The sequence below is a fragment of the Ambystoma mexicanum genome, chromosome 9 (genome assembly GCF_040938575.1).
Source record: "Ambystoma mexicanum isolate Mex_15411 chromosome 9, UKY_AmexF1_1, whole genome shotgun sequence".
In the NCBI taxonomy this organism is placed as follows: Eukaryota; Metazoa; Chordata; class Amphibia; order Caudata; family Ambystomatidae; genus Ambystoma; species Ambystoma mexicanum.
Window position 1 is genome coordinate 8,282,884 of NC_090931.1, and position 71,559 is coordinate 8,354,442.

Consider the following 71,559-nt stretch of genomic DNA (forward strand, 5'->3'; position numbering starts at 1 on the left):
TGGCTGATTCAGGAATAGATATGGTTGTGGTTTGTAGCCGTGTCACTGCTAGGCTGATTCAGGAATAAACATGGCTGTGGTTTATAGCCGTGTCACTGCTAGGCTGTTTCTGGAATAGATATGGCGGTGGTTTGCAGCCGTGTCACTACTAGGCTGATTCAAGAATAGACATGGCTGTGGTTTGCAGCCGTGTCAATACTAGGCTGATTCTGGAATAGATATGGGTGTTGTTTGCAGCCGTGTCACTGCTAGGCTGATTCAGGAATAGACATGGCTGTGGTGTGCAGCCGTGTCACTGCTAGGCTGTTTCAGGAATAGATATGGCTAATTCAGGAATATATATGGCAGTGGTTTGCAGCCGTGTCACTGCTAGGCTGATTCTGGAATAGATACGGCTGTGGTTTGCAGCCGTGTCAATGCGAGGCTGATTCTGGAATAGACACGGCTCTGGGTTGCAGCATTGTCACTGCTAGGTTGATTCTGGAATAGACTTGGCTGTGGTTTGCAGCTGTGTCACTGCTAGGCTGATTCAGGAACAGACATGGCTGTGGTTTGCAGCCGTGTCACTGCTAGGCTGATTCAGGAATAGATACAGCGGTGATTTGCAGCCGTGTCACTGCTAGGCTGATTGTGGAATAGATAAGGCTGTGTTTTGCAGCCGTGTCACTGCTAGGCTGAATCTGGAATAGATATGGCGGTGGTTTGCAGCCCTGTCACTGCTATGCTGATTCAGGAATAGATATGTCTGATTCAGGAATAGATATGGTGGGTGTTTGTAGCCGGGTCACTGCTAGGCTGATCCTGGAATGGATATGGCTGTGGTTTGCATCCGTGTCACTGCTATGCTGATTCAGGAATAGATATGTCTGATTCAGGAATAGATATGGTGGGTGTTTGTAGCCGGGTCACTGCTAGGCTGATTCAGGAATGGACATGGCTGTGGTTTTCAGCCGTGTCACAGCTAGGCTGATTCTGGAATAGATATGGTGGTAGTTTGCATCCCTGTCACTGCTAGGCTGATTAAGGAATAGATATGTCTGATTCAGGAATGAATATGGTGGTAGTTTGTAGCCGTGTCACTGCTAGGTTGGTACTGGAATAGATATGGCTGTGGTTTGCAGCCGTGTCTCTGCTAGGCTGATTCAGGAATAAACATGGCTTTGGCGTGCAGCCGTCTCACTGCTAGACTGATTCAGGAATTCAGGAATAGACATGGCTGTGGTTTGCAGATGTGTCACTGCTAGGCTGATTCAGGAATAGACATGACTGTGGTTTGCAGCTGTATCACTGCTAGGCTGATTCTGGAATACATATGGCAGTGGTTTGCAGCCCTGTCACTTCTAGGCTGATTCAGGAATAGATATGGCTGAGTCAGGAATAGATATGGTTGTGGTTTGTAGCCGTGTCCCTGCTAGGCTGATTCTGGAATGGATATGGCTGATTCAGGAATAGACATGGCTGTGGTTTGCAGCCGTGCCACTGCTAGGCTGATTCAGGAATAAACATGGCTGTGGTTTATAGCTGTGTCACTGCTAGGCTGTTTCTGGAATAGATATGGCGGTGGTTTGCAGCCATGTCACTACTAGGCTGATTCAGGAATAGACATGGCTGTGGTTTGCAGCCGTGTCAATACTAGGCTGATTCTGGAATAGATATGGGTGTTATTTGCAGCCGTGTCACTGCTAGGCTGATTCAGGAATAGACATGGCTGTGGTGTGCAGCCGTGTCACTGCTAGGCTGTTTCAGGAATAGATATGGCTGATTCAGGAATATATATGGCAGTGGTTTGCAGCTGTGTCACTGCTAGGATGATTCTGGAATAGATATGGCTGTGGTTTGCAGCCGTGTCAATGCTGGGCTGATTCTGGAATAGACACCGCTGTGGTTTGCAGCCGTGTCACTGCTAGGTTGATTCTGGAATAGACTTGGCTGTGGTTTGCAGCTGTGTCACTGCTAGGCTGATTCAGGAATAGACATGGCTGTGGTTTGCAGCCGTGTCACTGCTAGGCTGATTCTGGAATAGATACGGCAGTGGTTTGCAGCCCTGTCGCTGCTAGGCTGATTCAGGAATAGATATGGCTGATTCAGGAATAGACATGGTGGTGTTTTGTAGCCATGCCACTGCTAGGCTGTCTCAGGAATAGACGCAGTGGTGGTTTGCAGCTGTGTCACTGCTAGGCTGATTCTGGAATAGATATGGCAGTGGTTTGCAGCCATGTCACTGCTAGGCTGATTCAGGAAGAGACATGGCTGTGTTGTGCAGCCAGGTCACTGCTAGGCTGATTCAGTAATATATATGGCAGTGGTTTGCAGCCGTGTCACTGCTAGGCTGATTCTGGAATAGATACGGCTGTGGTTTTCAGCTGTGTCACTGCTAGGCTGATTCTGGAACAGATACGGCTATGTTTTGCAGCCATGTACTGCTAGGCTGATTCTGGAATTGATATGGCTGTGGTTTGCAGCCCTATCAATGCTAGGCTGATTCAGGAATAGATATGTCTGATTCAGGAATAGATATGATGGTGGTTTGCAGTCGTGTCACTGCTAGGCTGATTCTGGAATGGATATGGCTGTGGGTTGCAGCCGTGTCACTGCTAGGTAGATTCAGGAATAGACATGACTGTGATGTGCAGCTATGTCACTGCTAGGCTGATGCAGGAATAGACATGGCTGTGGTTTGCTGCCATGTCACTGCTAGGCTGATTCAGGAACAGACATGGCTGAAGGTTTGCAGCCGTGTCACTGCTAGGCTGATTCAGGAATAGATACAGCGGTGGTTTACAGCCGTGTCACTGCTAGGCTGATTCTGGAATAGATAAGGCTGTGTTTTGCAGCCGTGTCACTGCTAGGCTGATTTTGGAATAGATATGGCGGTGGTTTGCAGCCCTGTCACTGCTATGCTGATTCAGGAATAGATATGTCTGATTCAGGAATAGATATGGTGGTGGTTTGCAGCTGGGTCACTGCTAGGCTGATTCTGGAATAGACATGGCTGTGGTTTGGAGCTGTGTCACTGCTAGGCTGATTCAGGAATAGCCATGGCTGTGGTTTGCAGCCGTGTCACTGCTAGGCTGATTCAGGAATAGACATGGCTGTGGTTTGCAGCTTTTTCACTGCTAGGCTGATTCAGGAATAGACATGGCTGTGGTTTGTAGCCGTGTCACTGCTAGGCTGATTCTGGAATAGATATGGCGGTGGTTTGCAGCCGTGTCACTGCTATGCTGATTCAAGAATAGATATGGCAGTGGTTTACAGCTGTGTCATTGCTAGGCTGATTCAGGAATAGACATGGCTGTGGTTTGCAGCCGTGTCACTGCTAGGCTGATTCAGGAATAGATACAGCGGTGGTTTTCAGCTGTGTCACTGCTAGGCTGATTCTGGAACAGATACGGCTGTGTTTTGCAGCCATGTCACTGCTAGGCTGATTCTGGAATTGATATGGCGGTGGTTTGCAGCCCTATCAATGCTAGGCTGATTCAGGAATAGATATGTCTGATTCAGGAATAGATATGATGGTGGTTTGCAGTCGTGTCACTGCTAGGCTGATTCTGGAATGGATATGGCTGTGGTTTGCAGCCGTGTCACTGCTAGGCTGATGCAGGAATAGACATGGCTGTGGTTTGCTGCCATGTCACTGCTAGGCTGATTCAGGAACAGACATGGCTGAAGGTGTGCAGCCGCGTCACTGCTAGGCTGATTCAGGAATAGATACAGCGGTGGTTTACAGCCGTTTCACTGCTAGGCTGATTTTGGAATAGATAAGGCTGTGTTTTGCAGCCGTGTCACTGCTAGGCTGATTCTGGAATAGATATGGCGGTGGTTTGCAGCCCTGTCACTGCTATGCTGATTCAAGAATAGATATGTCTGATTCAGGAATAGATATGGTGGTGGTTTGCAGCTGGGTCACTGCTAGGCTGATTCTGGAATGGATATGGCTGTGGTTTGCAGCTGTGTCACTGCTAGGCTGATTCAGGAATAGACATGACTGTGGTGTGCAGCCGTGTCACTGCTAGGCTGATGCAGGAATAGACATGGCTGTGGTTTGCTGCCGTGTCACTGCTGGGCTGATTCAGGAACAGACATAGCTGTGGTTTGCAGCCGTGTCACTGCTAGGCTGATTCAGGAATAGACATGGCTGTGGTTTTCAGCCGTGTCACAGCTAGGCTGATTCTGGAATAGATATGGTGGTAGTTTGCAGCCCTGTCACTGCTAGGCTGATTCAGGAATAGATATATCTGATTCAGGAATGGATATGGTGGTAGTTTGTAGCCGTGTCAATGCTAGGTTGGTTCTGGAATAGATGTGGCTGTGGTTTGCAGCCCTGTCTCTGCTAGGCTGATTCAGGAATATACATGGCTTTGGTGTGCAGCCATGTCACTGCTAGACTGATTCAGGAATAGACATGGCTGTGGTTTGCAGATGTGTCACTGCTAGGCTGATTCAGGAATAGACATGGCAGTGGTTTGCAGCCGTGTCCCTGCTAGGCTGATTCTGGAATGGATATGGCTGATTCAGGAATAGATATGGTTGTGGTTTGTAGCCGTGTCACTGCTAGGCTGATTCAGGAATAAACATGGCTGTGGTTTATAGCCGTGTCACTGCTAGGCTGTTTCTGGAATAGATATGGCGGTGGTTTGCAGCCGTGTCACTACTAGGCTGATTCAAGAATAGACATGGCTGTGGTTTGCAGCCGTGTCAATACTAGGCTGATTCTGGAATAGATATGGGTGTTGTTTGCAGCCGTGTCACTGCTAGGCTGATTCAGGAATAGACATGGCTGTGGTGTGCAGCCGTGTCACTGCTAGGCTGTTTCAGGAATAGATATGGCTAATTCAGGAATATATATGGCAGTGGTTTGCAGCCGTGTCACTGCTAGGCTGATTCTGGAATAGATACGGCTGTGGTTTGCAGCCGTGTCAATGCGAGGCTGATTCTGGAATAGACACGGCTCTGGGTTGCAGCATTGTCACTGCTAGGTTGATTCTGGAATAGACTTGGCTGTGGTTTGCAGCCGTGTCACTGCTAGGCTGTTTCAGGAATAAACATGGCTGTGGTTTGCAGCCGTGTCACTGCTAGGCTGATTCTGGAATAGATTTTGTGGTTGTTTGCAGCCGTGTCACCTCTAGGCTGATTCAGGAATAGATATGGCAGTGGTTTGCAGCTGTGTCATTGCTAGTCTGATTCAGGAATAGACATGGCTGTGTTTTCCAGCCGTGTCACTGCTAGGCTGATTCAGGAATGGATACAGCGGTGGTTTGCAGCCGTGTCACTGCTAGGCTGATTCTGGAGTACATACGGCTGTAGTTTGCAGCTGTGTCACTGCTAGGCTGATGCAGGAATAGACATGGCTGTGGTTTGCAGCCGTGTCACTGCTAGGCTGATTCAGGAATAGACATGGCTGTGGTTTGCAGCCATGTCATTGCTAGGCTGATTCTGGAATAGGTATGGCGGTGGCTTGCAGCCCTGTTACTGCTAGGCTGATTCTGGAATAGATATGGCTGATTTAGGAATAGATACATCGGTGTTTTGCAGCCGTGTCACTGCTAGGCTGATTCTGGTATAGATATGGCTGTGGTTTTCAGCCGTGTCACTGCTAGGCTGATTCTTGTGATGAATGAAATGTGCACCAAGCAGCCAAATGTGCCATGCTCACAAGTGTGGCATGGCTGAATTACTACCATGGTCCTTCTTCCCAAGAAGGTTCTCTCCCCCTTCTCTATTCTTCTCTCCGCCTTCCCTGCACTGCTTCTGCTTGCAACCTTCTCATACGTTCTCGATCTTCATCTCCAAATCTGCCACTACGGCCAGACTTAAGCTCCTGAACATCAGAAAAACAACACATCCTTTTCCCTTCAACACTGCTAAGCACCTAATCTCCTCTTTAGTGCTCTCTCAGCTTGACTACTGCGCCACTCTACTCTATGCTCTTGTCTACTACGCTTTTTCACATCTCAGTCACCAACTTTGCTGTCCGTACAGTCTTCCACCTTCCCCACTTCACCTCCACCTGCCCAGCCTGTCATCAGTTAGGCTGGTTAGCTATGAGGCAGAGGGCAAAGTATAAACTCATTCTCATCATCTTCAAAATTATACACAGAACTCCTCTCTGGCACTACCCTCCTCCGGGTATATTGCTTCTCAGAACTCCTCTCTGGCAATACCACCCTCCAGGCAGCTTACACCTCCTACTCAGAACTCCCCTCTGGCACTACCATCCTCAGGCAACCTCCTACTCCTACTCAGAACTCTTATCTGGCACGAACTTCCTCCAGGCAGTTTGCTACTCCTACTCAGCACTCCTCTCTGGCACTGCCATCCTCCAGGCAGCCTGCTACTCCTACTTAGAACTCCTCTCTGGCACTGCCATCCTCCAGGTATCTTGCTTCTCAGAACTCCTCTCTGGCACTACCATCCTCCAGGCAGCCTGCAACTCCTACTCAGAACTCCCCTCTGGCACTACCATCCTCCACACAGCTTGGCTCTCCGAACTCCTCTCTGGCACTACCCTCCTCCAGACAGCTTGGTACTCCGTTCTCCTCTCTGGCACTACTATCCTCCAGGCCGCCTGCTACTCCTAGTAAGAACTCATCTCTGGCACTACCATCCTACAGGCAGTATGCTACTCCTTCTCAGAACTCCTCTCTGGCACTACCCTCCAGGTAGTTTCCTTCTCAGAACTCCTGTTACCACTCCGAAATAGGCCGAAGATGCGGAGGACTGACCTTGGAGATGATGGTGATACAAGAATCGATATTCAGCCTTCCATCCCAGCTCCCCTGAGTACAAGACTCAGGCTTCCTCAAAGAGGGACTCTTTTCTACAATGTACCTCTCTGCTGTTTCAGTTGGGACAGACAGAGGTGTCGATTGAATAAAAGAGCGGGGAGAACACACACCGCCAATACCAATGCTACAAAGGAATACAAAGATATTAGACAGTGTTGAAGTTAAGGCAAGTAATCAGAACAGTTGAATTAAATGGGAAACTACCTAGATAGATATTGGAGTGGAGCTTCCCCGGGGTGGATCTACAAGGAATATAACACAAAATGAATGGGAATGATCTAAAGAGCCTTTAAAGTATCAGTTCCAACTTATATATATATATCGCATTGGGAGGAAACAACTAACCCGAATAAGAATATTTGAGGAAAGGAATCCAGGACACAGAAGACAACGAATGGAGAAAATAACAAACAGGAATGTTAGTATAGGGAAGTAACCCCGGATGGCACGAGGGTCGCACAAGTGCCGGGTTGGTGCAGTTTCAGCAGAGCGTTTATATGCACTTGAAGATAAGTTCACAGGATAGCACTCAATGTCCCAGAATCCAACAGGAGACAAATATCCAAACAAGTCGTGGAGAGAAATCGTAGTAGAAATGGGAATTGCCAATTAAGTATGTACCTGAGCAAACATGTATCCAGAGTAGATGTAGAATAAGTTCCGGATAGTTAACAGCAAGTTCTCGGCTTTGGTTCTGTATGCAGAAGTGGCAACCTGGAATGAAGTACTGCAAGAGACAGAGGGGAGCCGGATCCAGTAACGTTCCGAGTCAAAAAGCCAGACGAGCACGACAAGAATAAAGGAGGAGACAAGCCAATCCAATAGTTAGGCAAGGGTCAAAACCATGAGTTCAGATGAGGAATCGTGTGGGAAGACACGAAGAACTAACGGACATAACCGCGTGTAGCTTGTAACGCTAATTAGCAGCAACTAGCCCCTTGGAAGACGGTGGTTTTATAGCCGTAAGGGGGCATGTCTTGCCATACCTCTTCCACGTAGAAGATGTGTCAGCTGACCCGGAGTCCATCGTAGTTTGTACAGGCGCCGTGGCAGCCTGTATCTGGTCCATAGAGGAGCTTGTAAAGAAGTCGTATTCTGTAAGGAGACCCGCGGGGAAGCCTGAAGTGTAACAGCATCCTCCCCCAAAGACTCCAGCAACCCCCTGGCAGAATGGAAACTCCTCAGAAGATCCAGACAATGTAAATTGGATAGAGGCTCCCATGTACGGTCCTCAGGCCCATACCCCTTCCAATCCACGAGGTAGAACAACCTACCCCTAGATACTCTGCAGTCCAGGATACGCGAGACCTCATACTCCTCCTCTCCATCCACCAAGATTGGTGAAGGACGTGTAGGCAGACTAGTCCCCTGGATGAAAGGCTTGACCAGAGAGACGTGAAAGACTGGATGTATCCGCCATGAGCGCGGCAGGGAGAGCTTGACCGCCACGGGATTGATAACATCAGTAATGGCATAGGGTCCCATGTATTTGGGCAGAAGCAAGCGTTTGCCTGCAATTCGCAAATTACGGGACGACAACCACACCTTCATGCCACTCCGATGGACTGGTGCAGGTGATCGATGCACATCGGCATACTTTTTGGCACGATCCTGAGCTCGGAGTAAATGACAGCGTACATCCCGATGAATCTTATCGAGATCTCTTATACAATCTCTTGCTGCTTGATTAACGGCCGGCAATACCGGATCAAGTTGGAGTGCCCTAGGATGACCACCATACAGGGCAAAAAAGGGAGAAACCCCAGTTGATGTATGCATAGAGTTGTTATATGCAAACTCTGCATAGGGCAGAGAAGTTAACCAAGACTGTTGGAACTGAGGGCATAAACAATGTAGGTACTGTTCGATAGCAGCATTAGTTCTCTCAGTCTGCCCATCTGTCTGAGGATGGTAAGCCGAGGAGTACCTGTCCTCAATCGCAAGAGAAGCTGTAAGAGCCTTCCAAAATCGTGACGTAAATTGTGTACCATGGTCGGAAACAATAACCAAGGGTAATCCAAAGAAACGAAACACATTCGTCAAGAACAGTCTCGCCAATTCCGGAGCCGCAGGCAAGCCAGAGCAAGGTATGAACAATGCATATTTTGTGAAATAATCAACAATCACCCAAATGGTGTCATGGCCCTGAATGTCAGGAAGTTCCACAATGAAATCCATTGACAGCATCTGCCAAGGTTTGTACGGAACAGGAAGAGGTTGTAACAAGCCTACTGGTTTGGCTCTAGAGGTTTTACACTGAGTGCATATGGAACAAGTCAGAATGTGGTCCTTTACATCACGAACCATGGAAGGCCACCAGGCCCAACGCCGTAAAGCTTCAAGAGTCTTTTGACTTCCTGGATGTGCAGCAATCAAAGAATTGTGAGACCACTGGAGCGCTAAAGCTCTAGCTTGACCTGAGGGTATATAGGCGCGCCCTTGAATGAATGGCATACCCTGAATTACTTCCAGGCTGATGTCAGCGATCTCTTTTGGATCGGTTGAGACCTAATCAAGAATGATTGAACGCAAAGAGGGCTGAACCGAACAACCACAAACAACTTTGTTCGGTAGGAGAGGATTTGCTTCGATCTGTTGGGACTGGTCATCCGCATGTAGGCGAGAGAGAGTATCAGCCGAAACTTGAGCTTTAGCAGGACTGTAAGTGATAACAAATTGATACTGTGAAAAGAATAAATGCCACTGCGCCTGTCTAGCTGTAAGACATTTCATAGATTTGAAGGCTAACAGACTGCAGTGATCCGAGTATACTGTTACAAGGTGTTTGGCCCCCAGAAGGTGATGTCTCCATACCAAGAATGCGTCTCTGATGGCTAAGAGTTTGCGTTCCGTGATGGAATAATTTCTTTCGTAAGCTGTCAATTTACGAGAGAAGTAGGCAACAGGATGGATCTCACCCGAATGAGGACAGGTTTGTGACAACACCGCCCCAAGAGCATAACCTGAAGCGTCAGCTTCAACAAAAAAAGGAAGCTTGGGATCAGGATGTTTGAGGACAGGGGCGGAAGTGAAGGCTGATTTTAATTGATCAAAAGCTTTCTGAGCTTCTGAAGACCATACAAATGGTACCTTGGCACTTGTCAGAGAGGTAAGAGGTGCAGAGATTTCAGAAAAACCATTGATGAAGCGTCTATAAAAGATTGCAAATCCCAGGAATGATTGTAAAGACTTGACCGAATTGGGCACAGGCCATTCCAGGATAGCACTAATTTTAGACTTACTCATGCGCACCCCAGTGTTGGTAAGATCATATCCCAGATATTCCACCTCTGAGGCATGAAATATGCACTTTTCGGTTTTTACAAACAATTTGTGATCTCTCAGGCGTTGGAGCACTGTTTTGACATGTTTTCTGTGGTCTTTCTGGTTTTGTGAATAGATCAAAATGTCATCCAGGTAGGCAACAACAAACTGAATAAGGATGTCATAAAACAAATCGTTCAATGATGCCTGAAAGGTGGCCGGGGCATTACATAACCCAAAGGGCATGACAAGGTATTCAAATAGACTGTAACGTGTTTTGAAAGCGGTCTTCCATTCATCCCCCTCTCTCATACGGACGAGATTATAAGCTCCTCTGAGATCGAGCTTAGTAAATACTTTGGAAGATCCCAACCGATCAAGGAGGACAGAGATCAGAGGAAGAGGGTACTGGTTTTTAATGGTTGCTGCATTCAAAGAACGATAATCAATACAGGGACGTAAATCCCCTTCCTTCTTATGAACGAAGAAAAGTGGTGATGCAATTGGTGATTTGGATGGACGAATGAATCCCATGGCCAAGGCCTTGTCTATATAATCTTTAAGGACTTCATATTCTTTGAGAGTGAGTGAATACACTCTGCCGGATGGTATCTTTACTCCCGGTATTAGGTCTATTGGGCAATCATAGGCTCTATGTGGAAGTAGAGTCTCCGCCATCCTTTTGTCAAAGACATCTGTGTAATCTGCATATTGAGAGGGTACCAGAGAGACAACATTTTTAGAAACAGCTCCAATATGCATAGTAGGAGAAACCAGTGCCCTGACGGGACTATCCTGGGTAATACCAAGTAATGTAGTACATCGGGTATTGCATATATTAGAAGGGAACTGAATCTGAGATGTCGACCAGTCGATGGCAGGGTTATGAAGCTTCAACCATGGGATACCCAGAATGACTTTGTAGGCTGGTGCTTTGATAATATCGAATGATATCTCTTCAGTATGGCCTTCATCGGTACTCATATGTAATGGAACCGTTTGGTGAGTTATCATTCCTGAAACAAGTATTGAACCGTCCACTCCATTCACTGTTTCAGGTATAGCTTTGCGAACCAGTGGTATTCTTGACATAAAGGCAAAGCCTTGATCAACATAATTACCTGTTGCACCTGAATCAATCACGGCTGTTGTCTGGAATGAAACACTGTGATGTAGGGACAATGTAACAGGTAGGCGGACTAGATGACTTGGATTCTGTAATGTAGAGTCCAAAGGTGAATTTCCCGACATAGGGACTCTGTCTACTGTCGGGATTTGGCGTTTCCCGTCTTTCGTGTGATCTACGATATTCTCGTTGAGCAGAGGTAAGTGGTCCCCTAACCACACCAATCTGCATGGGTTCTGGCACAGGAAGTGAAGAAGACGAGGCCTCTGCTGAAACCGTGCTAAACAATGCTGGTTTCTTTTCACCACGTCTTTCGGATTTACGGGCATCAATCTGAAGGACTAAATCTAGCAATTCCCCGAATGCTGTGGGGACTACATGAACAGTGGAGAGGATGTCCTTTAGTTCATCTGAGAGGCCTTGATAGAAGACAGCTGTTTGGCCAGTCAGTCTCTGCTGCCAACTGATTGAACCGGGCCAAATAAACCAATAAAGAATTATTCCCTTGTCGATGCTTTAAGAGTTCCAAGTCAGTAGCTTGAGTAGTATAATGCGTATCAAATACCTTACTCATCATAGCAAGAAGGGCATCACAATTTTAGAGAACATGACTATTGGATTCTAACAATGGGTTCGCCCATGCGGCTGTAGTGCCTCCTAAATGTGACAAGACAAAAGCCACTTTAGTTTTAGAGGTTGGAAAAGAAGCGGGACGGCACAAATAATGCAGTTTGCATTGGTTAATGAATGTTCGGTATTGTTTAGGATCGCCTAGGAAGCTTTCAGGAGGAGCTATAGGGAACTGGGTTGTAAGCATGATTGGGTTTGATTCTTGCTGTGGAGGTGGAAACCCTGAACCTGATGCTCTAGCACCAGCACCGGCCATCTGTGGCGCTGGTGTGGTAACTGTTAGGCAGAAACCTGTGCAGTTCCCTCTGGGACCACTGCAAAATATTTAAGACTACAGGTGTTTGGCAGTAAACCCACTTGGTAGCAGTCTGTACCACACAGATTCACTTGGTAGCTGTGGCTGAGCAGTCAGACTTCCCTCAAGAAGAGTTAGGCAGTATGCAAAGTATACACAATAGGCACTCAGATACAATAGCACAAGCAAACACTGACCAGAGCTTTGGTATCAAGGTATATAATTGTTTATTTAAAAACACACTGATTGAAACACTCCAGCACTATTATTGTAAATCACTCTCAACACAGTTACTATTATTATATATACATCCCTTATTCCTTATCAGACAAGTCTTAGTTAACACCACTTATTTCCAGACAGAGGTGAGCGCTTAACTATAAATGGCACTCCAATAAGTTAACGAAAAAGGGAGGGAAAAAAGGCAGAATGTAGGAAAATACACCACACTGATATTTAGGAACTCTTGTGCAAGGCAGGAAAGTCAAAGGTTACTTGTGAGCCAAAGTACATAGGCCGGGCCCACTCTTGGAGAGAGCAGGGCACAAATGCACCCAAGATCACACAATGAAAACAGGTTTAAAAAGTCTTGCAGGGAGTTCAGAAAGGTTTTAGTTAGGCTCAGAAAAGTTTAGCCATGGTGTCCCAGGCTAACCCAGGTTCGAAAGCCAGGGGCTAAATCTACCCCGTACAGTCGGTTGCAAGGGAAGCCAGGCGAAACACGGTACCTTATGTGGAAAGGACCCTCCAGTGGGGGCAGTTGTTCCTGGCAGCGGGTGCAAGTCGCGGCGTCGTCCAGAGGAAGAGAAGATCTCGACGTGGAGGAAAGATGAAGGTCGTTTCACTGCAAGGGAAGAAACCAGCCGCAGAGTTTTCCGGTTAAAGGTACTACCCTTTGATTTGCGGTATTGGTAAAACGTGGTATCCCGGTTGCCGGGGTGCTTGGCACGGGCAAGGTGGCCACGAGATGCTCAAGGAAGCAGACTGGTTATCCCCACCAGTCGAAGGAAGAAGACTCTCCGGGCTGGAGATCTCCTCTGTCATTGGGAAAAGTGGTGAGACGGTTCAGCAGGGCTCCACCAGTGGTGTCGTTGTAGCAGGTCAGCTCAGTTTCTCCCTCGTCAGATTCTTAGGTCCTGTGGCGACTTCTAAAGTTCCAGTCCCCAAAGCCCTGCTTTTATGCAGCATACCCCCATTCACTCAGCCTAGCTGTCAATCCAACATGCTAAGTGGTTGCATACGAATTGATCGTTTTACAACTGCTCGAATGACAATTGACCTTTTCACAATTGACCGAATTGTGAAGGTCAATTGTACCATATATGTGGGGGGAAACCCCCACAACCCCCCACCCAACGCCAAACCCCCCAAAACCCATATATATATATATTACCAAACCATTATATATATATATATATATATATATATATATATATATATATATATATATATATATATCGCATTGGGAGGAAACAACTAACCCGAATAAGAATATTTGAGGAAAGGAATCCAGGACACAGAAGACAACGAATGGAGAAAATAACAAACAGGAATGTTAGTATAGGGAAGTAACCCCGGATGGCACGAGGGTCGCACAAGTGCCGGGTTGGTGCAGTTTCAGCAGAGCGTTTATATGCACTTGAAGACAAGTTTACAGGATAGCACTCAATGTCCCAGAATCCAACAGGAGACAAATATCCAAACAAGTCGTGGAGAGAAATAGTAGAAATGGGAATTGCCAATTAAGTATGTACCTGAGCAAACATGATCCAGAGTAGATGTAGAATAAGTTCCGGATAGTTGACAGCAAGTTCTCGGCTTTGGTTCTGTATGCAGAAGTGGCAACCTGGAATGAAGTACCGCAAGAGACAGAGGGGAGCCGGATCCAGTAACGTTCCGAGTCAAAAAGCCAGACGAGCACGACAAAAATAAAGGAGGAGACAAGCCAACCCATAGTCAGGGAAGGGTCAAAACCAGGAGTTCAGATGAGGAATCGTGTGGGAAGACACGAAGAAGTAACAGACGTAACCGCGTGTAGCTTGTAACGCTAATGAGCAGCAACGAGCCCCTTGGAAGACGGTGCTTTTATAGCCATAAGGGGGCGTGTCTTGCCGTACGTCTTCCACGTAGAAGACGTGTCAGCTGACCAGGAGTCCATCGTAGTTTTTACTGGCGCCATGGTAGCCTGTATCTGGTCCATAGAGGAGCTTGTAAAGAAGTCGTATTCTGTAAGGAGGCCCACGGGGAAGCCTGAAGTGTAACAGCTCCTCTCTGGAACTACCATCCTCCAGGCAGCCTGGTACTCCTACTCAGAACTCCTCTCTGGCACTACCACCCTCCAGACAGTTTGGTACCCCATTCTCCTCTCTGGCCCTACCATCCTCCAGGCAGCCTGCTACTCCTACTCAGAACTCCTCTCTGGCACTACCCTCCTCCAGACAGCTTGGTACCCCATTCTCCTCTCTGGCACTACCATCCTCCCGACAGCCTGCTAGTCCTACTCAGAACTCTTCTCTGGCACTACCATCCTCCAGGCATCCTGCTACTCCTACTCAGAACTCCCCTCTGGCACTACCATCCTCCGGGCAGCCTGCTGCTAATACTCAGAACTCTTCTCTGGCACTACCATCCTCTGGGTATCTTGCTTCTCAGAACTCCTCTCTGGCAATACCACCCTCCAGGCAGCTTGATACTCCAACTCAGAACTCCCCTCTGGCACTACCATCCTCCAGGCAGCCAGCTACTCCTACTCAGAACTCCTCTCTGGCACTGCCATCCTCCAGGTATCTTGCTTCTCAGAACTCCTCTCTGGCACTACCACCCTCCAGGCAGCTTGCTACTCCTACTCAGAACTCCCCTCTGGCACTGCCATCCTCCAGGCAGCGTGCTTCTCCTACTCAGAACTCTTCTCTGGCACTGCCATCCTCCAGGTATCTTGCTTTTCAGAACTCCTCTCTGGCACTACCCCCCTCCAGACAGCTTGGCTCCCCAAACTCCTCTCTGGCACTACCCTCCTCCAGACAGCTTGGTACTCCGTTCTCCTCTCTGGCACTACTATCCTCCAGGCAGCCTGCTACTCCTACTAAGAACTCCTCTCTGGCACTACAATCCTACAGGCAACCTGCTACTCCTTCTCAGAACTCCTCTCTGGCACTATCCTCCACCAGGTAGTTTTCTTCTCAGAATTCCTCTCTTGCACTACCATCCTCCATGCAGCCTGCTATTCCTACTCAGGACTCCCCTCTGGCACTACCATCCTCCAGGCAGCCTGCTACTCCTACTCAGAACTCTTCTCTGGCATTACCACCCTCCAGGCAGCCTGCTATTCCTACCCAAGACTCCCCTCTGGCACTACCATCCACCAGGAAGCCTGCTATTCCTACTCGGAACTCTTCTCTGGCACTACCACCCTCCAGGCAGTCTGCTACTCCTATTCAGAACTCCTCTCTGGCACTACCAACCTCCAGGCAGCCTGCTACTGCTACTCAGAACTCCTCTCTGGCACTACCAACCTCCAGGCAGCCTGCTACTGCTACTCATAACTCCTCTCTGGCACTACCATCCTCCAGGCAGCCTGCTACTGCTACTCAGAATTCCTCTCTGGCACTGCCATCCTCCAGGTCTCTTGCTTCTCAGAACTCCTCTCTGGCACTACCATCCTCCAGGCAGCCTGCTACTCCTACTCAGAACTCCTCTCTGGCACTATCATCCACCAGGCAGCCTGCTACTCCTACTCAGAACTCCTCTCTGGCAGTACCATCCTCCAAGTAGTTTGCTTCTCAGAACTCTTCTCTGGCACTACCATCTTCCAGGCAGCTTGCTACTCCTACTCAGAACTCCTCTCTGGCACTACCATCCTCCAGACAGCCTGCTACTCCTACTCAGAACTCCTCTCTGGTAATGCCATCCTCCAGGCAGCTTGCTACTCCTACTCTACTCAGAACTCCTTTCTGGCACTGCCATCCTCCAGGTATCTTGCTTCCCAGAACTCCTCTCTGGCACTACCATCCTCCAAGCAGCCTGCTACTCCTACTCAGAACTACTCTCCGGCACTACCATCCTCCAGGCAGCCTGTTACTTCTCCTCAGAACTCTTCTCTGGCACGAACTTCCTCCAGGCAGTTTGCTACTCCTACTCAGCACTCGTCTCTGTCACTACAATCCTCCAGGCCGCCTGCTACTCCTACTCAGAACTCCTCTCTGGCACTGCCATCCTCCAGGTCTCTTGCTTCTCAGAACTCCTCTCTGGCACTACCATCCTCCAGGCAGCCTGATACTCCTACTCAGAACTCCTCTCTGGCACTACCATGCCCGAGGCAGCCTGCTACTCCTACTCATAACTCCTCTCTGGCACTACCATCAACCAGGCAGCCTGCTACTGCTACTCAGGACTCCTCTCTGGCAGTACCATCCTCCAGGTAGTTTGCTTCTCAGAACTCTTCTCTGGCACTACCATCTTCCAGACAGCTTGCTACTCCTACTCAGAACTCCTCTCTGGCACTACCATCCTCCAGACAGCCTGCTACTCCTACTCAGAACTCCTCTCTGGTAGTGCCATCCTCCAGGCAGCTTGCTACTCCTACTCAGAACTCCTTTCTGGCACTGCCATCCTCCAGGTATCTTGCTTCTCAGAACTCCTCTCTGGCACTAGCATCCTCCAGACAGCCTGCTACTCCTACTCAGAACTCCCTTCTGGCACTACCATCCTCCAGGCAGCTTGCTACTCCTTCCCAGAACTCCTCTCTGGCACTACCATGCCCCAGGCAGCCTGCTACTCCTACTCAGAACTCTTCTCTGGCACTACCATCCTCCAGACAGCCTGCTACTCCTACTCAGAACTCCTCTCTGGCAGTACCATCCTCCAGGTAGTTTGCTTCTCAGAACTCTTCTCTGGCACTACCATCTTCCAGGCAGCTTGCTACTCCTACTCAGAACTCCTCTCTGGCACTACCATCCTCCAGACAGCCTGCTACTCCTACTCAGAACTCCTCTCTGGTAATGCCATCCTCCAGGCAGCTTGCTACTCCTACTCAGAACTCCTTTCTGGCACTGCCATCCTCCAGGTATCTTGCTTCTCAGAACTCCTCTCTGGCACTAGCATCCTCCAGGCAGCTTGCTACTCCTACTCAGAACTCCTTTCTGGCACTGCCATCCTCCAGGTATCTTGCTTCTCAGAACTCCTCTCTGGCACTAGCATCCTCCAGACAGCCTGCTACTCCTACTCAGAACTCCCCTCTGGCACTACCATCCTCCAGGCAGCTTGCTACTCCTTCCCAGAACTCCTCTCTGGCACTGCCATCCTCCAAGCAGCTTGCTTCCCAGAACTCCTCTCTGGCACTACCATCCTCCAAACAGCCTGCTACTCCTACTCAGAACTCCTCAACGGCACTACCATCCTCCAGGCAGCCTGTTACTTCTCCTCAGAACTCTTCTCTGGCACGAACTTCCTCCAGGCAGTTTGCTACTCCAACTCAGCATTCATCTCTGTCACTACAATCCTCCAGGCAGCCTGCTACTCCTACTCAGAACTCTTCTCTGGCACTGCCATCCTCCAGGTCTCTTGCTTCTCAGAACTCCTCTCTGGCACTACCATCCTCCAGGCAGCCTGATACTCCTACTCAGAACTCCTCTCTGGCACTACCATGCCCGAGGCAGCCTGCTACTCCTACTCATAACTCCTCTCTGGCACTACCATCAACCAGGCAGCCTGCTACTGCTACTCAGAACTCCTCTCTGGCACTGCCATCCTCCAGGTCTCTTTCTTCTCAGAACTCCTCTCTGGCACTACCATCCTCCAGGCAGCCTGCTACTCCTACTCAGAACTCCTCTCTGGCACTATCATCCTCCAGGCAGCCTGCTACTCCTACTCAGAACTCCTCTCTGGCACTACCATGCCCCAGGCAGCCTGCTACTCCTACTCAGAACTCTTCTCTGGCACTACCATCCTCCAGACAGCCTGATACTCCTACTCAGAACTCCTCTCTGGCAGTACCATCCTCCAGGTAGTTTGCTTCTCAGAACTCTTCTCTGGCACTACCATCTTCCAGGCAGCTTGCTACTCCTACTCAGAACTCCTCTCTGGCACTACCATCCTCCAGACAGCCTGCTACTCCTACTCAGAACTCCTCTCTGGTAATGCCATCCTCCAGGCAGCTTGCTACTCCTACTCAGAACTCCTTTCTGGCACTGCCATCCTCCAGGTATCTTGCTTCTCAGAACTCCTCTCTGGCACTAGCATCCTCCAGACAGCCTGCTACTCCTACTCAGAACTCCCCTCTGGCACTACCATCCTCCAGGCAGCTTGCTACTCCTTCCCAGAACTCCTCTCTGGCACTGCCATCCTCCAAGCAGCTTGCTTCCCAGAACTCCTCTCTGGCACTACCATCCTCCAAGCAGCCTGCTACTCCTTCTCAGAACTCCTCTCTGGCACTACCATCCTCCAAGCAGCCTGCTACTCCTACTCAGAACTCCTCTCCGGCACTACCATCCTCCAGGCAGCCTGTTACTTCTCCTCAGAACTCTTCTCTGGCACGAACTTCCTCCAGGCAGTTTGCTACTCCTACTCAGCACTCATCTCTGTCACTACAATCCTCCAGGCAGCCTGCTACTCCTACTCAGAACTCCTCTCTGGCAGTACCATCCTCCAGGCAGCCTGATACTCCTACTCAGAACTCCTCTATGGCACTACCATGCCCCAGGCAGCCTGCTACTGCTACTCATAACTCCTCTCTGGCATTACCATCCTCCAGGCAGCCTGCTACTGCTACTCCGAACTCCTCTCTGGGACTGCCATCCTCCAGGTCTCTTGCTTCTCAGAACTCCTCTCTGGCACTACCATCCTCCAGGCAGCCTGCTACTCCTACTCAGAACTCCTCTCTGGCACTATCATCCACCAGGCAGCCTGCTACTCCTACTCAGAACTCCTCTCTGGCAGTACGATCCTCCAGGTAGTTTGCTTCTCAGAACTCTTCTCTGGCACTACCATCTTCCAGGCAGCTTGCTACTCCTACTCAGAACTCCTCTCTGGCACTACCATCCTCCAGACAGCCTGCTCCTCCTACTCAGAACTCCCCTCTGGCACTACCATCCTCCAGGCAGCTTGCTACTCCTTCCCAGAACTCCTATCCGGCACTACCATCCTCCAGGCAGCCTGTTACTTCTACTCAGAAATCTTCTCTGGCACGAACTTCCTCCAGGCAGTTTGCTACTCCTACTCAGCACTCCTCTCTGGCACTACTATCCTCCAGGCAGCCTGATACTCCTACTCAGAACTCCTCTCTGGCACTACCATGCCCCAGGCAGCCTGCTACTCCTACTCAGATCTCTTCTCTGGCACTACCATCCTCCAGGCAGCCTGCTACTCCTACTCAGAACTCCTCTCTGGCAGTACCCTCCTCCAGGTAGTTTGCTTCTCAGAACTCATCTCTGTCACTACCATCCTCCAGGCAGCTTGCTACACCTACTCAGAACTCCTCTCTGGCACTACCATCCTCCAGACAGCCTGCTACTCCTACTCAGAACTCCTCTCTGGTACTGCCATCCTCCAGGCAGCTTGCTACTCCTACTCAGAACTCCTTTCTGGCACTGCCATCATCGAGGTATCTTGCTTCTCAGAACTCCTCTCTGGCACTAGCATCCTCCAGACAGCCTGCTACTCCTACTCAGAACTCCCCTCTGGCACTAGCCTCCTCCAGACAGCTTGGATTCCAAACTCCTCTCTGGCACTAGCCTCCTCCAGACAGCTTGGTACTCCATTCTCCTCTCTGGCGCTACTATCTTCCAGGCAGCCTGCTACTCCTACTAAGAACTCCTCTCTGGCACTACAATCCTACAGGCAACCTGCTACTCCTTCTCAGAACTCCTCTCTGGCACTATCCTCCTCCAAGCAGTTTTCTTCTCAGAACTCCTCTCTTGCACTACCATCCTCCAGGCAGCCTGCTATTCCTACTCAGGACTCCCCTCTGGCACTACCATCCTCCAGGCAGCCTGCTACTCCTACTCAGAACTCTTCTCTGGCATTACCACCCTCCAGGCAGCCTGCTATTCCTACTCAGAACTCTTCTCTGGCACTACCACCCTCCAGGCAGCTTGCTACTCCTATTCAGAGCTCTTCTCTGGCATTAACTTCCTCCAGGCAGTTTGCTACTCCTACTCAGCACTCCTCTCTGGCACTGCCATCCTCCAGGCAGCCTGCTACTCCTACTCAGAACTCCTCTCTGGCACTACCATCCTCCAGGCAGCCTGCTACTGCTACTCAGAACTCCTCTCTTTCACTACCAACCTCCAGGCAGCCTGCTACTGCTACTCATAACTCCTCTCTGGCACTACCATCCTCCAGGCAGCCTGCTACTGCTACTCAGAACTCCTCTCTGGCACTGCCTTCCTCCAGGTCTCTTGCTTCTCAGAACTCCTCTCTGGCACTACCATCCTCCAGGCAGCCTGCTACTCCTACTCAGAACTCCTCTCTGGCACTACCACCCTCCAGGCAGCCTGCTACTCCTACTCAGAACTCCTCTCTGGCACTACCATGCCCCAGGCAGCCTGCTACTCCTACTCAGAACTCTTCTCTGGCACTACCATCCTCCAGACAGCCTGCTACTCCTACTCAGAACTCCTCTCTGGCAGTACCATCCTCCAGGTAGTTTGCTTCTCAGAACTCTTCTCTGGCACTACCATCTTCCAGGCAGCTTGCTACTCCTACTCAGAACTCCTCTCTGGTACTGCCATCCTCCAGGCAGCTTGCTACTCCTACTCAGAACTCCTTTCTGGCACTGCCATCCTCCAGGTATCTTGCTTCTCAGAACTCCTCTCCGGCACTAGCATCCTCCAGACAGCCGGCTACTCCTACTCAGAACTCCCCTCTGGCACTACCATCCTCCAGGCAGCTTGCTACTCCTTCCCAGAACTCCTCTCTGGCACTGCCATCCTCCAAGCAGCTTGCTTCCCAGAACTCCTCTCTGGCACTACCATCCTCCAAGCAGCCTGCTACTCCTTCTCAGAACTCCTCTCTGGCACTACCATCCTCCAGGCAGCCTGCTACTTCTACTCAGAACTCCTCTCTGGCACTACCACCCTCCAGGCAGCCTGCTACTCCTACTCAGAACTCCTCTCTGGCACTACCATGCCCCAGGCAGCCTGCTACTCCTACTCAGAACTCTTCTCTGGCACTACCATCCTCCAGACAGCCTGCTACTCCTACTCAGAACTCCTCTCTGGCAGTACCATCCTCCAGGTAGTTTGCTTCTCAGAACTCTTCTCTGGCACTACCATCTTCCAGGCAGCTTGCTACTCCTACTCAGAACTCCTTTCTGGTACTGCCATCCTCCAGGCAGCTTGCTACTCCTACTCAGAACTCCTTTCTGGCACTGCCATCCTCCAGGTATCTTGCTTCTCAGAACTCCTCTCCGGCACTAGCATCCTCCAGACAGCCGGCTACTCCTACTCAGAACTCCCCTCTGGCACTACCATCCTCCAGGCAGCTTGCTACTCCTTCCCAGAACTCCTCTCTGGCACTGCCATCCTCCAAGCAGCTTGCTTCCCAGAACTCCTCTCTGGCACTACCATCCTCCAAGCAGCCTGCTACTCCTTCTCAGAACTCCTCTCTGGCACTACCATCCTCCAGGCAGCCTGCTACTTCTACTCAGAACTCCTCTCTGGCACTACCACCCTCCAGGCAGCCTGCTACTCCTACTCAGAACTCCTCTCTGGCACTACCATGCCCCAGGCAGCCTGCTACTCCTACTCAGAACTCTTCTCTGGCACTACCATCCTCCAGACAGCCTGCTACTCCTACTCAGAACTCCTCTCTGGCAGTACCATCCTCCAGGTAGTTTGCTTCTCAGAACTCTTCTCTGGCACTACCATCTTCCAGGCAGCTTGCTACTCCTACTCAGAACTCCTCTCTGGTACTGCCATCCTCCAGGCAGCTTGCTACTCCTACTCAGAACTCCTTTCTGGCACTGCCATCCTCCAGGTATCTTGCTTCTCAGAACTCCTCTCCGGCACTAGCATCCTCCAGACAGCCTGCTACTCCTACTCAGAACTCCCCTCTGGCACTACCATCCTCCAGGCAGCTTGCTACTCCTTCCCAGAACTCCTCTCTGGCACTGCCATCCTCCAAGCAGCTTGCTTCCCAGAACTCCTCTCTGGCACTACCATCCTCCAAGCAGCCTGCTACTCCTACTCAGAACTCCTGTCCGGCACTACCATCCTCCAGGCAGCCTGCTACTTCTACTCATAACTCTTCTCTGGCACGAACTTCCTCCAGGCAGTTTGCTACTCCTACTCAGCTCTCATCTCTGTCACTACAATCCTCCAGGCAGCCTGCTACTCCTACTCAGAACTCCTCTCTGGCACTGCCATCCTCCAGGTCTCTTGCTTCTCAGAACTCCTCTCTGGCACTACCATCCTCCAGGCAGCCTGCTACTCCTACTCAGAACTCCTCTCTGGCGCTACTATCTTCCAGGCAGCCTGCTACTCCTACTAAGAACTCCTCTCTGGCACTACAATCCTACAGGCAACCTGCTACTCCTTCTCAGAACTCCTCTCTGGCACTATCCTCCTCGAAGCAGTTTTCTTCTCAGAACTCCTCTCTTGCACTACCATCCTCCAGGCAGCCTGCTATTCCTACTCAGGACTCCCCTCTGGCACTACCATCCTCCAGGCAGCCTGCTACTCCTACTCAGAACTCTTCTCTGGCATTACCACCCTCCAGGCAGCCTGCTATTCCTACTCAGAACTCTTCTCTGGCACTACCACCCTCCAGGCAGCTTGCTACTCCTATTCAGAGCTCTTCTCTGGCATTAACTTCCTCCAGGCAGTTTGCTACTCCTACTCAGCACTCCTCTCTGGCACTGCCATCCTCCAGGCAGCCTGCTACTCCTACTCAGAACTCCTCTCTGGCACTACCATCCTCCAGGCAGCCTGCTACTGCTACTCAGAACTCCTCTCTTTCACTACCAACCTCCAGGCAGCCTGCTACTGCTACTCATAACTCCTCTCTGGCACTACCATCCTCCAGGCAGCCTGCTACTGCTACTCAGAACTCCTCTCTGGCACTGCCTTCCTCCAGGTCTCTTGCTTCTCAGAACTCCTCTCTGGCACTACCATCCTCCAGGCAGCCTGCTACTCCTACTCAGAACTCCTCTCTGGCACTACCACCTTCCAGGCAGCCTGCTACTCCTACTCAGAACTCCTCTCTGGCACTACCATGCCCCAGGCAGCCTGCTACTCCTACTCAGAACTCTTCTCTGGCACTACCATCCTCCAGACAGCCTGCTACTCCTACTCAGAACTCCTCTCTGGCAGTACCATCCTCCAGGTAGTTTGCTTCTCAGAACTCTTCTCTGGCACTACCATCTTCCAGGCAGCTTGCTACTCCTACTCAGAACTCCTCTCTGGTACTGCCATCCTCCAGGCAGCTTGCTACTCCTACTCAGAACTCCTTTCTGGCACTGCCATCCTCCAGGTATCTTGCTTCTCAGAACTCCTCTCCGGCACTAGCATCCTCCAGACAGCCGGCTACTCCTACTCAGAACTCCCCTCTGGCACTACCATCCTCCAGGCAGCTTGCTACTCCTTCCCAGAACTCCTCTCTGGCACTGCCATCCTCCAAGCAGCTTGCTTCCCAGAACTCCTCTCTGGCACTACCATCCTCCAAGCAGCCTGCTACTCCTTCTCAGAACTCCTCTCTGGCACTACCATCCTCCAGGCAGCCTGCTACTTCTACTCAGAACTCCTCTCTGGCACTACCACCCTCCAGGCAGCCTGCTACTCCTACTCAGAACTCCTCTCTGGCACTACCATGCCCCAGGCAGCCTGCTACTCCTACTCAGAACTCTTCTCTGGCACTACCATCCTCCAGACAGCCTGCTACTCCTACTCAGAACTCCTCTCTGGCAGTACCATCCTCCAGGTAGTTTGCTTCTCAGAACTCTTCTCTGGCACTACCATCTTCCAGGCAGCTTGCTACTCCTACTCAGAACTCCTCTCTGGTACTGCCATCCTCCAGGCAGCTTGCTACTCCTACTCAGAACTCCTTTCTGGCACTGCCATCCTCCAGGTATCTTGCTTCTCAGAACTCCTCTCCGGCACTAGCATCCTCCAGACAGCCGGCTACTCCTACTCAGAACTCCCCTCTGGCACTACCATCCTCCAGGCAGCTTGCTACTCCTTCCCAGAACTCCTCTCTGGCACTGCCATCCTCCAAGCAGCTTGCTTCCCAGAACTCCTCTCTGGCACTACCATCCTCCAAGCAGCCTGCTACTCCTTCTCAGAACTCCTCTCTGGCACTACCATCCTCCAGGCAGCCTGATACTTCTACTCAGAACTCCTCTCTGGCACTACCACCCTCCAGGCAGCCTGCTACTCCTACTCAGAACTCCTCTCTGGCACTACCATGCCCCAGGCAGCCTGCTACTCCTACTCAGAACTCCCCTCTGGCACTACCATCCTCCAGGCAGCTTGCTACTCCTTCCCAGAACTCCTCTCTGGCACTGCCATCCTCCAAGCAGCTTGCTTCCCAGAACTCCTCTCTGGCACTACCATCCTCCAAGCAGCCTGCTACTCCTACTCAGAACTCCTCTCCGGCACTACCATCCTCCAGGCAGCCTGCTACTTCTACTCATAACTCTTCTCTGGCACGAACTTCCTCCAGGCAGTTTGCTACTCCTACTCAGCTCTCATCTCTGTCACTACAATCCTCCAGGCAGCCTGCTACTCCTACTCAGAACTCCTCTCTGGCACTGCCATCCTCCAGGTCTCTTGCTTCTCAGAACTCCTCTCTGGCACTACCATCCTCCAGGCAGCCTGCTACTCCTACTCAGAACTCCTCTCTGGCACTACCATCCTCCAGGCAGCCTGATACTCCTACTCAGAACTCCTCTCTGGCACTACCATGTCCCAAGCAGCCTGCTACTCCTACTCAGAACTCCTCTCTGGCACTACCATCCTCCAGGCAGCCTGTTACTTCTACTCAGAAATCTTCTCTGGCACGAACTTCCTCCAGGCAGTTTGCTACTCCTACTCAGAACTCCTCTCTGGCACTACCATCCTCCAGGCAGCCTGTTACTTCTACTCAGAAATCTTCTCTGGCACGAACTTCCTCCAGGCAGTTTGCTACTCCTACTCTGAACTCCTCTCTGGTACTGCCATCCTCCAGGCAGCTTGCTACTCCTACTCAGAACTCCTTTCTGGCACTGCCATCCTCCAGGTATCTTGCTTCTCAGAACTCCTCTCTGGCACTAGCATCCTCCAGACAGCCTGCTACTCCTACTCGGAACTCCCCTCTGGCACTACCATCCTCCAGGCAGCTTGCTACTCCTTCCCAGAACTCCTCTCTGGCACTGCCATCCTCCAAGCAGCTTGCTTCCCAGAACTCCTCTCTGGCACTACCATCCTCCAAGCAGCCTGCTACTCCTACTCAGAACTCCTCTCCGGCACTACCATCCTCCAGGCAGCCTGCTACTTCTACTCATAACTCTTCTCTGGCACGAACTTCCTCCAGGCAGTTTGCTACTCCTACTCAGCTCTCATCTCTGTCACTACAATCCTCCAGGCAGCCTGCTACTCCTACTCAGAACTCCTCTCTGGCACTGCCATCCTCCAGGTCTCTTGCTTCTCAGAACTCCTCTCTGGCACTACCATCCTCCAGGCAGCCTGCTACTCCTACTCAGAACTCCTCTCTGGCACTACCATCCTCCAGGCAGCCTGATACTCCTACTCAGAACTCCTCTCTGGCACTACCATGCCCCAAGCAGCCTGCTACTCCTACTCAGAACTCCTCTCTGGCACTACCATCCTCCAGGCAGCCTGTTACTTCTACTCAGAAATCTTCTCTGGCACGAACTTCCTCCAGGCAGTTTGCTTCTCCTACTCAGCACTCATCTCTGTCACTACAATCCTCCAGTCAGCCTGCTACTCCTACTCAGAACTCCTCTCTGGCACTGCCATCCTCCAGGTCTCTTGCTTCTCAGAACTCCTCTCTGGCACTACCATCCTCCAGGCAGCCTGATACTCCTACTCAGAACTCCTCTCTGGCACTACCATGCCCCAGGCAGCCTGCTACTCCTACTCAGAACTCCTCTCTGGCACTACCATCCTCCAGGCAGCCTGCTACTCCTACTCAGAACTCCTCTCTGGCAGTACCCTCCTCCAGGTAGTTTGCTTCTCAGAACTCTTCTCTGGCACTACCATCCTCCAGGAAGCTTGCTACACCTACTCAGAACTCCTCTCTGGCACTACCATCCTCCAGACAGCCTGCTACTCCTACTCAGAACTCCTCTCTGGTACTGCCATCCTCCAGGCAGCTTGCTACTCCTACTCAGAACTCCTTTCTGGCACTGCCATCATCGAGGTATCTTGCTTCTCAGAACTCCTCTCTGGCGCTAGCATCCTCCAGACAGCCTCCTACTCCTACGCAGAACTCCCCTCTGGCACTAGCCTCCTTCAGACAGCTTGGAGTCCAAACTCCTCTCTGGCACTAGCCTCCTCCAGACAGCTTGGTACTCCATTCTCCTCTCTGGCGCTACTATCTTCCAGGCAGCCTGCTACTCCTACTAAGAACTCCTCTCTGGCACTGCCATCCTCCAGGTATCTTGCTTCTCAGAACTCCTCTCCGGCACTAGCATCCTCCAGACTGCCTGCTACTCCTACTCAGAACTCCCCTCTGGCACTACCATCCTCCAGGCAGCTTGCTACTCCTTCCCAGAACTCCTCTCTGGCACTGCCATCCTCCAAGCAGCTTGCTTCCCAGAACGCCTCTCTGGCACTACCAACCTCCAAGCAGCCTGCTACTCCTTTTCGGAACTCGTCTCTGGCACTACCGTCCTCCAAGCAGCCTGCTACTCCTACTCAGAACTCCTCTCCGGCACTACCATCCTCCAGGCAGCCTGCTACTTCTACTCAGAACTCTTCTCTGGCACGAACTTCCTCCAGGCAGTTTGCTACTCCTACTCAGCTCTCATCTCTGTCACTACAATCCTCCAGGCAGCCTGCTACTCCTATTCAGAACTCCTCTCTGGCACTGCCATCCTCCAGGTCTCTTGCTTCTCAGAACTCCTCTCTGGCACTACCATCCTCCAGGCAGCCTGCTACTCCTACTCAGAACTCCTCTCTGGCACTACCATCCTCCAGGCAGCCTGATACTCCTACTCAGAACTCCTCTCTGGCACTACCATGCCCCAAGCAGCCTGCTACTCCTACTCAGAACTCCTCTCTGGCACTACCATCCTCCAGGCAGCCTGCTACTCCTACTCAGAACTCCTCTCTGGCAGTACCCTCCTCCAGGTAGTTTGCTTCTCAGAACTCTTCTCTGGCACTACCATCCTCCAGGCAGCTTGCTACACCTACTCAGAACTCCTCTCTGGCACTACCATCCTCCAGACAGCCTGCTACTCCTACTCAGAACTCCTCTCTAGTACTGCCATCCTCCAGGCAGCTTGCTACTCCTACTCAGAACTCCTTTCTGGCACTGCCATCATTGAGGTATCTTGCTTCTCAGAACTCCTCTCTGGCACTAGCATCCCCCAGACAGCCTGCTACTCCTACTCAGAACTCCCCTCTGGCACTACCATCCTCCAGGCAGCTTGCTACTCCTTCCCAGAACTCCTCTCTGGCACTGCCATCCTCCAAGCAGCTTGCTTCCCAGAACTCCTCTCTGGCACTACCATCCTCCAGGCAGCCTGCTACTCCTTCTCAGAACTCCTCTCTGGCACTACCATCCTCCAGGCAGCCTGCTACTCCTACTCAGAACTCCTCTCTGGCACTGCCATCCTCCAGGCAGCCTGCTACTCCTACTCAGAACTCCTCTCTGACACTACCATCCTCCAGGCAGCCTGCTACTCCTATTCAGAACTCCTCTCTGGCAGTACCCTCCTCCAGGTAGTTTGCTTCTCAGAACTCCTCTCTGGCACTACCATCCTCCAGGCAGCCTGCTACTTGTACTCAGAACTCTTCCCTGGCACTACCATCCTCCAGGCAGCTTGCTACTCCTACTCAGAACTCCTCTCTGGCACTACCATCCTCCAGACAGCGTGCTACCCCTACTCAGAACTCCTCTCTTGCACTGCCATCCTTCGGGCAGCTTGCTACTCCTACTCAGAACTCCTTTCTGGCACTGCCATCCTCCAGGTATCTTACTTCTCAGAACTCCTCTCTGGCACTACCATCTTCCAGACAGCCTGCTACTCCTACTCAGAACTACTCTCTGGCCCTACCATCCTCTAGGCAGCTTGCTACTCCTTCTCAGAACTCCTCTCTGGCACTGCCCTCCTCCAAGCAGCTTGCTTCTCAGAATTCCTCTCTGGCACTACCATCCCCGAAGCAGCCTGCTACTCCTTCTCAGAACTCCTCTCTGGCACTACCATCCTCAGGGCAGCCTGCTACTCCTACTCAGAACTCTTCTCTGGCAGTAACCTCCTCCAGATAGTTTGCTTGTCAGAACTCCTCTCTGGCACTACCATCCTCCAGGCAGCCTGAAACTCCTACTTAGAACTCCCCTCTGGCACTACCATCCTCCAGGCAGCCTGCTACTCCTACTCAGAACTCCTCTCTGGCACTACCATCCTCCAGGCAGCCTGCTACTGCTACTCAGAACTCCTCTCTTTCACTACCAACCTCCAGGCAGCCTGCTACTGCTACTCATAACTCCTCTCTGGCACTACCATCCTCCAGGCAGCCTGCTACTGCTACTCAGAACTCCTCTCTGGCACTGCCTTCCTCCAGGTCTCTTGCTTCTCAGAACTCCTCTCTGGCACTACCATCCTCCAGGCAGCCTGCTACTCCTACTCAGAACTCCTCTCTGGCACTACCACCCTCCAGGCAGCCTGCTACTCCTACTCAGAACTCCTCTCTGGCACTACCATGCCCCAGGCAGCCTGCTACTCCTACTCAGAACTCTTCTCTGGCACTACCATCCTCCAGACAGCCTGCTACTCCTACTCAGAACTCCTCTCTGGCAGTACCATCCTCCAGGTAGTTTGCTTCTCAGAACTCTTCTCTGGCACTACCATCTTCCAGGCAGCTTGCTACTCCTACTCAGAACTCCTCTCTGGTACTGCCATCCTCCAGGCAGCTTGCTACTCCTACTCAGAACTCCTTTCTGGCACTGCCATCCTCCAGGTATCTTGCTTCTCAGAACTCCTCTCCGGCACTAGCATCCTCCAGACAGCCGGCTACTCCTACTCAGAACTCCCCTCTGGCACTACCATCCTCCAGGCAGCTTGCTACTCCTTCCCAGAACTCCTCTCTGGCACTGCCATCCTCCAAGCAGCTTGCTTCCCAGAACTCCTCTCTGGCACTACCATCCTCCAAGCAGCCTGCTACTCCTTCTCAGAACTCCTCTCTGGCACTACCATCCTCCAGGCAGCCTGCTACTTCTACTCAGAACTCCTCTCTGGCACTACCACCCTCCAGGCAGCCTGCTACTCCTACTCAGAACTCCTCTCTGGCACTACCATGCCCCAGGCAGCCTGCTACTCCTACTCAGAACTCTTCTCTGGCACTACCATCCTCCAGACAGCCTGCTACTCCTACTCAGAACTCCTCTCTGGCAGTACCATCCTCCAGGTAGTTTGCTTCTCAGAACTCTTCTCTGGCACTACCATCTTCCAGGCAGCTTGCTACTCCTACTCAGAACTCCTTTCTGGTACTGCCATCCTCCAGGCAGCTTGCTACTCCTACTCAGAACTCCTTTCTGGCACTGCCATCCTCCAGGTATCTTGCTTCTCAGAACTCCTCTCCGGCACTAGCATCCTCCAGACAGCCGGCTACTCCTACTCAGAACTCCCCTCTGGCACTACCATCCTCCAGGCAGCTTGCTACTCCTTCCCAGAACTCCTCTCTGGCACTGCCATCCTCCAAGCAGCTTGCTTCCCAGAACTCCTCTCTGGCACTACCATCCTCCAAGCAGCCTGCTACTCCTTCTCAGAACTCCTCTCTGGCACTACCATCCTCCAGGCAGCCTGCTACTTCTACTCAGAACTCCTCTCTGGCACTACCACCCTCCAGGCAGCCTGCTACTCCTACTCAGAACTCCTCTCTGGCACTACCATGCCCCAGGCAGCCTGCTACTCCTACTCAGAACTCTTCTCTGGCACTACCATCCTCCAGACAGCCTGCTACTCCTACTCAGAACTCCTCTCTGGCAGTACCATCCTCCAGGTAGTTTGCTTCTCAGAACTCTTCTCTGGCACTACCATCTTCCAGGCAGCTTGCTACTCCTACTCAGAACTCCTCTCTGGTACTGCCATCCTCCAGGCAGCTTGCTACTCCTACTCAGAACTCCTTTCTGGCACTGCCATCCTCCAGGTATCTTGCTTCTCAGAACTCCTCTCCGGCACTAGCATCCTCCAGACAGCCTGCTACTCCTACTCAGAACTCCCCTCTGGCACTACCATCCTCCAGGCAGCTTGCTACTCCTTCCCAGAACTCCTCTCTGGCACTGCCATCCTCCAAGCAGCTTGCTTCCCAGAACTCCTCTCTGGCACTACCATCCTCCAAGCAGCCTGCTACTCCTACTCAGAACTCCTCTCCGGCACTACCATCCTCCAGGCAGCCTGCTACTTCTACTCATAACTCTTCTCTGGCACGAACTTCCTCCAGGCAGTTTGCTACTCCTACTCAGCTCTCATCTCTGTCACTACAATCCTCCAGGCAGCCTGCTACTCCTACTCAGAACTCCTCTCTGGCACTGCCATCCTCCAGGTCTCTTGCTTCTCAGAACTCCTCTCTGGCACTACCATCCTCCAGGCAGCCTGCTACTCCTACTCAGAACTCCTCTCTGGCGCTACTGTCTTCCAGGCAGCCTGCTACTCCTACTAAGAACTCCTCTCTGGCACTACAATCCTACAGGCAACCTGCTACTCCTTCTCAGAACTCCTCTCTGGCACTATCCTCCTCCAAGCAGTTTTCTTCTCAGAACTCCTCTCTTGCACTACCATCCTCCAGGCAGCCTGCTATTCCTACTCAGGACTCCCCTCTGGCACTACCATCCTCCAGGCAGCCTGCTACTCCTACTCAGAACTCTTCTCTGGCATTACCACCCTCCAGGCAGCCTGCTATTCCTACTCAGAACTCTTCTCTGGCACTACCACCCTCCAGGCAGCTTGCTACTCCTATTCAGAGCTCTTCTCTGGCATTAACTTCCTCCAGGCAGTTTGCTACTCCTACTCAGCACTCCTCTCTGGCACTGCCATCCTCCAGGCAGCCTGCTACTCCTACTCAGAACTCCTCTCTGGCACTACCATCCTCCAGGCAGCCTGCTACTGCTACTCAGAACTCCTCTCTTTCACTACCAACCTCCAGGCAGCCTGCTACTGCTACTCATAACTCCTCTCTGGCACTACCATCCTCCAGGCAGCCTGCTACTGCTACTCAGAACTCCTCTCTGGCACTGCCTTCCTCCAGGTCTCTTGCTTCTCAGAACTCCTCTCTGGCACTACCATCCTCCAGGCAGCCTGCTACTCCTACTCAGAACTCCTCTCTGGCACTACCACCCTCCAGGCAGCCTGCTACTCCTACTCAGAACTCCTCTCTGGCACTACCATGCCCCAGGCAGCCTGCTACTCCTACTCAGAACTCTTCTCTGGCACTACCATCCTCCAGACAGCCTGCTACTCCTACTCAGAACTCCTCTCTGGCAGTACCATCCTCCAGGTAGTTTGCTTCTCAGAACTCTTCTCTGGCACTACCATCTTCCAGGCAGCTTGCTACTCCTACTCAGAACTCCTCTCTGGTACTGCCATCCTCCAGGCAGCTTGCTACTCCTACTCAGAACTCCTTTCTGGCACTGCCATCCTCCAGGTATCTTGCTTCTCAGAACTCCTCTCCGGCACTAGCATCCTCCAGACAGCCGGCTACTCCTACTCAGAACTCCCCTCTGGCACTACCATCCTCCAGGCAGCTTGCTACTCCTTCCCAGAACTCCTCTCTGGCACTGCCATCCTCCAAGCAGCTTGCTTCCCAGAACTCCTCTCTGGCACTACCATCCTCCAAGCAGCCTGCTACTCCTTCTCAGAACTCCTCTCTGGCACTACCATCCTCCAGGCAGCCTGCTACTTCTACTCAGAACTCCTCTCTGGCACTACCACCCTCCAGGCAGCCTGCTACTCCTACTCAGAACTCCTCTCTGGCACTACCATGCCCCAGGCAGCCTGCTACTCCTACTCAGAACTCTTCTCTGGCACTACCATCCTCCAGACAGCCTGCTACTCCTACTCAGAACTCCTCTCTGGCAGTACCATCCTCCAGGTAGTTTGCTTCTCAGAACTCTTCTCTGGCACTACCATCTTCCAGGCAGCTTGCTACTCCTACTCAGAACTCCTCTCTGGTACTGCCATCCTCCAGGCAGCTTGCTACTCCTACTCAGAACTCCTTTCTGGCACTGCCATCCTCCAGGTATCTTGCTTCTCAGAACTCCTCTCCGGCACTAGCATCCTCCAGACAGCCGGCTACTCCTACTCAGAACTCCCCTCTGGCACTACCATCCTCCAGGCAGCTTGCTACTCCTTCCCAGAACTCCTCTCTGGCACTGCCATCCTCCAAGCAGCTTGCTTCCCAGAACTCCTCTCTGGCACTACCATCCTCCAAGCAGCCTGCTACTCCTTCTCAGAACTCCTCTCTGGCACTACCATCCTCCAGGCAGCCTGCTACTTCTAATCAGAACTCCTCTCTGGCACTACCACCCTCCAGGCAGCCTGCTACTCCTACTCAGAACTCCTCTCTGGCACTACCATGCCCCAGGCAGCCTGCTACTCCTACTCAGAACTCTTCTCTGGCACTACCATCCTCCAGACAGCCTGCTACTCCTACTCAGAACTCCTCTCTGGCAGTACCATCCTCCAGGTAGTTTGCTTCTCAGAACTCTTCTCTGGCACTACCATCTTCCAGGCAGCTTGCTACTCCTACTCAGAACTCCTCTCTGGTACTGCCATCCTCCAGGCAGCTTGCTACTCCTACTCAGAACTCCTTTCTGGCACTGCCATCCTCCAGGTATCTTGCTTCTCAGAACTCCTCTCCGGCACTAGCATCCTCCAGACAGCCTGCTACTCCTACTCAGAACTCCCCTCTGGCACTACCATCCTCCAGGCAGCTTGCTACTCCTTCCCAGAACTCCTCTCTGGCACTGCCATCCTCCAAGCAGCTTGCTTCCCAGAACTCCTCTCTGGCACTACCATCCTCCAAGCAGCCTGCTACTCCTACTCAGAACTCCTCTCCGGCACTACCATCCTCCAGGCAGCCTGCTACTTCTACTCATAACTCTTCTCTGGCACGAACTTCCTCCAGGCAGTTTGCTACTCCTACTCAGCTCTCATCTCTGTCACTACAATCCTCCAGGGAGCCTGCTACTCCTACTCAGAACTCCTCTCTGGCACTGCCATCCTCCAGGTCTCTTGCTTCTCAGAACTCCTCTCTGGCACTACCATCCTCCAGGCAGCCTGCTACTCCTACTCAGAACTCCTCTCTGGCACTACCATCCTCCAGGCAGCCTGATACTCCTACTCAGAACTCCTCTCTGGCACTACCATGTCCCAAGCAGCCTGCTACTCCTACTCAGAACTCCTCTCTGGCACTACCATCCTCCAGGCAGCCTGTTACTTCTACTCAGAAATCTTCTCTGGCACGAACTTCCTCCAGGCAGTTTGCTACTCCTACTCAGAACTCCTCTCTGGCACTACCATCCTCCAGGCAGCCTGTTACTTCTACTCAGAAATCTTCTCTGGCACGAACTTCCTCCAGGCAGTTTGCTACTCCTACTCTGAACTCCTCTCTGGTACTGCCATCCTCCAGGCAGCTTGCTACTCCTACTCAGAACTCCTTTCTGGCACTGCCATCCTCCAGGTATCTTGCTTCTCAGAACTCCTCTCCGGCACTAGCATCCTCCAGACAGCCTGCTACTCCTACTCGGAACTCCCCTCTGGCACTACCATCCTCCAGGCAGCTTGCTACTCCTTCCCAGAACTCCTCTCTGGCACTGCCATCCTCCAAGCAGCTTGCTTCCCAGAACTCCTCTCTGGCACTACCATCCTCCAAGCAGCCTGCTACTCCTACTCAGAACTCCTCTCCGGCACTACCATCCTCCAGGCAGCCTGCTACTTCTACTCATAACTCTTCTCTGGCACGAACTTCCTCCAGGCAGTTTGCTACTCCTACTCAGCTCTCATCTCTGTCACTACAATCCTCCAGGCAGCCTGCTACTCCTACTCAGAACTCCTCTCTGGCACTGCCATCCTCCAGGTCTCTTGCTTCTCAGAACTCCTCTCTGGCACTACCATCCTCCAGGCAGCCTGCTACTCCTACTCAGAACTCCTCTCTGGCACTACCATCCTCCAGGCAGCCTGATACTCCTACTCAGAACTCCTCTCTGGCACTACCATGCCCCAAGCAGCCTGCTACTCCTACTCAGAACTCCTCTCTGGCACTACCATCCTCCAGGCAGCCTGTTACTTCTACTCAGAAATCTTCTCTGGCACGAACTTCCTCCAGGCAGTTTGCTTCTCCTACTCAGCACTCATCTCTGTCACTACAATCCTCCAGTCAGCCTGCTACTCCTACTCAGAACTCCTCTCTGGCACTGCCATCCTCCAGGTCTCTTGCTTCTCAGAACTCCTCTCTGGCACTACCATCCTCCAGGCAGCCTGATACTCCTACTCAGAACTCCTCTCTGGCACTACCATGCCCCAGGCAGCCTGCTACTCCTACTCAGAACTCCTCTCTGGCACTACCATCCTCCAGGCAGCCTGCTACTCCTACTCAGAACTCCTCTCTGGCAGTACCCTCCTCCAGGTAGTTTGCTTCTCAGAACTCTTCTCTGGCACTACCATCCTCCAGGAAGCTTGCTACACCTACTCAGAACTCCTCTCTGGCACTACCATCCTCCAGACAGCCTGCTACTCCTACTCAGAACTCCTCTCTGGTACTGCCATCCTCCAGGCAGCTTGCTACTCCTACTCAGAACTCCTTTCTGGCACTGCCATCATCGAGGTATCTTGCTTCTCAGAACTCCTCTCTGGCGCTAGCATCCTCCAGACAGCCTCCTACTCCTACGCAGAACTCCCCTCTGGCACTAGCCTCCTTCAGACAGCTTGGAGTCCAAACTCCTCTCTGGCACTAGCCTCCTCCAGACAGCTTGGTACTCCATTCTCCTCTCTGGCGCTACTATCTTCCAGGCAGCCTGCTACTCCTACTAAGAACTCCTCTCTGGCACTGCCATCCTCCAGGTATCTTGCTTCTCAGAACTCCTCTCCGGCACTAGCATCCTCCAGACTGCCTGCTACTCCTACTCAGAACTCCCCTCTGGCACTACCATCCTCCAGGCAGCTTGCTACTCCTTCCCAGAACTCCTCTCTGGCACTGCCATCCTCCAAGCAGCTTGCTTCCCAGAACGCCTCTCTGGCACTACCAACCTCCAAGCAGCCTGCTACTCCTTTTCGGAACTCGTCTCTGGCACTACCATCCTCCAAGCAGCCTGCTACTCCTACTCAGAACTCCTCTCCGGCACTACCATCCTCCAGGCAGCCTGCTACTTCTACTCAGAACTCTTCTCTGGCACGAACTTCCTCCAGGCAGTTTGCTACTCCTACTCAGCTCTCATCTCTGTCACTACAATCCTCCAGGCAGCCTGCTACTCCTATTCAGAACTCCTCTCTGGCACTGCCATCCTCCAGGTCTCTTGCTTCTCAGAACTCCTCTCTGGCACTACCATCCTCCAGGCAGCCTGCTACTCCTACTCAGAACTCCTCTCTGGCACTACCATCCTCCAGGCAGCCTGATACTCCTACTCAGAACTCCTCTCTGGCACTACCATGCCCCAAGCAGCCTGCTACTCCTACTCAGAACTCCTCTCTGGCACTACCATCCTCCAGGCAGCCTGCTACTCCTACTCAGAACTCCTCTCTGGCAGTACCCTCCTCCAGGTAGTTTGCTTCTCAGAACTCTTCTCTGGCACTACCATCCTCCAGGCAGCTTGCTACACCTACTCAGAACTCCTCTCTGGCACTACCATCCTCCAGACAGCCTGCTACTCCTACTCAGAACTCCTCTCTAGTACTGCCATCCTCCAGGCAGCTTGCTACTCCTACTCAGAACTCCTTTCTGGCACTGCCATCATTGAGGTATCTTGCTTCTCAGAACTCCTCTCTGGCACTAGCATCCCCCAGACAGCCTGCTACTCCTACTCAGAACTCCCCTCTGGCACTACCATCCTCCAGGCAGCTTGCTACTCCTTCCCAGAACTCCTCTCTGGCACTGCCATCCTCCAAGCAGCTTGCTTCCCAGAACTCCTCTCTGGCACTACCATCCTCCAGGCAGCCTGCTACTCCTTCTCAGAACTCCTCTCTGGCACTACCATCCTCCAGGCAGCCTGCTACTCCTACTCAGAACTCCTCTCTGGCACTGCCATCCTCCAGGCAGCCTGCTACTCCTACTCAGAACTCCTCTCTGACACTACCATCCTCCAGGCAGCCTGCTACTCCTATTCAGAACTCCTCTCTGGCAGTACCCTCCTCCAGGTAGTTTGCTTCTCAGAACTCCTCTCTGGCACTACCATCCTCCAGGCAGCCTGCTACTTGTACTCAGAACTCTTCCCTGGCACTACCATCCTCCAGGCAGCTTGCTACTCCTACTCAGAACTCCTCTCTGGCACTACCATCCTCCAGACAGCGTGCTACCCCTACTCAGAACTCCTCTCTTGCACTGCCATCCTTCGGGCAGCTTGCTACTCCTACTCAGAACTCCTTTCTGGCACTGCCATCCTCCAGGTATCTTACTTCTCAGAACTCCTCTCTGGCACTACCATCTTCCAGACAGCCTACTACTCCTACTCAGAACTACTCTCTGGCCCTACCATCCTCTAGGCAGCTTGCTACTCCTTCTCAGAACTCCTCTCTGGCACTGCCCTCCTCCAAGCAGCTTGCTTCTCAGAATTCCTCTCTGGCACTACCATCCCCGAAGAAGCCTGCTACTCCTTCTCAGAACTCCTCTCTGGCACTACCATCCTCAGGGCAGCCTGCTACTCCTACTCAGAACTCTTCTCTGGCAGTAACCTCCTCCAGATAGTTTGCTTGTCAGAACTCCTCTCTGGCACTACCATCCTCCAGGCAGCCTGAAACTCCTACTTAGAACTCCCCTCTGGCACTACCATCCTCCAGGCAGCCTGCTACTCCTACTCAGAACTCCCCTCTGGCACTACCATCCTCCAGGCAGCTTATTTCTCAGAACTCCTCTCTGGCACTACCATCCTCCCGGCAGCCTGCTACTCCTACTCAGAACTCCTCTCTGACAGTACCCTCCTCCAGGTAATTTGCTTCTCAGAACTCCTCTCTGGCACTACCATCCTCCAGGCAGCCTGCTATTCCTACTCAGAACTCCTCTCTGGCACTACCATCCTCCAGGCAGCTTGCTACTCCTACTCAGAACTCCTCTCTGGCACTACCATCCTCCAGAAAGCATGCTACTTCTACTCAGTACTCCTCTCTGGCACGGCCATCCTCCAGGCAGCCTTCTTCTCCTACTCATAACTCCTCTCTGGCAGTACCCTCCTCCAGGTAGTTTGCTGCTCAGAACTCCTCTCTGGCACTGCCATCCTCCAGGCAGCCTGGTACTCCTACTCAGAAATCCTCTCTGGCACTGCCATCCTCCAGGCTGCCTGCTACTCCAACTCAGAACTCCTCTCTGGCACTCCCATCCTCCAGGCAGGATGCTACTCAGAACTCCTCTCTGGCACTAAAATCCTCGAGGCAGCCTGCTACTCCTACTCAGAACTCCTCTCTGGCACTGCCCTCCTCCAAGCAGCTTGCTTCTCAGAATTCCTCTCTGGCACTACCATCCCCGAAGCAGCCTGCTACTCCTTCTCAGAACTCCTCTCTGGCACTACCATCCTCCAGGCAGCCTGCTACTCCTATCCAAAACTTCTGTCCACCACTACCATCCTCCAGGCAGCCTGCTACTCCTACTCAGAACTCCTCTCTGGCACTATCATCCTCCAGGCAGCCTGCTACTCCTACTCAGAACTCCTCTCTGGCACTACCATGCCCCAGGCAGCCTGCTACTCCTACTCAGAACTCTTCTCTGGCACTACCATCCTCCAGACAGCCTGATACTCCTACTCAGAACTCCTCTCTGGCAGTACCATCCTCCAGGTAGTTTGCTTCTCAGAACTCTTCTCTGGCACTACCATCTTCCAGGCAGCTTGCTACTCCTACTCAGAACTCCTCTCTGGCACTACCATCCTCCAGACAGCCTGCTACTCCTACTCAGAACTCCTCTCTGGTAATGCCATCCTCCAGGCAGCTTGCTACTCCTACTCAGAACTCCTTTCTGGCACTGCCATCCTCCAGGTATCTTGCTTCTCAGAACTCCTCTCTGGCACTAGCATCCTCCAGACAGCCTGCTACTCCTACTCAGAACTCCCCTCTGGCACTACCATCCTCCAGGCAGCTTGCTACTCCTTCCCAGAACTCCTCTCTGGCACTGCCATCCTCCAAGCAGCTTGCTTCCCAGAACTCCTCTCTGGCACTACCATCCTCCAAGCAGCCTGCTACTCCTTCTCAGAACTCCTCTCTGGCACTACCATCCTCCAAGCAGCCTGCTACTCCTACTCAGAACTCCTCTCCGGCACTACCATCCTCCAGGCAGCCTGTTACTTCTCCTCAGAACTCTTCTCTGGCACGAACTTCCTCCAGGCAGTTTGCTACTCCTACTCAGCACTCATCTCTGTCACTACAATCCTCCAGGCAGCCTGCTACTCCTACTCAGAACTCCTCTCTGGCAGTACCATCCTCCAGGCAGCCTGATACTCCTACTCAGAACTCCTCTATGGCACTACCATGCCCCAGGCAGCCTGCTACTGCTACTCATAACTCCTCTCTGGCATTACCATCCTCCAGGCAGCCTGCTACTGCTACTCCGAACTCCTCTCTGGGACTGCCATCCTCCAGGTCTCTTGCTTCTCAGAACTCCTCTCTGGCACTACCATCCTCCAGGCAGCCTGCTACTCCTACTCAGAACTCCTCTCTGGCACTATCATCCACCAGGCAGCCTGCTACTCCTACTCAGAACTCCTCTCTGGCAGTACGATCCTCCAGGTAGTTTGCTTCTCAGAACTCTTCTCTGGCACTACCATCTTCCAGGCAGCTTGCTACTCCTACTCAGAACTCCTCTCTGGCACTACCATCCTCCAGACAGCCTGCTACTCCTACTCAGAACTCCCCTCTGGCACTACCATCCTCCAGGCAGCTTGCTACTCCTTCCCAGAACTCCTATCCGGCACTACCATCCTCCAGGCAGCCTGTTACTTCTACTCAGAAATCTTCTCTGGCACGAACTTCCTCCAGGCAGTTTGCTACTCCTACTCAGCACTCCTCTCTGGCACTACTATCCTCCAGGCAGCCTGATACTCCTACTCAGAACTCCTCTCTGGCACTACCATGCCCCAGGCAGCCTGCTACTCCTACTCAGATCTCTTCTCTGGCACTACCATCCTCCAGGCAGCCTGCTACTCCTACTCAGAACTCCTCTCTGGCAGTACCCTCCTCCAGGTAGTTTGCTTCTCAGAACTCATCTCTGTCACTACCATCCTCCAGGCAGCTTGCTACACCTACTCAGAACTCCTCTCTGGCACTACCATCCTCCAGACAGCCTGCTACTCCTACTCAGAACTCCTCTCTGGTACTGCCATCCTCCAGGCAGCTTGCTACTCCTACTCAGAACTCCTTTCTGGCACTGCCATCATCGAGGTATCTTGCTTCTCAGAACTCCTCTCTGGCACTAGCATCCTCCAGACAGCCTGCTACTCCTACTCAGAACTCCCCTCTGGCACTAGCCTCCTCCAGACAGCTTGGATTCCAAACTCCTCTCTGGCACTAGCCTCCTCCAGACAGCTTGGTACTCCATTCTCCTCTCTGGTGCTACTATCTTCCAGGCAGCCTGCTACTCCTACTAAGAACTCCTCTCTGGCACTACAATCCTACAGGCAACCTGCTACTCCTTCTCAGAACTCCTCTCTGGCACTATCCTCCTCCAAGCAGTTTTCTTCTCAGAACTCCTCTCTTGCACTACCATCCTCCAGGCAGCCTGCTATTCCTACTCAGGACTCCCCTCTGGCACTACCATCCTCCAGGCAGCCTGCTACTCCTACTCAGAACTCTTCTCTGGCATTACCACCCTCCAGGCAGCCTGCTATTCCTACTCAGAACTCTTCTCTGGCACTACCACCCTCCAGGCAGCTTGCTACTCCTATTCAGAGCTCTTCTCTGGCATTAACTTCCTCCAGGCAGTTTGCTACTCCTACTCAGCACTCCTCTCTGGCACTGCCATCCTCCAGGCAGCCTGCTACTCCTACTCAGAACTCCTCTCTGGCACTACCATCCTCCAGGCAGCCTGCTACTGCTACTCAGAACTCCTCTCTTTCACTACCAACCTCCAGGCAGCCTGCTACTGCTACTCATAACTCCTCTCTGGCACTACCATCCTCCAGGCAGCCTGCTACTGCTACTCAGAACTCCTCTCTGGCACTGCCTTCCTCCAGGTCTCTTGCTTCTCAGAACTCCTCTCTGGCACTACCATCCTCCAGGCAGCCTGCTACTCCTACTCAGAACTCCTCTCTGGCACTACCACCCTCCAGGCAGCCTGCTACTCCTACTCAGAACTCCTCTCTGGCACTACCATGCCCCAGGCAGCCTGCTACTCCTACTCAGAACTCTTCTCTGGCACTACCATCCTCCAGACAGCCTGCTACTCCTACTCAGAACTCCTCTCTGGCAGTACCATCCTCCAGGTAGTTTGCTTCTCAGAACTCTTCTCTGGCACTACCATCTTCCAGGCAGCTTGCTACTCCTACTCAGAACTCCTCTCTGGTACTGCCATCCTCTAGGCAGCTTGCTACTCCTACTCAGAACTCCTTTCTGGCACTGCCATCCTCCAGGTATCTTGCTTCTCAGAACTCCTCTCCGGCACTAGCATCCTCCAGACAGCCGGCTACTCCTACTCAGAACTCCCCTCTGGCACTACCATCCTCCAGGCAGCTTGCTACTCCTTCCCAGAACTCCTCTCTGGCACTGCCATCCTCCAAGCAGCTTGCTTCCCAGAACTCCTCTCTGGCACTACCATCCTCCAAGCAGCCTGCTACTCCTTCTCAGAACTCCTCTCTGGCACTACCATCCTCCAGGCAGCCTGCTACTTCTACTCAGAACTCCTCTCTGGCACTACCACCCTCCAGGCAGCCTGCTACTCCTACTCAGAACTCCTCTCTGGCACTACCATGCCCCAGGCAGCCTGCTACTCCTACTCAGAACTCTTCTCTGGCACTACCATCCTCCAGACAGCCTGCTACTCCTACTCAGAACTCCTCTCTGGCAGTACCATCCTCCAGGTAGTTTGCTTCTCAGAACTCTTCTCTGGCACTACCATCTTCCAGGCAGCTTGCTACTCCTACTCAGAACTCCTTTCTGGTACTGCCATCCTCCAGGCAGCTTGCTACTCCTACTCAGAACTCCTTTCTGGCACTGCCATCCTCCAGGTATCTTGCTTCTCAGAACTCCTCTCCGGCACTAGCATCCTCCAGACAGCCGGCTACTCCTACTCAGAACTCCCCTCTGGCACTACCATCCTCCAGGCAGCTTGCTACTCCTTCCCAGAACTCCTCTCTGGCACTGCCATCCTCCAAGCAGCTTGCTTCCCAGAACTCCTCTCTGGCACTACCATCCTCCAAGCAGCCTGCTACTCCTTCTCAGAACTCCTCTCTGGCACTACCATCCTCCAGGCAGCCTGCTACTTCTACTCAGAACTCCTCTCTGGCACTACCACCCTCCAGGCAGCCTGCTACTCCTACTCAGAACTCCTCTCTGGCACTACCATGCCCCAGGCAGCCTGCTACTCCTACTCAGAACTCTTCTCTGGCACTACCATCCTCCAGACAGCCTGCTACTCCTACTCAGAACTCCTCTCTGGCAGTACCATCCTCCAGGTAGTTTGCTTCTCAGAACTCTTCTCTGGCACTACCATCTTCCAGGCAGCTTGCTACTCCTACTCAGAACTCCTCTCTGGTACTGCCATCCTCCAGGCAGCTTGCTACTCCTACTCAGAACTCCTTTCTGGCACTGCCATCCTCCAGGTATCTTGCTTCTCAGAACTCCTCTCCGGCACTAGCATCCTCCAGACAGCCTGCTACTCCTACTCAGAACTCCCCTCTGGCACTACCATCCTCCAGGCAGCTTGCTACTCCTTCCCAGAACTCCTCTCTGGCACTGCCATCCTCCAAGCAGCTTGCTTCCCAGAACTCCTCTCTGGCACTACCATCCTCCAAGCAGCCTGCTACTCCTACTCAGAACTCCTCTCCGGCACTACCATCCTCCAGGCAGCCTGCTACTTCTACTCATAACTCTTCTCTGGCACGAACTTCCTCCAGGCAGTTTGCTACTCCTACTCAGCTCTCATCTCTGTCACTACAATCCTCCAGGCAGCCTGCTACTCCTACTCAGAACTCCTCTCTGGCACTGCCATCCTCCAGGTCTCTTGCTTCTCAGAACTCCTCTCTGGCACTACCATCCTCCAGGCAGCCTGCTACTCCTACTCAGAACTCCTCTCTGGCGCTACTATCTTCCAGGCAGCCTGCTACTCCTACTAAGAACTCCTCTCTGGCACTACAATCCTACAGGCAACCTGCTACTCCTTCTCAGAACTCCTCTCTGGCACTATCCTCCTCCAAGCAGTTTTCTTCTCAGAACTCCTCTCTTGCACTACCATCCTCCAGGCAGCCTGCTATTCCTACTCAGGACTCCCCTCTGGCACTACCATCCTCCAGGCAGCCTGCTACTCCTACTCAGAACTCTTCTCTGGCATTACCACCCTCCAGGCAGCCTGCTATTGCTACTCAGAACTCTTCTCTGGCACTACCACCCTCCAGGCAGCTTGCTACTCCTATTCAGAGCTCTTCTCTGGCATTAACTTCCTCCAGGCAGTTTGCTACTCCTACTCAGCACTCCTCTCTGGCACTGCCATCCTCCAGGCAGCCTGCTACTCCTACTCAGAACTCCTCTCTGGCACTACCATCCTCCAGGCAGCCTGCTACTGCTACTCAGAACTCCTCTCTTTCACTACCAACCTCCAGGCAGCCTGCTACTGCTACTCATAACTCCTCTCTGGCACTACCATCCTCCAGGCAGCCTGCTACTGCTACTCAGAACTCCTCTCTGGCACTGCCTTCCTCCAGGTCTCTTGCTTCTCAGAACTCCTCTCTGGCACTACCATCCTCCAGGCAGCCTGCTACTCCTACTCAGAACTCCTCTCTGGCACTACCACCCTCCAGGCAGCCTGCTACTCCTACTCAGAACTCCTCTCTGGCACTACCATGCCCCAGGCAGCCTGCTACTCCTACTCAGAACTCCTCTCTGGCAGTACCATCCTCCAGGTAGTTTGCTTCTCAGAACTCTTCTCTGGCACTACCATCTTCCAGGCAGCTTGCTACTCCTACTCAGAACTCCTCTCTGGTACTGCCATCCTCCAGGCAGCTTGCTACTCCTACTCAGAACTCCTTTCTGGCACTGCCATCCTCCAGGTATCTTGCTTCTCAGAACTCCTCTCCGGCACTAGCATCCTCCAGACAGCCGGCTACTCCTACTCAGAACTCCCCTCTGGCACTACCATCCTCCAGGCAGCTTGCTACTCCTTCCCAGAACTCCTCTCTGGCACTGCCATCCTCCAAGCAGCTTGCTTCCCAGAACTCCTCTCTGGCACTACCATCCTCCAAGCAGCCTGCTACTCCTTCTCAGAACTCCTCTCTGGCACTACCATCCTCCAGGCAGCCTGCTACTTCTACTCAGAACTCCTCTCTGGCACTACCACCCTCCAGGCAGCCTGCTACTCCTACTCAGAACTCCTCTCTGGCACTACCATGCCCCAGGCAGCCTGCTACTCCTACTCAGAACTCTTCTCTGGCACTACCATCCTCCAGACAGCCTGCTACTCCTACTCAGAACTCCTCTCTGGCAGTACCATCCTCCAGGTAGTTTGCTTCTCAGAACTCTTCTCTGGCACTACCATCTTCCAGGCAGCTTGCTACTCCTACTCAGAACTCCTCTCTGGTACTGCCATCCTCCAGGCAGCTTGCTACTCCTACTCAGAACTCCTTTCTGGCACTGCCATCCTCCAGGTATCTTGCTTCTCAGAACTCCTCTCCGGCACTAGCATCCTCCAGACAGCCGGCTACTCCTACTCAGAACTCCCCTCTGGCACTACCATCCTCCAGGCAGCTTGCTACTCCTTCCCAGAACTCCTCTCTGGCACTGCCATCCTCCAAGCAGCTTGCTTCCCAGAACTCCTCTCTGGCACTACCATCCTCCAAGCAGCCTGCTACTCCTTCTCAGAACTCCTCTCTGGCACTACCATCCTCCAGGCAGCCTGCTACTTCTACTCAGAACTCCTCTCTGGCACTACCACCCTCCAGGCAGCCTGCTACTCCTACTCAGAACTCCTCTCTGGCACTACCATGCCCCAGGCAGCCTGCTACTCCTACTCAGAACTCTTCTCTGGCACTACCATCCTCCAGACAGCCTGCTACTCCTACTCAGAACTCCTCTCTGGCAGTACCATCCTCCAGGTAGTTTGCTTCTCAGAACTCTTCTCTGGCACTACCATCTTCCAGGCAGCTTGCTACTCCTACTCAGAACTCCTCTCTGGTACTGCCATCCTCCAGGCAGCTTGCTACTCCTACTCAGAACTCCTTTCTGGCACTGCCATCCTCCAGGTATCTTGCTTCTCAGAACTCCTCTCCGGCACTAGCATCCTCCAGACAGCCTGCTACTCCTACTCAGAACTCCCCTCTGGCACTACCATCCTCCAGGCAGCTTGCTACTCCTTCCCAGAACTCCTCTCTGGCACTGCCATCCTCCAAGCAGCTTGCTTCCCAGAACTCCTCTCTGGCACTACCATCCTCCAAGCAGCCTGCTACTCCTACTCAGAACTCCTCTCCGGCACTACCATCCTCCAGGCAGCCTGCTACTTCTACTCATAACTCTTCTCTGGCACGAACTTCCTCCAGGCAGTTTGCTACTCCTACTCAGCTCTCATCTCTGTCACTACAATCCTCCAGGCAGCCTGCTACTCCTACTCAGAACTCCTCTCTGGCACTGCCATCCTCCAGGTCTCTTGCTTCTCAGAACTCCTCTCTGGCACTACCATCCTCCAGGCAGCCTGCTACTCCTACTCAGAACTCCTCTCTGGCACTACCATCCTCCAGGCAGCCTGATACTCCTACTCAGAACTCCTCTCTGGCACTACCATGTCCCAAGCAGCCTGCTACTCCTACTCAGAACTCCTCTCTGGCACTACCATCCTCCAGGCAGCCTGTTACTTCTACTCAGAAATCTTCTCTGGCACGAACTTCCTCCAGGCAGTTTGCTACTCCTACTCAGAACTCCTCTCTGGCACTACCATCCTCCAGGCAGCCTGTTACTTCTACTCAGAAATCTTCTCTGGCACGAACTTCCTCCAGGCAGTTTGCTACTCCTACTCTGAACTCCTCTCTGGTACTGCCATCCTCCAGGCAGCTTGCTACTCCTACTCAGAACTCCTTTCTGGCACTGCCATCCTCCAGGTATCTTGCTTCTCAGAACTCCTCTCCGGCACTAGCATCCTCCAGACAGCCTGCTACTCCTACTCGGAACTCCCCTCTGGCACTACCATCCTCCAGGCAGCTTGCTACTCCTTCCCAGAACTCCTCTCTGGCACTGCCATCCTCCAAGCAGCTTGCTTCCCAGAACTCCTCTCTGGCACTACCATCCTCCAAGCAGCCTGCTACTCCTACTCAGAACTCCTCTCCGGCACTACCATCCTCCAGGCAGCCTGCTACTTCTACTCATAACTCTTCTCTGGCACGAACTTCCTCCAGGCAGTTTGCTACTCCTACTCAGCTCTCATCTCTGTCACTACAATCCTCCAGGCAGCCTGCTACTCCTACTCAGAACTCCTCTCTGGCACTGCCATCCTCCAGGTCTCTTGCTTCTCAGAACTCCTCTCTGGCACTACCATCCTCCAGGCAGCCTGCTACTCCTACTCAGAACTCCTCTCTGGCACTACCATCCTCCAGGCAGCCTGATACTCCTACTCAGAACTCCTCTCTGGCACTGCCATGCCCCAAGCAGCCTGCTACTCCTACTCAGAACTCCTCTCTGGCACTACCATCCTCCAGGCAGCCTGTTACTTCTACTCAGAAATCTTCTCTGGCACGAACTTCCTCCAGGCAGTTTGCTTCTCCTACTCAGCACTCATCTCTGTCACTACAATCCTCCAGTCAGTCTGCTACTCCTACTCAGAACTCCTCTCTGGCACTGCCATCCTCCAGGTCTCTTGCTTCTCAGAACTCCTCTCTGGCACTACCATGCCCCAGGCAGCCTGCTACTCCTACTCAGAACTCCTCTCTGGCACTACCATCCTCCAGGCAGCCTGCTACTCCTACTCAGAACTCCTCTCTGGCAGTACCCTCCTCCAGGTAGTTTGCTTCTCAGAACTCTTCTCTGGCACTACCATCCTCCAGGAAGCTTGCTACACCTACTCAGAACTCCTCTCTGGCACTACCATCCTCCAGACAGCCTGCTACTCCTACTCAGAACTCCTCTCTGGTACTGCCATCCTCCAGGCAGCTTGCTACTCCTACTCAGAACTCCTTTCTGGCACTGCCATCATCGAGGTATCTTGCTTCTCAGAACTCCTCTCTGGCGCTAGCATCCTCCAGACAGCCTCCTACTCCTACGCAGAACTCCCCTCTGGCACTAGCCTCCTTCAGACAGCTTGGAGTCCAAACTCCTCTCTGGCACTAGCCTCCTCCAGACAGCTTGGTACTCCATTCTCCTCTCTGGCGCTACTATCTTCCAGGCAGCCTGCTACTCCTACTAAGAACTCCTCTCTGGCACTGCCATCCTCCAGGTATCTTGCTTCTCAGAACTCCTCTCCGGCACTAGCATCCTCCAGACTGCCTGCTACTCCTACTCAGAACTCCCCTCTGGCACTACCATCCTCCAGGCAGCTTGCTACTCCTTCCCAGAACTCCTCTCTGGCACTGCCATCCTCCAAGCAGCTTGCTTCCCAGAACGCCTCTCTGGCACTACCAACCTCCAAGCAGCCTGCTACTCCTTTTCGGAACTCGTCTCTGGCACTACCATCCTCCAAGCAGCCTGCTACTCCAACTCAGAACTCCTCTCCGGCACTACCATCCTCCAGGCAGCCTGCTACTTCTACTCAGAACTCTTCTCTGGCACGAACTTCCTCCAGGCAGTTTGCTACTCCTACTCAGCTCTCATCTCTGTCACTACAATCCTCCAGGCAGCCTGCTACTCCTATTCAGAACTCCTCTCTGGCACTGCCATCCTCCAGGTCTCTTGCTTCTCAGAACTCCTCTCTGGCACTACCATCCTCCAGGCAGCCTGCTACTCCTACTCAGAACTCCTCTCTGGCACTACCATCCTCCAGGCAGCCTGATACTCCTACTCAGAACTCCTCTCTGGCACTACCATGCCCCAAGCAGCCTGCTACTCCTACTCAGAACTCCTCTCTGGCACTACCATCCTCCAGGCAGCCTGCTACTCCTACTCAGAACTCCTCTCTGGCAGTACCCTCCTCCAGGTAGTTTGCTTCTCAGAACTCTTCTCTGGCCCTACCATCCTCCAGGCAGCTTGCTACACCTACTCAGAACTCCTCTCTGGCACTACCATCCTCCAGACAGCCTGCTACTCCTACTCAGAACTCCTCTCTAGTACTGCCATCCTCCAGGCAGCTTGCTACTCCTACTCAGAACTCCTTTCTGGCACTGCCATCATTGAGGTATCTTGCTTCTCAGAACTCCTCTCTGGCACTAGCATCCCCCAGACAGCCTGCTACTCCTACTCAGAACTCCCCTCTGGCACTACCATCCTCCAGGCAGCTTGCTACTCCTTCCCAGAACTCCTCTCTGGCACTGCCATCCTCCAAGCAGCTTGCTTCCCAGAACTCCTCTCTGGCACTACCATCCTCCAGGCAGCCTGCTACTCCTTCTCAGAACTCCTCTCTGGCACTACCATCCTCCAGGCAGCCTGCTACTCCTACTCAGAACTCCTCTCTGGCACTGCCATCCTCCAGGCAGCCTGCTACTCCTACTCAGAACTCCTCTCTGACACTACCATCCTCCAGGCAGCCTGCTACTCCTATTCAGAACTCCTCTCTGGCAGTACCCTCCTCCAGGTAGTTTGCTTCTCAGAACTCCTCTCTGGCACTACCATCCTCCAGGCAGCCTGCTACTTGTACTCAGAACTCTTCCCTGGCACTACCATCCTCCAGGCAGCTTGCTACTCCTACTCAGAACTCCTCTCTGGCACTACCATCCTCCAGACAGCGTGCTACCCCTACTCAGAACTCCTCTCTTGCACTGCCATCCTTCGGGCAGCTTGCTACTCCTACTCAGAACTCCTTTCTGGCACTGCCATCCTCCAGGTATCTTACTTCTCAGAACTCCTCTCTGGCACTACCATCTTCCAGACAGCCTGCTACTCCTACTCAGAACTACTCTCTGGCCCTACCATCCTCTAGGCAGCTTGCTACTCCTTCTCAGAACTCCTCTCTGGCACTGCCCTCCTCCAAGCAGCTTGCTTCTCAGAATTCCTCTCTGGCACTACCATCCCCGAAGCAGCCTGCTACTCCTTCTCAGAACTCCTCTCTGGCACTACCATCCTCAGGGCAGCCTGCTACTCCTACTCAGAACTCTTCTCTGGCAGTAACCTCCTCCAGATAGTTTGCTTGTCAGAACTCCTCTCTGGCACTACCATCCTCCAGGCAGCCTGAAACTCCTACTTAGAACTCCCCTCTGGCACTACCATCCTCCAGGCAGCCTGCTACTCCTACTCAGAACTCCCCTCTGGCACTACCATCCTCCAGGCAGCTTATTTCTCAGAACTCCTCTCTGGCACTACCATCCTCCCGGCAGCCTGCTACTCCTACTCAGAACTCCTCTCTGACAGTACCCTCCTCCAGGTAATTTGCTTCTCAGAACTCCTCTCTGGCACTACCATCCTCCAGGCAGCCTGCTATTCCTACTCAGAACTCCTCTCTGGCACTACCATCCTCCAGGCAGCTTGCTACTCCTACTCAGAACTCCTCTCTGGCACTACCATCCTCCAGAAAGCCTGCTACTTCTACTCAGTACTCCTCTCTGGCACGGCCATCCTCCAGGCAGCCTTCTTCTCCTACTCATAACTCCTCTCTGGCAGTACCCTCCTCCAGGTAGTTTGCTGCTCAGAACTCCTCTCTGGCACTGCCATCCTCCAGGCAGCCTGGTACTCCTACTCAGAAATCCTCTCTGGCACTGCCATCCTCCAGGCTGCCTGCTACTCCAACTCAGAACTCCTCTCTGGCACTCCCATCCTCCAGGCAGGATGCTACTCAGAACTCCTCTCTGGCACTAAAATCCTCGAGGCAGCCTGCTACTCCTACTCAGAACTCTTCTCTGGCACTGCCCTCCTCCAAGCAGCTTGCTTCTCAGAATTCCTCTCTGGCACTACCATCCCCGAAGCAGCCTGCTACTCCTTCTCAGAACTCCTCTCTGGCACTACCATCCTCCAGGCAGCCTGCTACTCCTATCCAAAACTTCTGTCCACCACTACCATCCTCCAGGCAGCCTGCTACTCCTACCCAGAACTCTTCTCTGGCAGTAACCTCCTCCAGATAGTTTGCTTGTCAGAACTCCTCTCTGGCACTACCATCCTCCAGGCAGCCTGAAACTCCTACTTAGAACTCCCCTCTGGCACTACCATACTCCAGGCAGCCTGAAACTCCTACTTAGAACTCCCCTCTGGCACTACCATCCTCCAGGCAGCTTATTTCTCAGAACTCCTCTCTGGCACTACCATCCTCCATCTGCTGGGGTCCAGTTGCTTGTGTGTCCACCCCTGCTGGACCTCCGAGTCCCGACTGTGGCAGGGATGGGATCCCCACCGAGTTGGCTGCATTGGTCGGGGCAGGTCCACAGGGGGCCATGGTGGCATCTGGGCCGGAAGACTGCACGGAGAACGACTGGCGCATAGCCTCCACAGAGGAGGAGAGGGTCGTCAGAGTGCCGACACATGTACGAGACCCCCGACCACGACCGCTCCCAACTGGGCCACGTTGGCACAGTGCTCTTCGTGATGACGTGCGTGCTCCCCTCGGGAAGCACGCACCTCACCACGAATGACACCCGTGCGCAATGCGACACCAATCAGGACCTTCTCCATACGGCCAGGGGTCCCCTAGTCCGCAGGTGGAGGGGAGTCAGATGACATGGACATCCCCCCTACCTGCGGACGGGCCTGGGTTGGGGCATCCCTGCTAGTGCATGGTGGTTCAGTCACAGTGTCAGGGACAGTGACATGCACAGGCACCTTCACAGCGACCTGTGCTGCCTCCTGCCCCTGCCCCTGGACTGCAGCACTTGCACCAGCAGGGATGCCCCCACCAGGCCCCATGTGCGGCTCAGTAGCGGCCTCCTCCTCCTCTGTGGAAACCACCATCCTGGATGGCTCCACACCGTCTTCCGCCGTTGCAAGCTCCTGTGGGGGCTCACCCACCCCTTCCGCTGCAGCCGTGGGGGCATCCCCGCCGCCTTGTGCCACAGCGCCATCTCCGCCCTCTTCTTCACTTTGCGCTGTGTAGAGGGAGACATAGAACACAAGCATCAGGGTACTGTACAATGGTCCCCTAGACAGGAAGCAATAGCAGATGAGTGGCACTGTCAAAGATCACTTCCATCATGTCCCTCCACAACACATGGGTCAGTGCAGGCAAAACACATGCAGTAACAGGCATGGCACATGCTATGGACATAAGCAAACATGTCCAAGGGACTCTTGAAACATGCAATGTTGTTTTTGAACTCACATGCATCATGGGTCATGCCTATCGCATGCACACACTTCACCGTACTTTCATCCATCTGGACTCGTACACCCCAGACAGAGTGGATGCAAGGATAGTTAGGCTGCATCAGTGGATCTGAACATTGACACAGACATGTGTCATGCATCCATGGCATTCACAAGTCACAGACACGCAGGTCAGACACACAGACATGGACACCATACATGCACATGGCATCAGCACCCATCCCTCACCCCCACCCATGACCAGGAACAGAGACTGGCATGCTCTCATGTGTCCATTCCGCATAGGGCTCCCCATGTAGCATTTAAACACATACACCAACCATGTGCTTCACACATTACTGGTCTCACATGCATGACCATGATGTCCCTGCACACACACACGAGTACATGGCCTATGTCACACATACAGGCAAGTATCAGACAACCAGCACACTGCAACATGCCCTGTCTCACACAGCAATGCTTGGCCACTTACCGCTCGACTCCAGACGGGTCTGCCTCTCAAGGACCTGGATGTGGAGCGCTGGGGATATGCGTTCCAGGACCCTCATCTGATCTTCCGACAAGTGGCCCCGGCGCCCCTTAGCATCCACTGCCTTCAAGAGGCGCCGGGCCTTGTTGAGGGTCCTGGACCTGAAGTCCTCCCAGCGCTTCTTGACATGATGGAATAGTCGGACTGCCACCCCCTCCGCGTTGATGGCAGTCACGATGTCCGTCCAGATCCTGTTCCGTCCTTCCTTGTCGGCGCGTGATGATCCGAAGAGGGCATCATAATGCCCCAGGACATGCTCCACCAGGACACCAACTTCCTTCTGACTGAAGCTGGTGGCCCTCTGCCCCTCTGGCTGGGGGTCGCAAGTGGTCTCGGATGGTGTTTGCCCCGACATGGCAACCCCCGAGGCAGGAGTGGGTGGGCAACTGGGTCCTGGGGCTGGGCTGTGGAGTGATGGTATCCCAGTCGGGAGTCTTCTGTTCCAGCAGGGGTGGACACAGCAACTGGACACCTGCAGATGGCGGATGTGCAGGCACCAAATGGCAGGGCACAGTGGCAGCAGGCAGGCAGGCAGGCAGCAGCAGATGGCTTGTGGGAGGCTGCTCGGAGCTCTGGGGGGCAGTAATTCGGCCTTTTGGGCAGGAGCGTGGTCTTCCGTGTGCTTACGCGTGGCCAGCTTGATACGGAGTGATTTGGCACGTGAAAATTCTGCACGTCAGCGTGTAATTCGAGGAAAGGCCCTTAGCACGTAAGCGTGTCTGCACGCATATGCAATTTCATTGGACCGAAGGCCCTTCAAGCGCAAGCGGCTCTGTGACGTGACACGCGCGGGTGTGCACGGGCGTTTCAGCGCGCCTGAAAAACTGCACGTCCGCATGGGAATTCGTGAAATCCGAGGAAAGGGCCCATGCGCGTAAGTTTTGTGATGCGCGTGGGCGTTTCCCTCAGCACGGGTTAAAGGTGAGCGGGGGCAGCAGTTCGCTGTACGTGCCTTTCGTGGAGACCGACATGTGTTGCTGCTTCCTGTTGTTTTGCACGCCATCACAACTTCACAGCTATCAAGGACGTATCTCTTCTTTTGGCGGGGGTATTGGCTACGCGTGTTTTTCTGCATCGCGCTAGTCAGACGGTGAGTCGCACACGCTATTTTTCCCACTGCGGGTGCCCCTGTGTATCGCACCCATTTTTGAGGTCATAGTAGCCTGCGTGTCCCACGCGTATGCGTTATTCGTGTTACTGGGTGCCACTGCGTACTGCGGGAGGTTGATTCCATGCACGTAGGCTACAGAGTTGCGTGCACAGTTTTACTGCAGTTTTGGGGTGCCTGAGCATTGCGTGACCCGTCACTACATCACCGGGGTCACATACAGCCTTGCAGGTGCAGGGGGGCTGTTAACATCTTGCTTCCCACCCCCTTCACCCCAATTGCCCTGGTCAATTGTGTTGTACATCTCCCATTGGCACTATTCCATCTGTGCCGGCACTACTACATCTGTGCCATGGTTGGGAGGGCACCAAAGGTGAGGGGCGCCTCAGCTGGGCGTACTCCTCGTGGTGGGCGTGGTCGGGGATATGGCCGTGGTGAAAAGGGAGTAGGGGGACTCCAAGGTGTCCAAGGCGGCCACAGAGGGGGAAGAGGCAGGGGTGCGCCACTTGAGCACAATGTTGTGCCATGTGTCGGTGCAGTCATGCCACCACCCCCTGTGGTTCCGGGGGATGCAGCTTCTGCATCTGGCACTGGCGCCCGTGTGACCCGGCAGTCCGTTCCATCGACTGCCACGGGCCCAAGGGTAGTGGTAGCTGCAGGTGCAGCTGTGGACACCGCCACCCAGGCTCAGGGTCTGCCAGCGCAGGCTGCGTTGGCACTTGAGGAGCCCTTGGTAGATTTCCAACAGGCCAGCAGGGAAACCATGGGGGCACGCAGGGCTGCTCAGACCAAGACACGTGTCCCTGGGGCAGTTATGTCATCTGCTGCCCCGAACAGCGGGGTGTTGGCAAGTGCAGGGGCAGATACACCCAACAACACCCCGGTTGTGAGTCTGCCAACCAGGACCGTTGCGGTCAATGACCCTGCCACAGCGGATGTTGCTGCGCAGGGTCCATTAGAGGGCACCCAGATTCCACTGACACAAGTCAGGCCTTTGGTCGTCCCTCCACTGCCACTCCCTTGGCTCAATCCACCGAACCCACTGGCCATACTGGTCAGGGCGGCATTAGCCAGCCAGGGTCTGCGCCACAGTCCAAGAGGAGGAAGGTTGCACCTGCAGCACAGGCTGGGACCCCACACACAGCCACGACCTCCTGCATGTCGAGGAAGAAGCCTTTCTGCAAGCAGGAACTGGACTTCCTCATGGACTACATGCGGGGCCACAGCCGTGACATGCTAGTGGGTGCCAATAGTCAGACTACGGCTGCCCACGGTGACACCCACTGGAAGCATGTTGCGGAACATGTCAGTTCATTCGGCCATGAGGTGCGCACGGCGCAAGAGTGCAAAAATTGTTGGAATGACCTCAAACGCAGCGCTAAGGCTAAGCGTGCCTGTAATTACAACTTGACTCTCGTGACTGGCGGTGGGCCTGCACCAGAGGAGGAAGAGCTCACTCCGCATGAGGCACTCGTTGCAGAGTTCATACCACCTGAATTGGTCGAAGGAGTGGGAGAGATGCTGGACTTTGATGCCCAGTCCAGTGAGTGTTGATGCGTGTTTGTTGAGGACGTGTGTATTTCACTTGTGGGATGTGTTGTGCATGATTGCCACTACATGTGACGTGTACATGGTTCTGATGTGTAAGTAATGCAATGCTTCCGTGATGCATGTCTGCTCTGCTGGATGGTGGACATGTGGAGCAGACGGGGACTGTCTGCATCACCACTATTGCACCCTACTGACATGCAGGTTACAAGTATGCCCCTCCAGTCCATGTTCCAGCTCACTGGCCCTTCTGCATGTGGCGTGGGGTGACCTTCCTCTCAGCCCAGGCACAACATGCATGTCTCCTCTGCCTGCATGCGGGGACTCCATGTAGGCATGCTCCCTTGCCCCTCCTCCTCCACTCTGCACCCCAGTTCCACCTTTGCATTGGTCTGCTTCAATCTTGCCAATGTGTACTTTCCTGTTCATGCGTCCTGTGTAGATGCTAACTTCCAGCGTACAATCTGCCAAACATATGCCGTGTGGTACAGCCTTAGTACTTGATGCAGGGTATCTCACTAGTACTGTGCATAGGTCAGATGTCCCGCAGGGACATGAGTGCCCATTTATGCTCCATGTGCATTGCACGCATGCCCCTATGTGTCCTTGACTGGATGATCACTGTAATACAAGTCCTGGGTGACATACATTGCATGGCATCTCATCAGCCTTCCCATGTCAACTGTGGCTCAGTACTGCGTTGCACACATGTTTAGGTTCTGACAATCTGTGTGGCTCACAGGCCTAAGCCTGTTTAATGGCCAATGACTCTGTCCAACTGTTGTAGTGTCTTCTTCACACGTGGGCGGCCTCCAGAGTTTTCATCATGTGTCCTGCTTACTGTCCCATCATCATTTTCAGTGTTGTCACTTAAATCACATTAAGCTGTTGATGCCAGTCAACACTGCCTGTCAATACACAGGTGTATGGTCAGCCTTTTGATACCATGCTAGGCATTCCTGCTTTTGTACTTGGGTGGAGGGATGCTTGGCTTCTAGATATGGTACACATTGAATGCACAATGCACGTGATGCCTGAATTTGACTTTGCACTGCCTTCACATTTCCTGACACACACCATGGAGTCCTTGTACATGTAGGTAGTGAGTGGCGTACACATTCTCTGCACTGCATAGACCCACTTCCATGGAAACTGCCACCTTTCAACAGGTCTGATCACAGAAGCAATTCAATGTTGACCCAGCATGCATGTCAGGTTATATGTTGTGTGTCACATGTCTGCCTGATGTGTTTGTTGTCGGTGTGTGTGTGTTGTGTGCTTCTGACATGTGTAATGACCTCTTTTCTCTCTATTTTTCAGGTGATGACGCAATGGAGGCGGAGGATGGTGTTGTCATGCCAGACACAGGGTTGTTACCACTACATCAACCCGGCACAAGTGGGGGTTGTGGGGTGGTAGGCCACGAAAACCCCCAAGTTCTACAGTCCATCTTGTCTCTGGCTGCCTATGAGTCCAGCCTTGATGACGACTCTGACGTCCCTGTCGAGTTGGATGAGCATCAAGTCCATGTGTCAGGGTTGAGTGATTCTGATGTGGACACTCCTCTGTCCGCGACACCTGAACTGAGGGATCAGACAGTCTTGGTTCCTCCGCCCGTGGTGGATCGGGACACAGGGTCACCCTCCACACCAGTCACTGATGTGCCTGGGACATCACGTCGACGGGGGCATGTAGTCGTGCAGCCGCGGGCGGTGCCAACACAGCGAGGGCACGCGGTCCTTGGGTCCCACAGGGGTCAAGCCCAGCAACGCGGTCGCCACGCGCAACCGCAGTATACTGAGTGGGAGCAAGACATGACTGCTAATTCAGAACGGCAGGGGGCAGCAATGGAGAACATCGCTGAGAGCATGGAGCGTGTGGCCCGATCTGTGCTCCCCCCTGCTAGGCAGGTGCTTCTCCAGCAGCAGGCAGCACGGTCCACGGCCCGCTCGCTCAGGCTGGGCATGGCGGCCTCAGACAGGGCACGCCAGGCTGAAATGTCGTCTCTGCGTAAAGCAATTGCTGCTCACGCAGAGGCGCATATGGATGCCCTGAGGGAGGAGTATGCTTCCCTCAAATCCACTCTGGGTGTCCTTATGATGTCCCAGAGGCAGCTGGCAGAGGAGAGGTTTGCACAGCTTGAGCGCACCATCTCGGCTGAGCTACAGGCTTGCCGGGAGGTGCAGCGGTTGTCCAGCCAGGCCTTGCAGGGGGAACTCCGTGTTACACATGCTACCTTGCAAGAGGAAGCACGTGTATCACGTGAGGTTCTGCATGCAGACCTACGTCACATCGCCACACAGAACCAGGCTCACCCATCCGGCAGACTTGCTGCCGACGAGGGGCAAGCTGCGGCTAGGCGTGGCCAGGCTACTGTGCCACGTCCTCCTTTCCAGGATGAGCCAGACTCGGACGACCATCTATCTCCCACATAGGTCGGGCTGTGCAGTCGTTGAGCCCATGGAGGGTTTTTTTTTGGCTCAGCATCATCGCATGTGGGTGTTGAGCAGCACCCTGTACCTCCCCCCTCCTGGGTGCCTCCCCCCGGGTCGTATGTGGCCATTTTTGATTTTTCTTTTAGTTTAGTTAGTTAAGTTTCTTTTTGATAGTTTAATTAGGTAATGTAGGTTTTTCATAGTTAGTGTAATTAGTTAATATAGTTTAAAAATGCTTGTCTATTGTGCTTTCATGTGACGGTGCGGTGCTTTGTGGCTTTTAAAGGCATCCACTGTCTGTTCCAGCTGTGCCCTTCAGGCTTGTCTTGTGTATGTGTTTGCTGCTTGGGGTCCTTGACTCACATATGCCACTCCTGCCTCCCTTATCCATGGGCTCGCAAGGATGGTTCGGTGTGACAGCCTATTACACAAGGGCTTTAGACTGTCATATCTGTGGCATGTCTCGTGCTGTGTAACTTGTGTTGACACCCCTAGTGGGGATGGTTGCGGTGTTATTGACCACTGTTCAGCTTTTGCTAGATGGGGTGTTTCATGATTAATGTGTACATTCATTGCTATGCATTGTGTAGTATGTTTCTTATCTTTACTGTACACGTGCTTGTTGCAATTCATGTCGTAGATAGTGTGTTCCAAACTTTGGATGTGAAAGACGGACTGATGGTGTGATTTCTGATGTAACTCTCTGACATGGTCAAGTAATGAGATGCCTGAAGACACACACACAGATGACTCTAAAGCATTAATCATGTGTTTCATGCCCTTTCTGCAGGGGGATGAGCCTCCAGACCACCTCTGCCAGCAGACATGGCCCATTGGACGTCTGAATTCTGGACACGTTTGTTGGTGCCCATATGCACATGTGTGCACAAGCAGAGGCACAGGGATTGCAGACCTACATCCTAGAACTGCTGACGTGTTCCAAGGAACTCCAGGCAAGGTGAGCAGCACAGGGGGGCCACAACACAGCAAAGCTTCCACCAGGCCAGTTGCACATGCAGGCTTAGTAACAGCACTGAGGGTGAGCTTGGACAAATATTGGTGTTGAAGCACACAATACAGCTCAGATGTGTTGGTGGACTGATGGCTGTTGATTGTAAGGTTGTCTGGGGCACCTGCAGGGGCAGTGGCACATACCCTCCGGTACACCAAGTTCCATTGAGGCACTTGTATTAACCATGTAGCCTTCCGAGACATGGAAAGGAGCAGCTCACAGGGACATACAGCAAGGGACATACTCGGGTGCAGTGCATTTCATTTCCATGTACATTTTGAAACATGCACTGCCTACTTTGTTTCGGTCATGGTGGAACACGACTTGTTCTGAAGTCATACCTTGCTATATGCGTCGGTCTGCTTACCCAGGGAACATTGCATGTTGTGTGAATTGTGACACATTGGTGTTCCATTTGCCACGCACCCACCGGCGGCTGTCTTACTGCATTGACTGTGTATGACCCATCACAGGGGTAATGTTACATATGGGTACGAAGCATCTACACCAGATTGTCTGTTTGTAGAGTAGTTTGTTGCTATGGGGCATATATGGTGGTGTGTTTTTGTGTTATGGGCACGCACAGATTATTAACTGTGGCTCTCTTTGCAGCATTGAAGTGCTCCTGTAACCGGACCTGAGAGTGCGCAGGCAGGAGGCCAGCACTCAAAACCAGAGCTAAGTGTCTTGTTGTTTTTCTTTCAAACTGCTCTGCATAGGCTTGCTGGGGGGTGCACTAATGCATGGATGAATGTGTAATTCAATTTGGTATGTTTTTTTCCCCTAATCACCCGGAGTCCTATCCAATTCTAAACCCTGTACCCTCTACCCGGTGTTCCTGCTTCCCGTACCTATCCAACCAACGTCCCTAACCCTCTTTCCCCGATGGGGTTGCGGATGCCTGTGTAAGCCCCAAACTTGCAGGCGCCAAAACCCTAGAGGGGGTGGTTGGTTCGTGCCACTCCTAAGCCTGGACTCCAGAAGACCATGACAATGATGTCCAAGTTTGTTTGGATTGTGTATGTGTTCATGCAGGTAGTACATTTTCGTGCATTCCCTAGTTTCATGTGTCATTCCTCCTCCCCTCTCCTGCCACTCATTCCAGTTATCCAGTGTGCCAACACCTGTCCCGACTGCATATCCCTGACCCTCCTTCCCCACCAGGGTCTCAGAGGCCTGTGTGAGTTTGACCTTGCAGGCACCCGGGACACGGTGGGGGTGGTTGTTTCGTGACACTCCCGCGCCGGAACACGGGACCTGTGACAGTACACATCCGTTCATGGTGCATCATTCTATGTTATGTACCACACATGGTTCACATCCTGTTGTGACATTGTTTTATTGTACTACCTTGGTTGTTACATCATTGTGGTAGTACTTGGCCTTTGTGAGGTACTGCTACGTCAAGTCATCTACTGGAGGGTGTTCTGGTTCGTTTTTTCTGCCTTGGATTTTGTGATTTTGCAAATGAGGGTGGACTCTGAGGGTGCAGGCACCTTTTTACACACAAGGTGGGAGATGGTGACGAAGGGGAAGGGTGATCCTGTGGCCAGGTGAAATTGAGGGTTGAAGGCTCCATGACCCAGGTGCAGTTGTTCAGTGGGTCATGGTCATTTGTGAAGGAGGGTGGGTGTTTTGTTGTTGATAGTTGCCTTGCCCTGCAGAGTGATGGGAACCCTGACATTGTAATTGTGGTATCCTATGTACATGTTGTGTTCTGCTGATCAATGCCTGTTCATGTGTTGTGTTTACCTTTCAGGTGTGAGGGGATAGTTGTGGTTTGACATGCTGGGGTGTACACATGGTGAATGTTCACATGTGATGTGTAAAGGACACTGATGGTCACTTGATTGCACGTGCAAATGTTGAGTGCATGTCCTTACTGACGCACACATTTGCCCTATGATGCAATACATGTACAACCACCCTTGGATATCCACGTGTACACTCTGTTTGCCTTCTGGTGCCCACTGTGTCCCTGCAGCACATGTTCTGTGACCAATTATGGATCCTGTACATGCCTAGTTTGCTTTTTGATGTGGTTTGTCGCTTATATGTGATGCTCAGGGTGTGCATCACACACAATAGCTGTTCACTGTGCTGTGCGCTGAGCAGTGTGTTGCAGGAGTTGGACACAGCACACAGAAGCTGCAGTGTTGATTTTGCAATGCACAATGTGCATGTAGACAGGCATTCATTGTTATGTTACGTCTACAACTTTTGTAATGCATTTGGGAATGACTTATTTTGGGTGGGAGGTTGTTGGTCAGTCATTTCATCTGATTCCATGTCAGGCATCATTGTCTGATGCCATTGTACATTTTTGACATGGCAATGTGTACCTTATTGGTACTGTGTTGGTGTATGGCTATTGCTTACCATGTCATGTTGTGGTTTGGGAGGGTTTGAGTGACATAACAGTGATGGTCATGGCCTGTTTTGCAGGTGTGTGTGATTCACACCTTGCATGTCAGGGTCAGCCGCTTCTCGAAGCAACGAGCTGGGGGTAGATCTCTCTCCGTGGCAGGGGCCTCCCTCTGGAACAGCCTTCCTGCCTCCCTGGAACTTGAGGAGAACCATCTCCGGTTCCGGAAGCACCTCAAGACCTTCCTCTTTGCTTCTGCTTTCTCTCTCCCTCGCTAACTTTTTCACTGAAACTGCACTGGATCTGCAACTGGGCCACTCTCACCGACCTCGGTCCCTGGCCCAGCCACTCTCCACTTGCACTGCCTCCCTGGCAAACCCTGCACTGCGGGACTGTCTCTCTATCCCTACAGCCCTCCCTTCCCAGCACTTGTCTGCACTTACCTTTGCAGTTGCCACCAGCTGGCCTATTTATTTGTTTTGTATTCTACTTACCCTGTACTGCACTCCCCACCTCCTCTTCCCCTTGCACTTTTCCCTTCCCCCTACCCCTGCACTTGTGCAATCTAAATGACACCTGGCCTAGTATTATCGTTGTCTGTCTTCCCTTGTTCCCCCCTCCCTGCCTCGTTGCACCATGAAACACTTGTGTATAGGCACGTTACAAATGTCATATCATGTCATGTCATATGTCATATGTGTGCCTTTTGGTCACACAGGATAGCTTGTGTTTAAGTAGCTAGGGATGCAGACAATGTGTCACTTCCATGGCAACTATCTCGGTGGTAAGGTTGTGACAGTTGACTGTCTCTTTGTCATCATCGATTGTCACCTGGTATGTGCCAGGCCTGTGTGCACTCCGCAGGGGTGGGAGTTTAGGTGAAAGCTGGGTCCGGGCTTCCTCACCACGTGCCCTGTCCCCTCTCATAGGCAGCGCCTGTGCCTGTGGTTGGGGATGTGGGGGCACCACCATGTCCACCGGTACGCCCTGCCGTGTTGCATAATTGTGCAGGACACATGCTGCACAATGATCCTGCACGCTACTGGGGGTGCATAGAGTAGCTGCCCGCGGTCAAGGGAGCGGAAACGTGACTTCAGAACTCCAAATGTGCGCTCCACTATGGCCCTGGTTGCAATATGGGCGGCGTTGTATCTTACCTGGGGTGGTGTGGTGGGGTTCCGGATTGGCGTCATCATGTGGTTGCTCAGAGGGTAGGAACTGTCCCCTGGGGAGGTGTAAATGGTTGTGACTATTGGGGTTTGTGTATTTGTGTGTGTGTGTGTGACATGCATGCATGTGCAAGGGCATTTGTACTCACCTAGGAGCCAGGTGTCGCCATGCTGCCCAGCTTCCAGGGCCCGGCTCAGGGCGGACATTCTGTATTTGAAACTGTCATGGGTGGAGCCAGGATAGTTTGCATAGACAGAGGTGATGATTCCCTTTGCATCGCTTAACACCTGTACATTGATGGAATGCCAGTGCTTGCGGTTTCAGTAGATGTGCTTAGTGGCCCTAGGTGGACGTAGGGCCACATGAGCGCAATCTATGGCACCGAGCACTTTGGGGAAGTGTGCCACCCTGTAAAAATCCAGGACAACGGCCTGCCTTTCTGCGGGGGTCCTGGGCATGTATATGTGCCTGCGGACTGAGGGGCGCGCTGTCATGATTGCCAGTACCTGGTGTAGGCAGCGTGACTGCGTGGCCTGTGAGACCCCCCCCACTATGGCAGTAGTCCACCTAAATGACCCAGTGGCCAAGAAATGCAGAACATTGAGCACCTTCTCCAAGGGGCTCAATGCTTGGGAGCAAAGGGTGGGGGATATAAGGTCATCTTCCCACTCCCTGACCAGGTCTAGGATGATATGGGGTGGAAACCTATACCTGCCGTAGACCTGGTTGTCAGGCATCCCAAAAAGGCCTGTCCGTGGTGCGAAAATGCGTGCCCTGGCTATTCTCCTCCTCCTGCGGTGTCCCACGATCAGTGCTGCGACAAATGGGGCATTCATCATAGCTGTATATACGTGTTTGTTGTTTGCGCGCACTTTTATACTGTGCGCGTGTCAGGATTAGTCAGGCGAGTACAAAGGCAGCGAATATGGCAAGGGAAATGTGCACCCAGGAACTACGACTCAGGTATGCTAGAACCCAGGAGTGCAAATAGAGTGTGACATCAAAACCAATATATGAAAAGGGATGTGGGGTAAGCACCTGACCGCGAGGAAAGTCGGCAAGCGCCTTACCCCCAATTGCTGTTACAGGTACTGACAGCGCTAAACCCACGTGGAGGGCAAGCAATGACAGGATCTGTGTACTAACACTCTTGATGGTATTACATAAGGGAACTTAAGAACAGTACTCACGAGGACGAGATAAACCTCTTGAATGTCAGCTAGCCCACGAATCCTGTTGAAGAAACTGGGACCCCGAAAGGCTAGAACAGCAATGGAAGGAAAACTAAATACCTAAGTGGGAATAGTGTTTACAAAATAGTGAGGAAAACATAAGCATTCACACAGGAGCTAGCTACTACCGCACACCACACCTAATAATCAAAGGGAAAATAAATGCAGAAGTGCAGTGGAAAACATGGAATGGATCCTCTAGAAAGTAAGGATCAGGAGCAGGGAAAAACGAAATAACCTATGCAAACTTCTCCCTACCCCTCCAAGGAAAAGACAGGAAACTAAACTAAGAGGAAGGTTAAGGCAAATGGGTAACAGCAGCAAAGGACAGAGTCAAAGAAATATAGAACACAGACAAACTGGGCTGCATCTAAAAGGGGAAAGCACTGAGAATTGCTGCCTGCAAACAGAGGAAGACAAAAAGGGAAATCAAGGGAGCAGAAATCAATTAGCGCATGAATCCGAAATTCAGGGCGGAGGAAACAAGAAAACAGGAACAAGGAAGTAGGTACAAAGGCAAGGAACCAGGAACCAGGGACTAGTCAAAAACAGGAACACTGCAATCGATGACCAGCGCTGGACTGAAGTAAGACTGAGGCTTTTAAAGCTGCTTAACGAGCACACGCCTCGGGTGTGCTGATTGAACTTCTCCCTACCCCTCCAAGGAAAAGACAGGAAACTAAACTAAGAGGAAGGCTAAGGCAAATGGGTAACAGCAGCAAAGGACAGAGTCAAAGAAATATAGAACACAGACAAACTGGGCTGCATCTAAAAGGGGAAAGCACTGAGAATTGCTGCCTGCAAACAGAGGAAGACAAAAAGGGAAATCAAGGGAGCAGAAATCAATTAGCGCATGAATCCGAAATTCAGGGCGGAGGAAACAAGAAAACCGGAACAAGGAAGTAGGTACAAAGGCAAGGAACCAGGAACCAGGGACTAGTCAAAAACAGGAACACTGCAATTGATGACCAGCGCTGGACTGAAGTAAGACTGAGGCTTTTAAAGCTGCTTAACGAGCACACGCCTCGGGTGTGCTGATTGCTGCACCTGCCGCCACAGCTGTTACCTATCCTCCACCCAACCTTGTGTTGCAAGGGCGGAGGTGGAGCAGTGGGCCAGGCATTCTGGGAAGCATAGTCATTTGGTTAAAGAAGCATGCTGGCTGCCAAAAACCTGGAATGGATCCGGAAGGGAAGTAGCTGGGAAAATAGGGATTTAGCGCTCCCAAATCATCACAGCACTGTAGCATAAAGTTCGGAGGAAAAGTCCAGTAGGGAATAAACCCCAAATCATGCCCCCAAATGGTGGGAACGGGAGCGAAGGGAGCGAGTCGTGACAGCGCGGGGACGCTTCCGCCTGCCTTCGTGTGCCGGACGGGTTGACGCCTGTGTGCGTCTTTTGCCATGCGCAGTTTTCCCATATTCGAATCCATGAATACGGGTTGTTCGCGTGTGTGTGGGTGTTCCGTGTAGTTCCCTGCAGTACTTCCCCAGTTACACCTTCTTTTTCACGCGTTATTCCCCATTCCGCGTGTTACGCCCACTGTTACGCCCACTTTGGTTGTGTGCGCCGCGCTATGTGCGCTTTTGCTGTGTGCGTAGCGCACGCCGTGTGTGCCCTCGTGTGCCATGGCAGGATTTGGTGCACGGACAGCGGGAAACACACGCAGCGTCTTCCTTGAATCGCACGCGTGTGCTGGGTTTCTCACGCTTGCGCCACCTTGCGCCTACTTGCGCTGGGATTTTCGCCTCACGTTTATCCATGAATCGACCCCTTAGTGTACTTCTACTCTACCCAGGGAAATCTTGTTATGTTCCATGTCTAGACAGGTTAGGGTTTTTTCCCTGTGTTTCCCCTTACCTATCCACCATAGGGTTTCGTTATCCTCTTTCCGATTTTCCTAAATTCCCCACCCTATCTACTGTGAAAAGATAAACAAAATATGACGGCCTACATAGATTAAAGGTCAGGACCTTGTAACACAGATCTCGCAAATGACTTTCGAGCAGCTTGGCGTAGGCCAATATTAATATATTTATTACAATAGGGGGCACGATATACTTTTTATTCCGACAAACCCTCCTTTTGGCCTATGCCAAGTGCTAAAAGCTATTTTGGGTCTCCTTATGAATAACTCCATACATCAGTATCCATGTACCCTGAATCAATATCTGAAATATCTATTGCCATTAGGTCTTTTACTAATATGTCTTTTAACACACATTCTTTGGAAGTTTTATCCGGGACATACACCTCATGTCCTATCGAATTTATCGCTTGTGCACAACACCCCCCTAGCATCGAACACATACCAGGCAGACACGTAATACAGCAACAAAGGAACAACAGAACTCCTAAAATAGTTAATAAAACCGAAAGTACCTTCCAACCCCAAGATCGCAAGAAGTCCCAGAACCAAGCGCTTAGATCCCAGTGTCCCTCGAGAACATGCACTTCGGAACCAGGGACGTGCAGATTTTGTATTGCCTTAAAGATAGTTGGGGAGGAATCTGGTGCAAAAACACAGCAAGCGGACCCCACTAATTTACATACTCCACCACGCTCAGCAAGAATGACATCTAATGCCATTCGATTTTGGAGTGCTACTAATCTTATTGCTTTCTGCTCTAATGTCATATTGTAGAGTATATCTGTGGTCCGGTTGATGGTTCTCTCCAGTACTCTCGCTAGTTTTCTGATATCTTCTGAATTCGCTATCTGTCCCCAAAATGGCACAACTGATTTAGCTATATCTCCCAATACCTGTGCCGGGGTATCACCATTCTCATCCCGTCGTGGACGAGCCTTGGAAACTTCTTTAGTACTCGCTGTAAACACCCCAGGTAACAGGATCCCTAAATAACAGGTTCCTCGCCAATCCCTGGGCAACCATGGAAACGCTATATTACCGCAAACAAAATAGACAGGTTCGCCTACATACAAAGGTCTGTCTTCCCCAGTCAAATTTGCAACGTTGGCACAACCTTTAAAATCTCCCATTGACTGAGTGCCATTCCTCTGTATGCAGAAAGAAACTGAATTGGGGCTATCGTTAACAGTGTAAGAAGGAGGCACGGCATCCTTATTGCCTATCGGAGCCATTTTGAAGGAAATCAAAGATTGAAAAGGACGAGACAATCTATCAGAAGGCCTAATAGAAGAAACATTCGGTCTACTCCTATTCAAAAAAAGAGAGCATCCCAGGGGAGTCAAAACACGTTTTTCAAAACTATTCAAATTGGTGCCATCAAAGTTCCCTGAAACGCTATCATTCCATCGGCCAAAGAATAGTGCTCTAAGAGAAGCATGGCAAGCAGCTGTCAACGGTAAAGGATGAATATACCAACCTAGCCCCTTATCCCTGTGTTGCGGTAAATGTGAACAGACCCAACAATTGGATCTGTTAAAAATGGCATGTGTAGCTTTTATTATAAGTAGAAAAGTATTATTATGATACTTTTGTCTGTGCTGGGAATCTCTAGGGGACAAAGTATGCAAATGCACAAAAGGTGTATGAACAGTGTGTACATTTACAGTCGGTAGCGAAAACTCTAAAGGATAAGCTTCTTCTAAATACCAAAGGCCTACAACAGTGCCTATTATAAAACCAAATATTATTACAAAAACACAGCAGTACGTTTTCGGGGCCCAGGCATTTTGTCCATTGTCCCGGTTGGTCACCCCCTTATTTACAAGTCCAATACGAGCGGCGGCGGTAGCAGGCATTGCAGTCTTCAGACGGAAACCCCAATGTTCGTTGCTGGCGACCCCCCCAGTCGCGCGATTTCTGTGTCCTTCCAAAAACCCTAGCCAACAGAATCTCCTTTCTCAAATTTGGGCAAAAGTAAGCCCTCAGTGATTCTTTTACTTCCTTGAATGCACAGTCGAACCGTGCCATATGTCTATTTTCTTGGGCGCAAGTGATATCTGATTTTTCCTGATACTGATTGATCCGGAAGCAATGTGTCGTCACTTACCGTTGGAAGCAACGTATCTGGGACAAACGAAGGGGCTGCGTTTGAAACAGCCGTTCCTGGGTGCAAAATCGGCGGAGAGTGTGGAAACAAAATGGCAGCTTCCCCAAGCCTCTCGGGGTTAGAGATATTCTCTGACACACTCTCGGTGCTGTTTACTGATTTGGGATCATTGGTTGCAGTATCAGCAAGGGGTTCTGCTTCTTCTGTAATGTGTGGCACAGAGTGAGGAAGTTTCTTGATGTGTGACGCGTGGATCCAATTCTTTCGGCCAGCTACCCGCACCGCTGTTTGGGTGACCAACAGGACCTGGAATGGCCCATGCCAGCGAGGCACGAGGCAGGAGGTGCGCTCAAATGACTTAGCAAGCACCCAGCTACCAGGTCGTATGCCGTGGCCCGGGCCTTTGTACCGCACAGGTAAGGCCTCTCGTACCTGGTGGTAAATCAAATACAGGTTTTTAATCAATTGGCTACAATAACCTGAAAGTAACACATTTTCAATATCTCTTAACTTTCGACATTTTGGCAAATTCCAGATATTGGCAGGTCTCCCCATTACCACCTCAAATGGAGAGAGCCCAGTCTTAGTTTGAGGGGTTGTACGCATGGCTAGTAACATGATCGGTAAGGCGTCCGGCCATTTTAGTTTGGTGCCGGCACACGTCTTAGCGAGTTTGTTCTTGATGATACCGTTGTGTCTTTCTACTAGTCCGGCGTTCTGAGGATGTCTGTCCGAATGGAACCATTTGTCAATTTGTAATGCTGTGCATATCTGTCGGATTACAGTGGCGACAAAGTGTAGACCATTGTCCGACCAGATAACTCTCGGCAAACCGAACCGGGGAAAGTATTATTTTAACATAGTTTTCGCAGTGGTCATAGCTGTGGCATCTTTAACAGGGAAAGCCTCAACCCACTTACTGAAAGCACAAATGACTACCAATACATATTTTAAATTATTGCATCGCTCCATTTCAATGAAATCAAAGTGAATAACTTCAAATGGGACAGAGGGTGGCCCAAAACTTCCCCCCGAGGTTGCTGTCCCCTTTCCCACATTATGTTGTAGGCAAATCATACAATTCTGGGCATAGTGCTGAGCAATTTTTGAAATTTAGTTGTTTACCCACACTCTTTCTAACATTTTCGTCATCTGTTGAGCACATACATGCGTAGGACCGTGTGCCATTACAACCATCATTGGCACATACGCATCAGGGAGTAACCATTTCCCATCCACCGTGTCCACCCAAAACCCATCAAGTTCTCCCAAGCCCTCAGCCCACCTCTTAGCTTCTTCTACTGTGGCATCGGCTTGGATATCCCGTACAGACCCCACTCCCTCATCCATCACATTAGCATTTTTAGTTTTCCTAGAGACATATATTTCCGTAAGGAGATCAGTGGCAGCTTGTCTGGCTATTTGATCAGCGAAAGCATTCCCTTTTCCAATGTTATCTATAATCTTGCGATGTGCTGCACATTTTACAACTGCTAACTGAGTAGGGAGCGCAAGTGGTGAGAGAAGTTGCACTATTAGGGTACCATGTTGGATCTTGGTGCCATGCGAGGTTAGAAATCCTCTTTCCAACCAAAGTCACCCAAAGTTGTGAACCACCCCAAAGGCATACTGACTATCAGTATATATATTCACTGCAAGCCCTTCGGAAATTTCACAAGCTCGGGTTAAGGCTATAATCTCTGTGGCCTGCGCAGAATTATGTCTAATTCTCTTAGTTTCCACAACCGTGTTTAATGTAGTGATTGCATAAGCAGCTGTGTATGTACCATCCAGAAGTTTAAAGCAGGAGCCATCACAAAACAGCTCTCATTGCGGATTATCCAAAGGGGTATCTTTCAAATCAATCCTGCCCGTTTTTTTTCTTGCTCGGTCGTGTACAAACAATCATGTGAGACTTCATTGCCGCAAGTAATATCTTGCGGAAAAGGTAGAAGTTCAGCCGGATTAAGAACACAACACCTCCTAATTTGAATGTGAGGTGCAAACAAGATCAATTTGTATCTCGTCAACCGTGCAGAAGTGAGGTGTTGCGTTTTAGTTCGGTTCAATAGAACAGCTACAGAGTGAGGCACCATCAGGGTCAAATCATGGCCTATGACCATTCCCTCACTCTGTTTTACAGACGCAGCAGCAGCAGCGACGGCGCACAAGCATCTTGGCAAAGCGCATGCAACAGGATCAAGGGCGGAGGAATAGTAACCGCATGGCCTATTCTTCCCTGAATGCTCCTGCGTTAATACAGCCAAAGCACATCCATCACGTTCATGCACAAACAATACGAAGGCCTTTTCATAGTTTGGTGTGCCCAAAACTGGTGCAGAGCATAATGCAGTCTTAAGCAAGTCAAACGATTGCTGGTGCTCAGAAGTCCATGGCAACGGCGAAGAAATGCCCTTCTTCGTCAAGGCCAACATCATTTTTATCACTAGTGAAACATTTGGGATCCACAACCTACAGTAAGAAGCCATACCTATCAAGGCCCTAACTTCCTTCTGCGTATTTGGGACAGACATACCAGAAATGTGTTTTATTCTTTCAGGTGTCAATCTTCTTCCCTCCTTTGACAGGAGATAGCCTAAATAGGTGACCTCCTGGCAACAATATTGAAATTTCTTAAGCGAAGCTTTGTGACCATGCTTAGCTAGATGAATAAGTAGTAACACAGTGCCCTCCTTACAGGCATTCTCAGAGTCTGCAGCCAGAAGCAAATCGTCAAAGTGCTGAAGCAAAGTACAAGTAGAGAGCAATTCAAGGGTATCAAGTTGCTCTTTCAAAGCCCTACTATAAATACTAGGACTTTCTGTTTACCCTTGAGGTGCACGAGTAAATGTAAACGAGCGTCCCCCTAAGGTGAAGGCGAACAAATATCTACTATCCTTGTGTATAGGAATACTAAAGAACGCATTCTTTAGGTCCACAACACTAAAGTAAGTAGCTGTAGCTGGAATCATGGTTAAGATCGTTGTCACATCAGGCACAATTGGAAACTGCGGTGCCACAACTTTATTAATGGCACGTAAATAAATTATAAAACAAAACGGAATTACATTATCGCCTTCCTTGTACACTGGTAAAATCGGACTATTACACAAACTTCCCGAGATTTCTTCAATCACACCACGGTGCACAAAATCGGAAACAATACATTTCAAAGCTCTCTCGCCCTCAACCGAAATCTTATACTGGGGAATGCGTGGCAGCTCAATTCCATGTTTCAAAACTATCTTAACAGGCTCAATCTGGAAAACACCAACATCATTGTCGTCAACAGCACATAAGCTCTCTGGTACATCAATGAATTCAGGAGGCAAAGGTTTAGTCAGAAATTGCGAGGTGGAAGATTGCTGCGGTGAAATTGTCAAGCGTACTCCATCGGAAGAACAATAAATCACTGCATTTAATTCTTTTAACAAGTTCAATCCCAGCAAGTTTTCCCCGCAATCCGAGGTCAATAGTAAAGGACACTGGTCCGTAAAAGGACCCAAAGAAATAGGTACTGGCATAGAGACCGGACAAACAACTGGAGTACCAGAAAACCCTACAGAAACATTGGTTTGCCCTGACAGTGGAACGTTTGGAACCCGTGAACGATCAATGGAACACCTCTGTGCTCCAGTGTCTATCAAAAACTGATGTTTCCTATTTCCCACTATCATTTCAACGTAGGGACCTTTCTGATTGACGGGAATAGGTGTAAGTTCCAAACCCTGCTTCGAGCAATCCTAACGAAACAGAATATTGTCCAAAGGAAGCTCTTCAGACAAATATGCAGCAGAAGGATGATCGAATATGTTCCTAGTATCCACACTCGGAGTCTGATTGTCCTTTGAAAAAGGTTGTTGAGGGTCCTGTGTGAACTGACATCTACCAGGGCCCCCTATGCCCGAGCAACCTCTAGATCGCCTACCCATGTTATTATTCGACCTCTGTTGAAGGACGGGGCATTGTGCTCGCCAATGATCCTCTCGTCGACAATAAGTACATTGATTAATGTTCACATAACCCAAGGGCACATTCCCTCGTGGGACATACTGACCTCTAACTTGAAAGTTACCCCCTCTGGGGCCGCTAACAATTTGCTGCAATAACACCTTTGTTTTTAAATCACCTTTCCGTTTTTCCATCCTGTCTTTTTCATTGTTGACACGATTTTCATAATACTGAGCCATATGCAGTACTTCTGATTGCGATTTCACCTGCCAAGCACTCTCAGAGGACATAATCTGTGACTGGATGTCAGGCAGCAATCCACGTACAAATTTGTCCACAAATAACCTTTTCCCAGACTCTGTGCCTAAGTCTTGTCCACTGAAATCCGAAAATACCTGTTTCGAACCGATTAAAGAACTCGGTAGCACCCTCAGACTTTCCTTGGACACAGGCCGTAAACTTGTCCCATATAATTCTTTTTTCGGGAATTATGGTTTTTAATTTAGCAATGATTCTATCAGGCAAGGTTAATATCACCTGCTGTGGTCTTTCACCAGCTGGCCTTTCCCCATCGACTCTAGTTAAATTCGCCCATGTATCTCCTAGGCCGGGTACATCGTCAATAGTTCTAACTTGTTTCCATAAATCTACAGGCAGGAGTACTGGAAACAACAAATCAATGTCACCCAAGGTGAACACTGAGGATTGCAAAACGGATTCCATCTCTTTATAGAACCCTGTCGGATTTTTCCTAATATCAGGAATAGACTGTCTAATGGTGTTCACTTCCTGTCGTGAAAACGGGACGTGAACAAACTGTGATACATAATGTGCGGGAATGTCCACAGGGACTATACCTCGTGCAGCATCGGCCGCAACCTTAACCTTTGGGACAAATGTCGGAGGAACCTCTCTCATAGTCAACTGAGATGTAGGCAAATCCGAATGCTTACTAAGCAACAGAGCCAAATCGAGTGCTAAAGCAGTTGAAGAAGTGTCAAACGAAAAAGCTCTCTTATAAATATTAAATAACTCTGTGGGACAACTAATCTTCCTCTTTACACATTCATCTTGCAAGTACTCTACCATTACCTGCATCACTTTTCTCTGCATTTCCAACGTATATTGACTATATGTGTCATATACCTCAACTGGAGTTATCGATATGTCTGAAATCCAACTAATCGCATCTTTCTTACAAATTCGCATTTCCTCCGATATCAGTTTACAACACGGATGGAACCGTTTCTGTAC

The 71,559-nt window shown here is 51.7% G+C and overlaps 2 protein-coding genes across 2 annotated transcripts; both read left to right on the forward strand.

Annotated features, from left to right (window-relative positions):
- Positions 1–19,388: 19,388 nt before the first annotated feature.
- LOC138489744 (mucin-3B-like) lies at positions 19,389–37,152 on the forward strand. Its single transcript, XM_069617380.1, has 8 exons — positions 19,389–20,488; positions 21,971–23,170; positions 24,557–26,135; positions 26,300–27,384; positions 30,304–31,503; positions 32,986–34,762; positions 34,927–36,011; positions 36,651–37,152. Exons 1-8 carry the CDS (start codon positions 19,389–19,391, stop codon positions 37,150–37,152), a joined length of 9,528 nt encoding a protein of 3,175 aa, XP_069473481.1.
- Positions 37,153–39,521: 2,369 nt separating this feature from the next.
- LOC138489748 (mucin-2-like) lies at positions 39,522–48,850 on the forward strand. Its single transcript, XM_069617383.1, has 5 exons — positions 39,522–40,621; positions 42,104–43,303; positions 44,735–46,565; positions 46,625–47,709; positions 48,349–48,850. The coding sequence occupies exons 1-5, from the start codon at positions 39,522–39,524 to the stop codon at positions 48,848–48,850; spliced, it is 5,718 nt and encodes a 1,905-aa protein (XP_069473484.1).
- The last annotated feature ends 22,709 nt before the right edge of the window (positions 48,851–71,559 follow it).

Bases quoted from the DNA above. Each gene is read 5' to 3' on its own strand.
- LOC138489744 (XM_069617380.1), top strand. From the start codon at position 19,389: ATGCCCCAGGCAGCCTGCTACTCCTACTCAGATCTCTTCTCTGGCACT. The intron at 31,504-32,985 runs GTCTCTTGCTTC...ACCATCTTCCAG, and splicing joins CTGGCACTGCCTTCCTCCAG to GCAGCTTGCTACTCCTACTC. The intron at 34,763-34,926 runs GCACTACCATGC...ACCATCCTCCAG, and splicing joins CTACTCAGAACTCCTCTCTG to GAAGCTTGCTACACCTACTC.
- LOC138489748 (XM_069617383.1), top strand. From the start codon at position 39,522: ATGCCCCAGGCAGCCTGCTACTCCTACTCAGATCTCTTCTCTGGCACT. The intron at 40,622-42,103 runs GTCTCTTGCTTC...ACCATCTTCCAG, and splicing joins CTGGCACTGCCTTCCTCCAG to GCAGCTTGCTACTCCTACTC. The intron at 43,304-44,734 runs GTCTCTTGCTTC...ACCATCTTCCAG, and splicing joins CTGGCACTGCCTTCCTCCAG to GCAGCTTGCTACTCCTACTC.